The 72,089-nt window shown below is 37.4% G+C and overlaps 1 protein-coding gene across 1 annotated transcript; it reads left to right on the forward strand.

Annotated features, from left to right (window-relative positions):
- The first annotated feature begins 44,789 nt into the window (after positions 1 to 44,789).
- On the forward strand, positions 44,790 to 48,296 carry LOC149818642 (UDP-glycosyltransferase 86A1-like). Its single transcript, XM_089984205.1, has 2 exons — positions 44,790 to 45,359; positions 46,991 to 48,296. The coding sequence occupies exons 1-2, from the start codon at positions 44,849 to 44,851 to the stop codon at positions 47,914 to 47,916; spliced, it is 1,437 nt and encodes a 478-aa protein (XP_089840331.1). The 5' UTR covers positions 44,790 to 44,848; the 3' UTR covers positions 47,917 to 48,296.
- Positions 48,297 to 72,089: the final 23,793 nt, after the last annotated feature.

The following is a 72,089-nucleotide window of genomic DNA, read 5'->3' on the forward strand; positions in this document are numbered from 1 at the left end:
AAAATACGGAATAAAGCTAACTTTTATGTGAATGAAATGTATAAATGGAAGTTAAGATGATGCCCAAATGCAGCAAGTACAGGAAATAAAAGAAAACAGGAAAAAAATGTTGATACTATACAGGTAACAATGGAGGTGGAAAACAATCATTGGGTGTTGGAACATTGGGTTCACAATGATGTATGTGACTATGACAGTGAAGATGTGCTCATGGTGGGGAAGAGGCATATGCACAATGAAGGATGCAACAAGATGGGGTGCTGGGTATGCTACAATACTGTGTACAGGGGACATAGTATATATGAGGAAAATGTTATGGTGTATGTCGGACAGTTGTAGGAAATGAAAGTGAAGATGATGGTGATGCTAATGTGCTGGAGACATACAAAAATTTTATATACAACATATATTGAACGCAGGAAAAGGATAAGTGGAGAAATGTAACAGTGACGAGGTATGCTATAGGCATGACATGGTGGCTATTTGTGCAATGCTGAGGATGGTGAAGATGAAACTAGTATGCTGGAGGTGGCAAGTGACATATTAAAAGAAATTTATAGTTGAGCAGAACTGGATGGGATGAATAGTTATAGAATTAGGTGCATTGTTGACAATCTCATTGAGTGGATATCCCATCCGACATATGGGGAGTTTTGATGTAAATAGCTCTCAATTTCTATGAGAATTAACTCTTGAAACCAATACCAACCGCAATTAAATTGTTACATCATATCATGAGCAGAGACGCTGAAGACTCAGACCTTTCTAAGCATATACATGCTAAATGAATTCACATTTCAAACTGCCTAACTAAAAAAATGAGCAGTTTTCATTCCCATAAATTCTTTATTATTATTATTATTATTATTATTATTATTATTATTATTATTATTATTATTATTATTATTATTATTATTATTATTATTATTATTTTAGTGCAATCAACCACTTCTATGGTATTGTATACATTCTTTTTACCTTGCGATGATACCACTCAAAATAATTGTACCTGCATAACACACCTGAAAATAAACATTTTCATCTATACCCACTGTACATGGTTGATATTCCAAATTTCTACAATGCTTAATAAAGCAAATCCATTATATAAAAGCATTCAAACACAGATAAAACTACAAGAAATATTGATAAGAATGACCATCATAAAGAAAAAAAATATGGGGTACCTGTATGGTTGAGAACTATTTATTAGTGATGAAGGTTCTTATTTGATCAACTATTTATCCTTTAAGACAATGTTCATAGGAGAACAATCACAGCAAAAGCATAACAATATTTATTTTAGTGAGATTCACCTACCAAGCTTGGGTGTAGCATCCAATAGATAGTTGCTGTAATGCATAGCACAGGAGGTATTTGGCAGCAGCTATAAAATACCTCTTTCTGGATCTTCTCTGATTAGTGCTGGAGGGTGATCATGCATCAAAACTTTGGAAAGTTGCTGGATATTAATTCATCGATCCAGATGGTTGATTTCAGTCAACAAGACACTACTCGGTAATTGCTGAAATGGGCATTAGTATTCAGTAACCCCACATAATCTCAATGATCTACAAAACAATAAATCAAATTAGTCAGTCGTTATTGGACACTCCTGCTCATCAGATTTTTAATAAATGGAATTTCTAAACATCCAGCAGTAAAAAGAAATAGGCTTGCAAGCATGCTGGAATCCAGATTTTTCGCTATTGAAAACTTATCAACCTCCCTTCCCTTGGCAAACCACCAGATAAACTAGCAGCGATCAAATACATTTCATAAGCCTGGATTTCACTTGAAGATCTGATCCAGATCTCGAGTTTGGGCTCAAGTATTCCCCTGCTTTCAGATCATCACTCCTAACCAGTGCTGGAATGATTCAGCAACGATGATGAAGATGCTTGTTGTTGCATGTAGCTGAAATGGAGTGTCATCTTTCCTGATATCCCATCCGTGAGATGGTTTGATTTCAGATCCAATGCCATCAAATTGATATAATTGAAACGCTCGTCTGGGATCTCACTTTTGAGCAACAATTCATCTAATAGACTGTTAGAGCAGATCTCGTTTGCTTTCATATTCTTGATTCTCGCAGTAATGATCGGCAGATCTTTTCAGCAAGCAAGCTTTTATATTTGATTTATAACAAACAGCAAGTGGAAATGGGAATTTGCAGCAAAAGAGGATTTTACAGTTGCAAACATTGGTTCATCTAACAGATTTAACACATTAATTTTAACCATCAGACTTTTGAATTTCAAATAATAAATGAATGGACCAGTTAATCTCAGGCATGAAACTTTAGGCAACAAATTAACCAGTGACTCCAACCGTGTCATCAAACTTCCGAAGTTTAAACAGTAAATAGATTTCTAAGCGCAAGGTGAATTGATTCATGCTTGAGAAAAGCCAGTTCTAGCTTCTGAACCATTACTTACCTGGCCTGGAGAAAAGCTTCCAACGTTGGTGGATGCCTTGTTGGATTGTTCCTGTTCACCAGGCAAGCTGGGGAAAGCGTTCTGAGAGCTACGTATGGGAACAACCGCTAAATGGGCAGGGGAGGGAGGCATCATCAAGATGCATATACTAATGGATTTATGGATGACGATATTGCATGATGTTGGTTTAATCAGTACACTACGAACTTGAGAGAATACAAATCAGACATGAGACCGATGATATTGTGGCATAAACAGAATCACAACGAAGATATCTGCTAAACTATGTGGGTGAATAGTAAAAGGAACAATATGCTGAACGAAAAGATGAAAGAGGGAGTCTAACATGATGAGAATGATTGCTACATAACGAAACCAAGCGTACCATATGATTGAAATCCGAGGACAATATCGTGCATCTTTGTTATAACAGAGTATAAACATATGTTTAGAGTAATATCGCAGTAACATCATCTAAGGATCACCCAGGTGGGTAATCTGCTTGAAACACCATTTCGCAAAAAAAATATATATATATATATAAACCGGGAAGGCACCCATCGCAGAAGAGATTGATGACTTTGACTTGTAAGTGAGGGGAATACATTCTCAGAGATCACAGAAATGTGTTGCAGGAATATACATCGCGAAATGCAGATACAACATAGAGATGCAAGGCGACGGAAGATAAGAAATCCAAAGAAGAGAAAAAAAAATTCGCAATTATAGAAATAAAATATTGGAATGATTCATTCCTTTTACTGTTGCACAAAGATGAGTCGAGATTGCACAAGCAACTCAACATCATCGGTGGTGCAAAAATGGGGAAAATCAGAAAAAAAAAAAAAAAAGCAAAAGAAATCGGAAAAGTTATTACCTGATTCTCGCAGAGTTTTTGAAGGAGGGAAGATAACAACTGAAGGGGATGTAGGGGTAGAAGACGATCGCTGCATCCTGCGAGCTTCTGCTGAAGTCTTGAGGTTATAGATAGCCTCTTGTTTTAGCCGACAAGAACAGGAAAATGGGGAGATTAGAGGAAAAGAATGAAGAACATGCGTGTAGAGAAGGGTAATGGTGGGGTGAAGTGCGGTCATGCATGAAGAAGAGGGTGCGGGGGTGAAGAAGCGGTAAAAATGAAGGAGTTCAGGGCTTTGTTAAATAGGAGAGGAAGGTCTGAGAAGAGATCGGTTGGAGATGGGTGGCCGAAGAGGAGGGTTTGGCGATGAAGGGCCGAAGATGGGGATGACGGTTGTTGCAGATGGAGGGGCTCGCACATGGGGGCGTGCGACGAGGGTTCGGCTGGAGGTTGTTGGAAAAGTGGAAGAAGGGAAGTCGGCAAAGGGGGGAAAATGGCGAGAGTCAGGGAGAAGGCGCTCCTCCCCTGGAGTTCTTTACGAAAAGGAAACCCTAAAAATTATTTTTGAAAAAGGCCCCTGTTATTTCAAAATTTTACAAAGAGGGGGTTTCTTAATATATTTTGCCTAAAAGGTGTTTTTATAAAACCCGAATTTTAAAAAGGTGTTTCCAAAAAAAAAAAAAAGATTATTTTGCAAAATGATGGTTTTCAAAAGAGGTTTTTCAAAGACTAATTCTTTGTTTCTTTTTCTTATTTTGCATTTTCCATTTTTTTGTATTTTTGTAATAGAAAAACTAAGATTTAAAGTTTAAACACTAAAATTTTGTATTTTTCTAAGAAATATTAAAAAAAATGTTTTCTTGAGAATTTCGGGCCATCTTGGGGAAAAAAATTTCAGAAAAAGGGGTTTGGACCCAGGTTTTGAGGAAATGTTCGAGTTTTGACACTCGAATCGAGAAATACAATGTGATGGATCCAGACGGATGTCGGACGGACTGTCTGAGCTACTTGAAAACTATTTTTGGTATTTTCTTAAAAATTGGATAATGAGACTCAATTTTGGATCTGGACAATGGATCCGGATCTAAAATTAATTTAAATATATAAAATGAATTTAATTTCAGTAAAGCTTGAGAAAAGAACTGGAATTTAGATTTTAAAATGACTCATTTGCTCAAAAGATGAATTTAGGGGCAAGAAGGGAATATTTAAAAGATTTTGAAAAATTTGGGGTGTTCACAGCGTCCCTGAAGGCTGCGCAATTCTTTGAGATTCTTCGGGGGTGGCATATCAATGATGACTTTTGCTTTGGCTGAGTCGACTTCAATTCCCTTTTTGCTGACCAGAAAACCCAACAGTTTGTCTGATTCGACTTCAAAAACACACTTTTGCGGGTTAAGCCTTAACTTATAAAGAATGAGTCGCTTAAACACTTGGTCAAGCGCTTCGAGGTGATCTTCTTCCTCTTTAGATTTCATGAGGATATCGTCAACATACGCATCCATGATTTTGCGCATCTGATCGTGAAAGATAACGGCCATTGCCCGTTGATATGTTGCTCCAGCATTCTTGAGCCCAAAAGGCATAACTGTATAGCAGAAATTGCCCCAAGGCGTAGTGAAGGAAGTTTTTGATTGGTCGCGGGCGGCCAACTTAATCTGATTGTAGCCGAAATATCCATCCATAAATGAGAACATGGCATGTCCTGCCGTGCTGTCGACTAGAAGATCGATGCTTGGAAGTGGATAGTCATCCTTCGGAGTTGCCTTATTGAGGTCTCTGAAGTCTATGCAGATCCTCACTTTACCACTTTTCTTTGGGACAACGACGATATTGGCTAACCAATCTGGGTAGTCAATAGCTCGGATAAATCCTGCTTTGAGCAAATCTTCAAGTCCTTCTATGACTTGTTGTTCTATTCTAGGATCCATTTTTCTCAGTTTTTGCTTAACTGGTTTAGCATCCGGCTTCAAAACGAGTCATTGTTCGACCAATTTGGGGTCTAAGCCCAGCATATCTTCATATGTCCATGCGAACACTTCTTCATGTTGCTTGAGAAAATCTGTAAGCCTTTTCTTTTCTTCCGGACTCAGACTGGTTCCGATCTGGAGAATTTTGGGATCTTCCTCTAAACCGATATTGACATCTTCAGTCGGATCTTGTACTAAAGGAGATTGTTCGTCTTGCTTCTGAACTGCGATGAACTCTGGTAATTCCTGCAGAGATTGATCATATTCTGCATAATCATCTGACGACTTTGCACTCTTGCCCTCTTCGGTGCTTGCCTTGACTCTGTGAATTGCTGCCGACTTTTGAAAAGCCTTGGGATTGAGAACGAGCTTCTTGATTGTCCGAAAAGTCATTCTGAAATTTTGGATGAGAAATTTGGTTCAGATAAAATTGCCCATCATAAGACAAGCAATCATTTGAAGAGAACTTATGCATAAAATGACATTAAAATTATAAAATGAAAAGATAGACAAAAAGGAGATAGATGGCATCCAGATAGACAAAAAAACTTGGAATTTTATTGATTTTGAATTGATCAATGACATTTGACAAGATGAGACATTTATTTGGGAACGAATAGAAAGAAAATGACGAATGTTCTTCAATGCGCCCCTTTGACAAAAATAGTCTTCTTTGACGAGCTTTCGCCAGAGAACCCTAATCCTGCTCTGTGGGGACAATGCTTCTGGATCACTGGCTCGATGCGGCCATCTTCATTTTTACCCAGTCCCTTGAAGGGTTGGTAACCATGCTTTAGGAGCAAATCAAATCCCTTTCTCGCTTTCATGAATTGAGGAAACAACGGGTGATCCTTAATGGTACTGTAGTTGATTCGGCCTCCAACCTTGAAGAATTGAGGACCTCTCCATTGGGTCATAGCTACTATGTGCAAAGATAATTCTGATGATGCCTAGAGTATTTCTCGATTCTCTCCGAGATTGATCTCTTCACTTTCCCTGATGCTGGGAATATCCGCAGTGAATGACGGTTGGGGAATCATGGGCTGCGGGAGCCTTTCTTCTGGGTCTTCTCCGAGCACTGTGGTAATCATTCCACCTTTTGACCACTTCACGCATTGATGGAGGGTGGAAGGCACTGCATTTGCATTATGAATCCACGTCCTTCTGAGCAACAAGTTGTAGGTGGGTGGCACGTTAACCACATGAAAGAGGACGGAGTGCACCGAATAGTTGATGAATACCTCCAGAAATATTTTGCCCTTGGCCGTTTGACCATGGTTGTCAAATCCATACATGGTGATGGGATCTGGAATATATTCTTCATCCTTGATCCCTAATGCATTCGCTGTCATCTCGGGACAAATATTGAGGCTACTGCCTCCAGCGACCAGCACATGGGGAACTGTCATTTCCCTGACTCGAACGACAATGTACAAGGCATTATTGTGAAATGAATGAGGCTTTGGAAGGTCCTCATCCGAGAAGGTGATTGGCGCATTGGTCATGGCGGAGTTCACAATCTGTGCCATGTCTTCAGGAGTGGTACTGAGCTTAACTTTGATCTTTCGGAGCAAATCATCCAGTACTTGCTGATGCTTGCGGGAATTCTTAGCCAAGTCCAAAATTGAAACATTGGATAGAGCAGTTAGAGGCTTCTGACTTGAACTTTCCGGCATGGGTTTGATGATTTGATTGAGGAAGTCAGGAGTTCCCTTTGACTTGGGGGCTGACTTTACATGTGCTTCAGAAACTTTCATTTTGCCGAATGCTGAAATTAGGTTCATCTTCTTAGAAGCTGGAGCTGCCTGTCGTAGCACTGACACTTGATGCTGAACTTGTAGATCTTGTGCAGAACACGGCTTGATGTGTTCGTGAGGCAGGAATGGCTGTGCAGACACTACTGCCGTGGTGTGTGAAGGAAAGGGTTGCTTGAGAATATCCATTTTCTCTTCTTCTTCTCCTTCTACCAATAGATTTTTATCAATAAGATCTTGCACGATGTTTTTGAGAACAAAGCAGTTCTCGGTGTTGTGTCCCACTGTTCTGTGGAACTTGCAGAACTGGTCTTTCCACTTCCCCATAGGCACAGGGGGATCAACCAATCTTGGCAACTTGACCATCTCCTTCGATAACATATTCTCGAGCACGTCTTCCAGTGATTGATCAAGAGGAGTAAACTTTCTATCGTAACTCCATCCTTCATGTTTAGTCTTCTCACGCAGTTTCGGCCCTTGATCCTGCTGAGGAGGCTTGCTGTATTGAGGAGCAGGCTTTCCTTTCTGATCTCCTTTATTGTTTGAATTGCCTGCGCCGTAGCAGTAACCTTTCTTCTGCCCTTTGTACTGATTTCGACTGTTGTTGTTGTTGGCAAAATAGGTGAAGTGAGCCTTTTTCTTCTACTCACCTGGAGGGTTGTTCTTGGAAAATGTGAAGCCTTCATAGACTCCATTTTCCACACTTAGCTCGAGCCATTCGGTTCATTCAGTCAGCTCAATGAAGGTCTTGGATGGTGCTGTGGAGATCAATCCTCTTAACGACTGTGAAAAATTATTGAGGATTAGGGACAGGGCGTGTCTTTCCGAGATAGGATCTCTCATTTTGTTGCAGGCTGACCTTCATCTGTGAATGAAGTCCCGCGCCTTTTCATTCTCATTCTGCCTCAAATTGCAGAGATGGCTCAATGTAGAAAGCGCCTCTGTGTTGAACAAGAAACGTTCAATAAACAAATTTACAACTTTATCGAACTCCTTGAGCTCGATGGGGTTGATATGCTCAGCATACCACTTAGCTGCAACTCCTTCCAAGCTGCGGGGGAAGCATAGAAATAGTGCTCGATTGTCCCTCTTGAACCTCGAGCATTCAGCAAAGAAAGTGGCGAGATGAGCTTTTGGGTCGCCAGAACCGTCGAACTTAATGAATTTACGGGGAAGATTCTCCAGATCATCATCCCCTTCTAAGCCGTCGTAGAAGTCTTCACTCGTGAAGACTTTCCTGCCCTTGTCGCGGGCTTGCAGATCCTTGACAACTCGGGCCATTTCCCTGAACTGTGCTTGCAGGGGCTTTTCTGCATCCTGACTCTTTGATTTGCGGCCTTTTCTTTGTTCTTGGCCCCGTTTCTGAAATACCGGAGGCACTTCATATTCTTCATCTGTATCTTCAATTGAGTATGTTCCGTCTGAGATCTCTTACAGATGAACTTGCTTTTTGGAAGCTTTTTTATCCATGTGACCATGGAACTTCTCTCTGAAGGGATTCCTTTCTGAGCTGGTCCCGGGCTGCTCATTCATCATCTTATTCATCATTTTTTGAAACATGGCATACATTTGAGGGTCTATGCCATCGTCTTCTTGCTGCTGCTCTTGACTCCTCTCGGACCGGGGGGAGCCCATCTCTTCTTCTGAGGCTGACGAGTACTGAGATGTCGTTGTTCTTTTTCCTGATCTTGTTCGAATCATCAAATGTTATGGATGCTCTCTGCAGGGCAAAAACCTGGTTAGATTCTGAAGGAATTGGCTTTTGGAAGAAATATTTACTGGAAATATGGTAGACAATTTGAAAAGGATATCTCATTACTAGGGACTGAGTCATCGCGAGAATCACGACAATTGTGTTGTCATTCTTTTTGCAAGAAAATAAACAACGAAAATGTGCCTTGTTACCTAGGCGAGGTCATCAACCCACAATAGAAATAGAGAAAATTTTATTGAAATGAGAAAAATATGATTTTATTGATCTTGACAAAGAGGTGGAGGATAAACAATTTGCCACCATTCATGATAATCAGCAGACACTCTAGGACCAGGAAAGATTTTAAGAGAGACAAAAGAATCCCAGTTGTAGCGGGCAGAATGATATGCCCCGGACCATTGTGCGGAGGTGAGATCGAACTCTGCCATAGTTCCTGATAACAGTCGGGCTTCGACATACTGCTGCCTCTGGGAGAACTGCCAAACACACCGCTCTGGTTGGTAGTAAGTGCAGAAGAAAGGTCCCAACAACTTAAACTGCTTGCCATAAGCGTATGTATATCTGAGAGGAGATAGTTGCCGATCAAAATAGTCCCAGACTATGTCATCTTCTTGAATGTTGTCGATCATGAATCGGTACTGCAACACTGGGAGAAGTTCTTGACCATTGTATCTGAAAGAGCTTGCTCGGGCTGGAACATGCTGGAAGAACCAGGATTGAAGCGCGTAAATGCATCCTTCAACTAAGATGGATTCTCCAAGTGAGAATCGAGTCAAACCACGATATAGGAAGGTGAGCGCTGCCATGGCTATGGAGAGGCGATTGGTTTGTCGACTTCCCCATCTTCTCATAAGCTGGATTATTCTGATGTCCATATAGTTTTGTCCATCTGGAAAGAGGGCTAATCCTACGGTGCATAAAACCATTGCATTCTGAATCCTTTCTCTAGCTGTCCTTGATAGCGAGCTGACTTCGATGAAGGTTCCATACTGGCGGTACAACTCGAGCAGGTCAACATATTCATTTTCGTCTAACTAGATCAGGGGCCAGGATCGGCGGCCTGTCATACGGGATAAGGAGTCTCGGGGGGTCCAAACCCTTGACATTAATCAAGAATTGATGCTCTAACGGATCTCCCGGTTGACCGGCTGGTTTTGGTAATCCCATAATTTCTGAAAATTCATCCATTAAAATGGTCATTTCTCCCCATGGGAACCAGAATGTGCATGTCCATGAATTCCATCGCTCGGCCATTGCGTGGATCAGGTTGCCATTGATGGTCTGCTTTTCGACTGCCGATGCCAATTCTAATCCGCACTCGCTCAAATGGTCCGAGAACATTCGGGAAAAGCTTTTTAGCCAGGAATAGTACCACCGGGGAATGAAAGTTCCGGTGCTAAGGGCTCGATGTTCAGGACGACCTTGTCGCACCTCGTAGGAGATGTGACCTTCAGGAAAGATAGGATCGACTTGACTGGATGCCATCGAACTGAAAACAGAGAAAGACTCAGAATGAGACTTAGGAAAATGTGGGAAATTTTGAAAAATTTTGCAGGCAGGATATAAAATGCGGTTGGAAATTCGAGATCCGGTAGAAAGGTAGAATGAAAAATCACCTGGAGTTTTGAAAGAAATAGGATATTTTGAAAATCATCCAGGGTTTGAGAAAGTAAAGGAAAAAATATGGATATTTGAAAATAGATTTGGTGAAAAACATGAAGGAAATAAAGGTAGCATACAAACAATCACATCCTGCACAAACATTTATGCACATTCAGCACTCCCTAAAAGGCTGACTCTAAATGCATGAATTTGAAAACAGTTGTAGGACCCTAATCCTAACTCTAGGTTCAGATCATCTTTGTTCAATCCAGTTATGCCGATATACCCGAATCAAAATCCGAGGTACGTGGCATATAATTTCAACTCTGGTTCTAAGGTAAGGTTTTCCAACATCCTTGAGCGCCTACCGATATACTTCGGACTGTGGCCCGCGGTACGTGGTAGGGGGTGTTAACCCAAATAGGTGGCCCAGTTGTGAGGCTCTGTCCCGAACTAGGGTTCTAGAAGAGAGCCCAGCAACGTGAAGATCGGGTAAAGATAGGTAATTGAGATTTTAAAAAATGATCACGTGCAAGAAATAGAGGGCTCTAAGTCCTAGAGAGATAGGTTTTTAAAATCTTTGAACAAGCATACATTGTTTGCATTCAGACCCTAAATTGAGGAGAGTTGTATTCAGACCTAAGTCTATGTGAACATGAAAATATCTCCTCAATCTGGTCCTACCAAACCATGCCTAAGCTATATGCGATCAATGTCAGCTAGGTCAGAATCTAGGCTCCTAGGTTCGCATGATAGCAAAAAGTAAAGAGCTGACATTTTGTGAACATAATTTTGATAATTGAACTAAGTCAAGCACACTTTTGATCAGACAATGACAGGTCCCATCACGGTCGCCAAACCTGTTATCGTCGCAAAATTTTTCCCGTCTTCCCTTCCTTGCGGAAGAGAGAGGAAATTGCTTTCGCGAGTCAAACTTGACCGGATTTTGGAAAATATTTTGAAATACTCGCCTCCGTTTTGAAAATTGCGGGAAAATCCATGGGATGGGGCTCGACCTGTCGGTACGAGGTTCGACCGTTCCTGCCGCCTTTAACAGGGGTAATCGAACCAAGGACCAAAATTGTGCTTGACTTAGTTAAATCATCGAAATTGTGTTCTATCCTAAATGCACAGAGAATTCAGGCATGTGCTATGAGACTTTGGAAAATGCAAGTTGGAAAAACATGATGCATGCTTGGAAAATGCTTTGGAGTTGGAAATAGTTCTAAGGCAAATGATGGAAATCAATTTCTCCAGAAAACTCAGATGGAAAGGATTGGAAATCTCGAGAAAGTCAATAAAGATGTGGGAAAATCATGAATAGTTTGAAAATACTGGAAAAATAGAAGTGATTCTTGAGAAAAAGGTGAACATTTGAAAAGGGAAACACTTCTCAGAAAACTCGGACTTTGAGAATTTTCTTAGGAAAATGATGGAAATTTTATAGAAAAATTCATTAGAGAAGCAAAACTGAACTTGGGAAATTGAAATTCTGGGAATCTTACCCTTGAAAGACTTGGAACTCGATTTTGATCTTTGAGAAAGGTGAGAGACCTCTTTTGAAAATCTTGAGAAAATAAATTTTTCTATGGAAAACTGTAAAAAGAACTTGACTTGGGAAAACCGATTTTGGAAAATCCTCAGAGTTTCTTGAGAAATTGATTTCTTGAGAATGAAACTTTCTTAAGAAAATCAGGAGAAAACCAAGGATTTCATGATGCAAATGATATGATTGCATGAATGCACTTTGAAAAGATTTTCTGAGAAATGTGTTGGAAAAAATGTGTATTAAATCAAAGTAAATCCTTCACATATTCTGACTGTGGCCATGAATATATTCAGAATTTACTTGAGTTAATTCACAATATTTTGAAAACATTGGAAATATGATGTGCATTTTTGAGATAGCCTAAGAGTGTAGGCTCTGTGTGACTGGTAGAAAGATGATGAATCTGGGTCTCGTCCATATTCCGACTAGGGCCGTAAATATGGATTCCACCGAGTTCATCAACTCCCTAAGAGTTTGTGCACGTGCCATTCGTGTACATCCATGGTGATTTTATAAAATGAGATATATGAAGCATAGAATATAAGGATATTGCTGAAATCAAACTATATGAGATGCAGCCTAATCTAAGCAGTAAAAGTAAATATTATTCCAAACTTGAATTATTACATCTCTGACATAAAGCAAATAAAATCAATCACTAAAAAAAAATATAAAGCTAATAGAAGCCACATCTTCCGCTCCTTCCTGCAAATGAGAGTTGGCACAAGACATATGCCATATCACCGAGAGATGGGAAATCTCATGTTGATAGGATTATGATGGAAATACACTACTTGGTGAAGATGTGCTAAAAAAAATCTCTAAAGGCTATACATGGGCTAAATAAGGGACATATGTATATAAATGGTTGGATGCTCATGATGTGAGATGAAGATAGATGCCATATCTACTCTAAAAAATATAAATGTCTAGGCTTGAACGTACAAAGGAATGATGATATTGGGGAATAAAAATATATATATTGCATGTAAATGAGTAATAACCTGTAGGTCATAGGATTAATGAATGAAATATATGTGAACGAAGTGATGACAGACCACTAAATGCAGATAATATCCTTAAAAAATGACCTTCCCAATGTGCAGGATTTGCACTTAAGCTGATAGCACGCATGTATTGAGTGGAGCTAGGTTATGAATGCCGAATGTTCGGAATTACCAGGCTGAATAAAATCAGATTGAGCATCATTAGATGAAAATGCAAACTGGGGTAAGTATAGCATGCATAGAGATTCATGCAAGAGACATACTAATCTCGGATAAGGTTCTAGCAACAGTTAACCCACATTTAGAAGCCTGCTGAAAAACAGAGCTCACTTTGTCCCTCTGTGAAGGATCAGAGGCCATGTACATTAACCAGTAGGCGTTAAAACCATTGACATAAATTGGCTTCCCATTGAGGACAAAATGGTTGCCTCTGGTTCCAACAAAACCGCCATAAGCTACAGCATGACCTCCCATAAAGTGACATAACAAAAACCCAATGAAGAAAACAAGCACAGAAAGCTTTCTCTCCATATTTTTTTTTATGTTTTGGATGCAAAATAAAACACCCAGATAAGCAGAAATGAAAGGGATGAAGTTCACCAAATTCTAAAAAAAAAAGTTTTTTTTTTGTATATGGTGGTGTAAAAGTAGGACTTCTGAAGAACTGCCTCCCAATATGACACATGGGTTTTCTCAATCCAATAACAAAGACTCCTGGCACTCAGTTCAAGAAAATGGATATCACATACATAGGGACTATTTCCGCAATCTAGATTTTGTGGTTTGAAAATTCTATAGCACAGGGGCCTGCTAACCTAAGCTCCAGCAGCAAACACCGGACATCTATAAAAAATTCAAACCAATAATACAAAAGAATGATGTATCTTAAGCTACAAGGAATGTTACATTGGAAAATGATGACAGACAAGCTAACGATATAAAGAGAACATTGACGGTGGCTAATGCTTTGTAAAAAAAAAACTGATAGAAAGTAATGTGGGAAATTATCGATATACAAATGTATGGAAATAGTGTATAGAAGGCTCCTACAGGGAGTAACATTCCTGTTCATAATGAATAGTTCTGCTGACAGAACTGCCTTCCCAGCAGAAATCTTATGTCATACAGCTAAAACAAAAGAATTATCAACATATGGTATAGCTAAAACAAGCATGGTACAGATAAAACAAAGGCATCACATGATATTGCTAAAGGAAATATGATACAGTTAAAGGAGATATGATACAGCTAAAGGAAATATGATATAGCCAACAACATAATCGGGCTCTGCTACCGGCCACATAGAATTCTCATTCTAGGCCATGACTGACGTCCTCAGTCCCACACCTTCATCAGGTAGATAGACAATTTCAATCAGGCTAATAAAAACTCGGATGCACATTATAACCTGTAATTGTGCATGACAGAATTCAAGGTATGGTATGTTCAGAAGGAGGTGTGCCAACGCTGAGGCAGAGTGGACCCTTAAGTTTGACAAGCAATGTTGTGCAAGTGAGAGACAATACACGAAAATGGTGCAAAACAGTCTTGAAGGCGTAAGAAATATTGTGCCGGCTACAGTTGGGTTCCTGCGAACTGATCCCTGTAGTCAACCATCTTGCTAAGAACTTCACCTTGCATATATATGTCTACTGGCAATGTTGAAAAGCCATTACAGGCTTACCTAAAGACACATGCCCCTTTGGAATATATCCTAATGTACTAACTAATGCAACCAAGAGCCAGGATTGAATTCATAGAGCCCCTCACAATATAGCCACTGTAAATAGTAACCCGAATGGTTCTATAACGATTAAGAACAGGTAACCAAGAAGATACATGGAAAAATTACACTAAACTTCAGAGGAGCAAACTTAATACAGCAAAATCTGATAGTGCAAGGCGTTGAGATTAAGTGGGGAAATGATACTCAATAAAGGCGAGCGATCTCAACCTCAATACAGTGAAATGAAAATGGTGGAGATGCTGTATATGCTAAAACAGGAATTAAATAAATAAAATAAAAGAAAAACGAGAACAGAAGAGGAAAGAAAAGAAAAGATTTTAGCAAAAAGGGATTTGATTGTAATGCCTTGGTTATTGGCATCTATTGTTGTACGATGAGTCCCACTGGACCATCGTTTGAACCATGACATGCAGGGAGTTTTGAAATTAATGTTGAGCAGAAACCACATAAGGAAACAAACAAATCATGTAAAATTGGAAAGAATACTACGGCTTAAAACCGAAATGTTGTTTAACAATAATAAAAAAAATCTACAAAACTGACATCCAAAATGAACACAGAACAGAATGCAAATCACGAAGTGTAATGGAGAGGTTATCTTGAAACGTTCAGGCTGCTGGAGTGAATCCTGTAAACAGTTTTTAAGGAAAACAATGACTTTAGGACCATAAGATCTTTTAAGCAGAATCAAAAGACGCTATTGAGGAGCCTCATCGATTCTTGAAGCATAGGATAAACCGAGATGCAAGCCACATCAACGGCTGCAACGGACTCGCTTTGCAAAAGGCACAAATGTGAAGCCTAATTCACACCAATGCAGAGATGAAGAGGATCTTTACCTTGATTTGGCAGAGGCTGAAGAGGCACTTCTTACAGGGTGAGCTGAGCCTCCAGGAGTAGATGAGAAAATCCCTAAATCTCGGCCGTCGGAGGCTTGTCTTCCTTTGGAGTGTGCTGCTGGACTGCCTCTGCGGCTGAGTTGAAGACACGGCTGGCCTCTGTGATCATCGCAAAATTTTTCCTCTCGTACGATTTCTCTCTCTTCCTTCTCTTTTCCCTTTCCAACCTCTATTTTCCTCCTTTTTGAAGGGAGAAAAATAAAAGAGAGAAAAGGAGAAAGAAGAGAAGAGAAAGAAGAGAAGAGAAGAGGAATTACTTTGCGGGTTTCACTTGACCTTAATTTTGAGAATTTTTGAAATAACTCGCCTCCGTTTTTTAAATATTTTGCCGAAAAAACTGGGAGACGGGATCCGCTCGTCGGTACGAGGTTCGACCGTTCCTGGCGCCTTTACCAGGGGTAATCGAACCAAGGGTCGAATTTTATGTCTTTTGCTTTGCGAAGAATATCTAAGTATTTATCCTAAGTCTAAATGCACAATGAATCATGCTTGTGCAAATGCAAAGATGTATGCTCTTTTTGAAAGTGTTTTGAAGAATTTCCAAGTGTTTCTGAGGTGAATCTGATAAAGTGAAGAAATGATTTTAACTTAGAACTTAGGATTAAAGATCTAAGTTTTTAGAATAATCAAGGGCTTGGGAAAATAAATCTGGAATTTGGAAATTGATTTTGAAGTTTTGAGATAAAAGAAGAAGAAAAGGAACTTCAAAGTCATAAATGGACTTTGAATCAGAATAGAAATGAAATGGAATTGAATTCTAACTTTGAAGTTTTGAAATCACAATGAAATGTGGGAAATCTAAATAGAATTGAGAAATAGGATTGATTTAAAAGTTGGAATTCAAGATGGAATTTTGAATCCAAAGTCTGGATTCTAAATAGAGTCTAAAGTTGATTTTTGGATTTAGGATCCGAAATGGGAATTTGATTTGAAATCTAGAATTGAGAATGGAATTGGATCTAAAGATGGATTTAAAATCTGAGATCCGATATAAAATTGGGTTCTGGATCCTAACATGGATTTTGGATCTGAAGTCTGAGATCCAAAGTGAAATTGGAGTCTAGATTCTAAAGGAGAATTGGATCCGAAGTCTGAGATCCAAAAAGTGGAATTGGACTCTGGATTCCTAAAGAGGAATTGGATCTGAAGTCTAAGATCCAAAGTGAAATTGGTTCTGAATCCTATAAGAAAATTGGATCTGAAGTTTGAGATCCAAAAATGGAATTGGAGTTTTGATCCTAAGGAGGAATTGGATCTGAAATTGGAGATCCAATATGAGTGTTGAATTTTGGATCCTAAGATGGATTTGGAGTTAAATTCAGAAGATGAATCAAGAACTTCCAAATTTAATTTAAACTTGGAAAATGAATTTTTAGAAATTGAATCTTGAATATACAAATGAATTTCAAAGTTAAATTGGATTTTAAATTTAAGATATAATTTGGAATTTGAAATAAAAGATGATTCTAAAGTTTCAAAGTCAAAATGGGACTTTGAAATTGAATTCTTGAATCCTTTTGAGGAATAGAATTGAATTTGAATTTATAAATAGGATTTGATCTGAGAAATGAAAGAAAGAATTACTTGGATTTTATGAAAAAGAATTTAGAAATATGATGCAATTCTATCTAAATGATGAATGAATTTAAATTTTTGAATTTGGATTTTTGAAAAGCTATTCCATCCTTTAAATGAATTAAAATCAGATTGAAGATATAATACATCCTTGACTATGGTCATTGAATGTATTATATAATAATCTATATTTATATTCAAGTGAAGAATAAAATACATTTTGGTACTTTTATAGAATTTAAAATGAAATTAACTCTCAATATACCCTGACTATGGCCATTGATATATATTTTGAGTCAATTTTAAGTTAAATTCTAATAAAAGGAGAAAATATTTAAGGAAATATGATGAATTTTGAAAATGGATTCAGTGTGGATCCCGTGTTATTTCGTAAAAGATAAAAATCCTAAGTTTTGTCCACACCCTGACTATGGCCATTGATGTGGATCATCAACTTAGGATTGATTTACCTCTTACGAAATGGTGCACGTGCCATACGTATTTCACCAATGTGAGATTCTTGAGAAATAAAGACAAAAAGCATGAAAACAAGTAATTCATGGTATTTTATAATGCTCATTCTACCTAAGAGCAGAAAATGTAAATTTTCATTCAAGATCTAACTATTACATTATTTGAATTGAAAAAAAAATGTCAAGGCTTTCTAATCTAAAGGAGAAATCCTGCAAAACAAGAGTTAGCTTAAGCTAGAGACAAACATATCACAAAAGATATTACAATGAAAGCTTAAGATGGCATGAGGGAAAGATAGGAAATGACGCATTTATATTTATAGGCACGTATACATACATATATATATAGATGTGTGTATATGTATATATATATAGATATATGTATATACATACATGTGTGACCTATATAATATCTTATGAAATGAGTATATATGATGATGATAAATGGGTGTTGTGCACACATGAATAAATCTAAAGCATTGTGGAGTGTATACACAAGTTTATCAACCATGCATAACATGAAATAGTATGAGTTAAGTAACGAATTGCTTTACAGCAGTTAGTATAATGAAAGGTGCATATGTAGCCGAGTGTGTAATGAGATGAACAAAGTTTTTGTAGCAGCATAATACATGATTTACAAGGGTGAAAGATGTAGGACACAAGGAATTAGTATAGGTACAGGCTGACTGAAAATATATATATATATATATATATATATATATATATATATATGTGGAAGAGGCGAATTTATCAAACTTTACAGACACTTTGCAGCACAAGTCATACTACCATAAAGCATCAGGACCAGAACTGACCCTCCTGCTTTCCACAATTAGGTTACCAGCCATATCCAATAACAGAGCTATGTATATAATTGATATTTAGCAATCAGTGCCCAGGATATCATCAAAATGACATTCTTGTCAGAGATACATCGATTCATCCTTCAGCCGGACAACCCTCTACAAGGCTGGGCAATGCTGCCTTTTCATATGGAAGTCATTTCATGGGGTTCATCCTACCAGTGGGTGTCTCTTAACTTACAGATTCAGAGGATTTTTCACTTCTTGGATGCTCAAAACAAGAACTGAAGTAATCATATTCAGGGCAGGGTGACCCTGACAGAAGTTACATTTGTGATCTCCAATGTTTTAGCATGCAGTAGGAAGTCTCAAATGTCATCACGTTGAAACCAGAGCTTGACTTTGCACTTCAGAGAGCAAAGGCTAATTTCCCATCTGAATGCTCCTCCTGTGTAAGCTTCTGCAGTTTTTTTTTTTTGGAACCATCTGAACACATAAATAGTTCAGCCATTTTTGCATCACATCAAGAGCACCAGAACTCCAATTATGCACGTTTTCTATGAAATTCAAGTAAATACATAAGAAGAAAAAAAATGTGGATGTAATCCATTTTTTTTTTTTAGAAGGTGATGGCTGACTGCTAAATATCTTGATCATTGCCTTAGCAGTGAAATGTAGAAACTCCCTTGAAGTACAACCAGCAGTCTCACCTGAATTGGTCGTGACAACAACCATTAACCCCATTCTTGCAGGCTCATACGAGCATAAACAACAGGTGTTTGTCCCTTCAACCCAGCTGGAAGCATTTCAGGGGGGGAGTCAAGGAAACGATCCTTTCCTAAATTTTGGAAGAGGCGCAAACAATAGTGCTTGCAAATTTGGGAAAACCAAAAGAATTAATCATCTAATCATGAATGGGAGAGAGGAAATATGTAACAACAGCAAGGCGACCTGGAAATACAACTAGAGAAGCTGATGGCTTCCAAATTCCTTGGATCACCATTAACAAAATCATACATTCAGGATTTAATGCACTTAAGATTAGCATAACAGTTCAACATGACAGATATCTCAAGAGTTTTGCAAAAAAAAAGGTGAAAATATAAACACATACCTCCAAAAGTAGCTAATGAATGTCCTTTTGCAGATTACACAAAAAAAAAAGTCTTTGAATTCTTCAACGTGCTTAATACAACTCCCTTTTGAATTGGATAAGGGTTCTAATACATCTCTGAAATGCTGTTGAAACAGCTGGCAAGCCTTCTCCTGGCTGTTGTCACTACCTGTAACCGTGGATCCTCTGCAACTTAAATTTCAACATGGTAAAAGAAGAAAATATAACCTCTTTTGCTAAATAACACGCTATGACAATTAGCCCATTCATCAGCTCCTGCGAAATGACTCTGGAAGGTAACCCATGGGTTGGTTCTTGGTGGGATCAGCAAACTCCAGATTACTTCTTCTTTTATAACGACAAACAGATTTTCAATGAATGGGTGATCTGATAAATCAAACCTGACGCAGATCCCTGAGATGAAGCTGTCATTTCAAAAACTCAAATGATATGGATGTACGCCATTCATTGCAGCTGAGTTTCATAACTTCAAGGATATGAATGAATTGAAATGCTGGAAGTTCCCCTTTGAGAATTGGTTATCACTGAACTTCAACACATACCATTGGTGCAAGACGATATATCATAAAAAAAAACCAGAGACCAAAATTCAGAGGGAATGATGGGGATACAGTGGATCAGCCAATGAAGATTAACACTGTTATTATTTCAAATCTTGAGCAGTGATTCAGACCACACAACCCCAGAACCATTCCTAATAAGGATGGTAATGCCAGCAGCAACACAGATTGTGGTAACGATGGGGTAAGCTCAGGAAAACAAAACAAAAGGATTATATCTAAATAGAGAAAAAAGCATAAGATCAAAATATCACTAACAATTCTTAATTGGCAGAAAGCAGCTAGGAAATAGTAGGAGATGAGATCGTAATATATACAAGAAACTAAAAAAAAAAGAATTCATAGGTTACAAATCGATCGCCAATAAGGAAAACTGGGAATCATGATATATAAAGAAGATGGAAAATGACATGAGCCATAGACGGGAATGATGTAAATCGTGATCCTCCTGAAATGCAAAGGGATGTTAAATCTACATAATATAAACAGGGGAAGAGAGAAGAAAAATAAACTGATATAAGGCCCCTCTTTGTAATAAATCAATTATGAATCCAAACTTCTGGTCAATTAATCAGAGCATCTCACGGTAGATGCTGATCTTTGTGACATATTGACACTCAACTATTCACATAACGATACCATATTATGGCAGGTTGAAACCAGAAAATTAAGAAATGAAATGAAGAAGTCATGAGACAGAACACGATGATGAATCAGAAAGAAGGAAAAGGAATTCACTAGAGCTCTGACTACATATTAACCCGAAATAACAATAACGACTAAAAAAAAATTTAAAAGAAGAGAAAAACTAAAATCACAATAAAGGAAATGTCATCCTATCTTGATAAACACTGGAATTCCACGAAATGTCAACACCCCGTTCATATGGAATGGAAATTCATGGGAAAATAAAATAATAAAAAAAATTGGATAACAAAGGAAATGTAACCCCAACGAGGGTGAAATTTTATTGCAGAGTGCAAATCAGAGCTGCGATAAGCAGACTGATATTGCAGTATATTGCTTCAAAAAAATGAAAATCTAAGAAGAGGAGTAAAAGGGAACTTACCTGTAGTTGTAGAACCTTCAGTGGTAGGCTCTTCTCCGTCAGGTGGAAGAAATCCAGGAAATAAGAAGAAGAGGAAGAAGGATTGAAGGAGAGAAGAATGGTAGGGTGAAGACGGGTGAAAACAAGAGGAAGGAGAAGAAAACAAAGGGATGCGGGGGTGAAGGCGATGGATCAAAAAGAGGCCTTCCACGCCCCTTTTAAAGGTGGAGGAGATGGTTCGAGAAAGGGAGGTTAGAGGGTGCGCCATGGTAAGAGAGGGTTTTAGGGTTTCGGTGGAGAGAATCGGGAGATACCCGACTGAGGGAGGTGGCTCACCCTCCCCTTTTTTCCATTCACGAAGGGTTTTCCAAAAAACCCTAAAAAGAGCATTTTGCATAAGACCCCCTCTGATTTTTGAGTTTTTACAAAAAGGGGCTCTCAGGGCGTTTTAGCAAAAAATTGACTTTTAAAGTTTAAACTAATTCATCATTTTTTTTTCTCAAAATTTTTCCATTTTTTTTGGTTTTTGGTGTTATTTTTCCATTTTTTTGTATTTTTAAGTAGAAAACCTAAGATTTGTGAGAAAATAAGAATTAAAACTAATTTTTTTGTGTTTTTGCAAAATATTTACAAAAAGGGGATTTTTCTAAGAACTAAAAGCTATTTTGAGAGAATTTCTTCAAAAAATGGGTTTTGATCCAGATTTTGAGGAAATATGGATTTAAAGTACTGGATTCGGATCCGGAGTTGATTTTGAATATATCAATATGGATTCTAATTCAGAAAATCTGAAGAATGATCAAAATTTAGCTTTTGGTTTTCTCAGAAAATGAAACCAGGGGCAAAAGGGTCATTTTTACAAAACTTTAAAAAAATTTGGGGTGTTCACAGATGCCCCTCTTTGCTACTAAGCCGGTTGAGATCCGAGCTTAGTGGCAAAGACAACACTCCAAATTTTAAAAAAATGCCCCAGTCAGCAGGTCTGAACTGGGTGTGGAAGAATTTATTTTGAAAATATGGTTTTTCAGGCTTAAAACCTTATCCTGAATGATTTTGGGAAGACGAAATCCTCATAATGATATGATTGAGTAAAAGATGAGGAAATCGTGATGGGACTTTAGATGGAAATTCCGAAATGGTGGGAAATGAGAATTTTGATCAGGTCTCATGGGTGAGACCAGATACTCTTTTTGGAACGATTCAGGTTTAGTCCTTAACCTGGATGGGACGAAGATATATCAAAAATGAATTTGGAAATGAGGAAAGGAATACATGAGTACCTTGATGGGACATTTTGGAAAAGGTCTTGTGAAATGAAGCTCAAGTGGGATTCTATCCTCGATGGATATACAAAGCATGGATTTCTTGATGGGAAGAGTCATGATGGGACTGGAAGAAAACATCTTGTCAAAACGAGGAATCTCATTGGAATGTGACTCAGGTTTAACCCAAACCTGTAAGGAAGATACCTCACGAAGCGAGGTTTCGGGTTAGCTCTTAACCTGGATAGGAAATCTACCATACGAGTTTCTCAAAAATGGAGAAAGCACGATGGGACCTTCGGAATTTGGACGAACAAATCCGAGAGGGATTTTTGCGAAAGGAGGAAATATAGAGTCCCTAAAGCTTTGAAAAGGGGAAGAAATTGGGCGTCTCATTGCTGAGACTGAAATAGCTTTTGAAATCAAAGAATCTTACGCAAATGGTTCAGGTTTGACCCTTATCCTGAGTGGGGGAAATCTACCATACAGGTTTCTCAAAAAATGGAGAAAGCACGATGGGACCTTCAGAATTTGGACGAACAAATCCGAGAGGGGTTTTTGCGAAAGGAGGAAATATAGAGTCCCTAAAGCTTCGAAAAGGGGAAGAAATGGTGTGTCTCATTGCTGAGACTGAAATAGCTTTTGAAATCAAAGAATCTTTCGCAAATGGTTCAGGTTTGACCCTTATCCTGAGTGGGGGAAATCTACCATACAGGTTTCTCAAAAATGGAGAAAGCACGATGGGACCTTTGGAATTTTGGACGAACAAATCTGAGAGGGGTTTTTGCGAAAGGAGGAAATATAGAGTCCCTAAAGCTTTGAAAAGGGGAAGAAATGGTGTGTCTCATTGCTGAGACTGAAATAGCTTTTGAAATCAAAGAATCTTTCGCAAATGGTTCAGGTTTGACCCTTATCCTGAGTGGGGGAAATCTACCATACAGGTTTCTCAAAATGGAGAAAGCACGATGGGACCTTCGGAATTTTGGACGAACAAATCCGAGAGGGGTTTTTGCGAAAGGAGGAAATATAGAGTCCCTAAAGCTTTGAAAAGGGGAAGAAATGGTGTGTCTCATTGCTGAGACTGAAATAGCTTTTGAAATCAAAGAATCTTTCGCAAATGGTTCAGGTTTGACCCTTATCCTGAGTGGGGGAAATCTACCATACAGGTTTCTCAAAAATGGAGAAAGCACGATGGGACCTTCGGAATTTTGGACGAACAAATCCGAGAGGGATTTTTGCGAAAGGAGGAAATATAGAGTCCCTAAAGCTTCGAAAAGGGAAAGAAATTGGGTGCGTCTCATTGCTCAGACTAAAATAGCTTTTGAAATTAAATGATCTTTCGCAAATGGTTCAGGTTTGACCCTTATCCTGAGTGGGTCATCCATATGGAATTCGTTAATGAGAAAATCGTGATGGGACAGGAGGAGATACTTCTTCTGAGGCAACTCTTTTTGGGAAATACAAACAACGCTAGGTTGCATCAAAATGAATATTGAATGTTTATTTAATTCTTGGAATAGCTAGAAAATTTTGCCAATAAGATAAAATCATAGTAGATTCAGATGCTTCTAAATGTGCACGTTTGTGCAAAAGATATTCCCTCTTTTACCTAGAGTATTTCCCCCAAATGAGGTTAACTCCTCAGTTCTAAGAGTCAGATTCAAAATTTTACCGCTGATGATCTTCTTCAAGGAAGCTATCCATTTCCCTGATATGAGAATAAAAGAAATATTCTTAATTTCATAAAAGCAGAAAATGAAAAGATATTGATAAAAGAATTTTGCATGAGAAAAGATGACTTCTGGCAACTTCGGCAGTTTGATATCTGGGTGTTTTCCCACGATGATCTTTTTGCACTCTTTTGAGTCATTGGGCTTTCTCGGTTTTTCACATCATCCTTCATTTGGATGTCTTGACTTTTCTCTCTTTTTCAGGGAAGGGTACGTCACAAGCTCCTTCATCTTGGAGATGCTCCGATCCTTCTTTCTCTCAGGGATTATATATGATATTAGCTCAAAAAGGTCTGAAATCAAATATCTTTTAGGGTTTGTCGGTAGATTCATCGCATCTGCCTTCATCTCGACAGCGATCCGAACTTTCCCTGGAAGGATCTGTCACAAACTCCTTCATCTTGGAGATGTTTCAAATCTTCTTTGGCCCCGGAGATCTACTCGCTTAATTCGCCTTCATCTTGACGACAATTGAGAGATCCCTTTTGTGGATATTTGATTGCAACTTTTAAACAAAAATGAGAAGGGTTGAGTGGATTTTTTTTATAGCTCAAGATATTTCCACTGCCTGATTGTCAGAAAATCATTTTTAAAACATGCGCCATAGCCAAGATCAGTATCAATTCTCTTCCGGCTTTTCAACATCATTGAAGATTTCTTTTATTGATCATATCGAGGACATTTCTTACATCCTTTTGGTTGATCAACAGGAAAAGATTTAAATTTTACTTCTTTTCGCGAAAAGTTTCGCCTTTTTTGGAAGGAAATAAAAGAGGTAATCTGAGAAAATTCTTTTCGTGCAGTCAGACTTTTAGAATCAACTAATGCTTTTAGCAAATTGGCAAAGTTTTCACGAATTTCTTGTGAAATAATCACTCAATATAGATTTTGATGAGACATTTAGCTGTAATTTAAAGAAATGGTGTGAGAAATCAGACTTTAGAAAACTGGACAGATGAAATATATTAGGTTTTGGAAATCCCGACCAGTTTATAAGAAACTGGATTTTTGATAATCCCGACCAGTGAAAACACTAGATTTCAAATCCCGACCAGTGAAAAATACTGGATTTCAAATCCCGACCAGTTGTGACAACTGGATTTCAAATCCCGATCAGTTATAAAAACTGGATTTCAAATCCCGACCAGTTATGACAACTGGATTTCAAATCCCGACCAGTGAAAAATACTGGATTTCAAATCCCGACCAGTTATGAAAACTGGATTTCAAATCTCGACCAGTTATGACAACTGGATTTCAAATCCCGACCAGTGAAAAATACTGGATTTCAAATCCCGACCAGTTATGACAACTGGATTTCAAATCCCGACCAGTTATGACAACTGGATTTCAAATCCCGACCAGTGAAAAATACTGGATTTCAAATCCCGACCAGTTATGACAACTGGATTTCAAATCCTGACCAGTTATGACAACTGGATTTCAAATCCCGACCAGTGAAAAATACTGGATTTCAAATCCCAACCAGTTATGACAACTGGATTTCAAATCCCGACCAGTGAAAAATACTGGATTTCAAATCCCGACCAGTTATGACAACTGGATTTCAAATCCCGACCAGTTATGACAACTGGATTTCAGATCCCGACCAGTGAAAAATACTGGATTTCAAATCCTGACGAGTGAAAAATACTGGATTTCAAATCCCGACCAGTGAAAAATACTGGATTTCAAATCCCGACCAGTTATGAAAACTGGATTTCAAGTCCCGACCAGTTATGACAACTGGATTTCAAATCCCGACCAGTGAAAAATACTGGATTTTGAAAATGAAGGATTTAATCTGATGGTTTGAAAGTGATTGAATTTGGGAGATTATAACCCGATGGTTGAGAAAATGATAAGACTTTGAGGATATTACAACCAGAGGTTGGGAAACTGATAGAATTGAAGACCTTGAAATGATAGAATTGAGGAGTCGCACCCTAAGGGTTTAATCTTTTGGAATACACGACCAGCGGGAGCTGGATTTTTCGGAAATACGTGACCAACAAGTGTTGGATCCTTTAGGAATACATGACCAACGATTGTTGGATCTTTTGGAAATATATGACCAACGAGTGTTGGATCCTTTGAAAATATATGACCAACGATTGTTGGATCTTTTGAAGTGGTCTGTTTTCAGGATTTATCTTTTTATCCTAAACCGAGAAGGAAGAAAAGAAAATACCTCGTTATCAGGAGGCATCAGGTTTATCCCTTAACCTGAAGGGGAGGGAGGAGAAAGAAAGAAAAAGAAGGAAAAAGAAAATACCTCATGGGAAAGAGGCATCAGGTTTATCCCTTAACCTGAAAGGGTATTTTTGAAAATAAGAATCAAGGAGAAATAAAATGGATAAATAATAATAAAATGAATAAAAATTGATAAAACTGATAAAAAAATGGATAAACAAAAGGTTTGAGAAAAGAATTTGATCCTGCCTGCATGTGGGATCTTTTAAAATGAGAGAAGATGATGAGAAAATCATTTTGGAAGAAAGGATTAACCACGAGAGCTAATCTTTGAAAGGGGATCATTCATGAGAGATCATCATGAGGGTTAAATTTTTAAAGCAATGATTTTGAAAACCAATTTGTAGAAAATATGATCAACACAAGGGTTGATATTTGAATGCAATGATTCAAAATCAATTTTTTAGAAAATATGATCAACGCAGAGGTTGATCTTTGAATGCAATGATTTGAAATCAATTTTTTAGAAAACATAATCAACACCAGGATTGATCTTTAAATGCAATAAAATCAAATTTTTGGAAAAATGAGATCAGCACCAGGGTTTATCTTTGAATGAAATAAAATCAATTTTTTGGAAAATGGGATCAACACAAGGGATTGAACTTTGAATGAAATCAAATTTTTGGAAAATGAGATCAACACAAGGGATTGATCTTTGAATGTAATGATTTGAAAACCAAATTTTTAGAAAATATGATCAACGCAAGGGTTGATCTATGAAATGTAATGGCTTGAAAGACCAATTTTGGAAGATATGATCCACACAAGGGTTGATTTTTGAAATGCAATGATTTGAAATCAATTTTTAGGAAAATATGATCAACACAAGAGTTGATGTTTGAATGTAATGAAATCAAATTTCGGAAAATGAGATCAACACAAGGGTTGATCTTTGAATGTCATGGTTTGAAACCAATTTTTAGAAAATATGATCAACACAAGGGTTGATCTTTGAATGTAATGATTCGAAGTCAATTGTTTGGAAAATATGATCAACACAAGGGTTGATCTTTGAAATGTGATAATTCGAAATCAGTTTTCAGAAAATATGATCAACGCAAGGGTTGATCTTTGAAAAAAAGGTTGTAATAAAATATATGAACTAAAATTTTCATGATTTTTGAAAGACCCTCATAGGTAATATCATTTCTCTCATGAATGATGTCAGGATTGTCCCGAATTTTTGAAAACGAAATTTTAATGCCCCAATATAGCAAAAGGAAGAAAGTATTGAATATCAAAGATATAAAGAAAATCAACATTTCATTGATAAGCAAAAGTTGATGACAGAACTGAATATTTACAAGTATTTTAACTAGAAAGAAATCACAAAGACTGGGTTGACTTTCCCCTACAAAGCGACTAACAGAAAGGGATGAAAGCGAAAAACTCTTGGCATTCTCAATTCTCTGATTGGTCTGGAAAAGGTCCAGTTGAATCTGCAGGCTGCTCTTCTCCTTCCTCTGGTTCCAGAAGCTTTTTATCAATGTAATCCTGCACAATGTTTTTGAGGATGAAGCAGCGCTCCGTGTCATGCCCCCTTGCTCGATGAAATTTGCAAAAGCGATTCTTCCATTTTCCTTTGGTGACAGAGGGATCATCCTGCTTTGGGAGCTTGATCATTTCTTTCTCGAGCAGGTATTGGAGAACTTCTTCAATCGGCTGACCTAGAGGGGTAAACTGACGATTATAACCCCAGCCTTCATGCTTTGCTTTCTTCGGCTTGTTTGGCTTCTGCTGAGCTCTGACCCCTATCTGGCAACTAGACTGAGCTTGCATGTTTAGGAGATCCGGATGCTTTTCTCCTTTATTTTGGACAAAGAGATTTTTATCAAGGTAATCCTGAACGATATTCTTGAAGATGAAGCAATGCTCAGTGTCATGCCCTGTTACTTGATGGTATCTGCAGAACTGGTCTATGTATTTTCCCATGACTGTGGAAGGGATGGCGGCTTTTGGGAGCCTGAATAATCCATTGGACAACATGTATTCGAGGATTTTGTCAAGCGGTTCATCTAAAGGAGTGAAATCTCGATCCTTGCTCCAATCCTTGCGCTTTGGCTCTTCTTGCTTCTTGCCTTTTTGCTGAGGACTGCATTGAAGAGGTCTATCGCGATTTTCACAATATTTCCCAATCTGGCTTTTATGCTCTCTCAAGTCGCTGCCCTGGTTGCCTTGATTGCTGCCCCTATTGGCTTTGGAATTTCCCGCACTGATATTGCCGTGTTTATTCATGGGGAAGGTGACGAGCACCTTTCCTTCTGTGGGAGCTTTTCCGCAACTGGCTTCAGCTTGCTCGGATAATATCTCCAGCATCATCTTTTTGAATAACTGATATATTGCAGGATCAATCTCACTCTTGCTGTCTTAAACTCCCTTTCTGACAGATTTTTGAGAATCCATTCCTTACTCTCTCTGCTTGTAACTGGGATGTTAGAGCAGCGTGATCTCTGAGTTTTGCCCGACTCAACTGATAGTGTTGATGCTCTCTGTGGATTATGAATGGGTTTTTTAGAAAAGATCTAGGAAGAAATTTTAATAAAGGAGGAAATTATAATCTGAAAATGAAAACATCCCATTACGAGGGATCGGGTTGTCACCAAAATTTGCGACAACCGCACTGTTTTTTGAAAAAGGATAAACAAGTAAAATGTGATTAAGGATAAATTTTGAAAAGGACATATCCTGACAAAAGATGTTTTTATTGTAAATGAGGGTGAGGAATAGAATATAGAAAAGGATTTCAAAAATTGCAGGCAGAATCAAAAAAGAATTAAAAGAAATTAAGAGAAGAAAAAGGAAAATACACCTGGGTTTTAAAATAAGGAGGAAATTGTGAATAATATATACCCAGGGTTTTGGAAAATATAGGGAATATCAAATATTATACAATCATAGATATACAAACAAGAATGCACAAACAGCAATCTCTAAAGGCTGACTCTAAATGCAATATTGAAATGGCTTGTAGGACCTTAATCCTAACTCTAGGGTTCAGATCATCTGATTCCAATCAAGATACGCCGATATACTCAAGCCGAAGCTCGAAGTACATGGCATAGAAATATTCCTCCGGTTCTAAGGCAATGGCTTCCCAACATCCTTGAGCACCTACCGATATACCTCAGACTATGGCCCTTAGGTACGTGGTAGGGGGCGTGAACCCAAATAAGTGGTCCAGTTGTGAGGCTCTCTCCCGAACTATGGTTCAGTGAGACAGCCCAGCAACATGAAGACCGAGACAAAATAGGTAAGGAGGTTTTCAAAATATGCTCAACATGCAAGAAATCAGAAGGCTCTAATGCAAGTCCTAAAGAGATAGATTAAAATGAAGAGAAGCATACACTTGCATACATTGTTTTGCATTCAATCCCTAAAATTGAGGAGAGTTGTATTTAAGACCTAAGTCTAATGTGAACATGAATAATCTCCTCAATATAGTCCTACCAAACCATACTTAAATCCTATATGTAATGATGTCAGCTTAGGACAAAATCTAGGCTCCTAAGGTTTGCATGAAAATGTAGCTGATATTTTAAAAAATAAAGACTTAGATAATGTCAAAGCAAAAGAAAATGCATTAAATTCGACCGAACGAAGACGTGTCCCATCTCGGTCGCCAAACCTGCGATCATCGCAAAAAATTTCCTCTCTCGTAATATTCTCTCTCTTCCTTCTCTTTTGCTTTCTAATCCCTTATTTTCCTCCTTTTTGAAGGGAGAAAAATAAAAGAGAGAAAAGGAGAAAGAAGAGAAGAGAAAGAAGAGAAGAGAAGAGGAATTACTTTGCGGGTTTCACTTGACCTTAATTTTGAGAATTTTTGAAATAACTCGCCTCCGTTTTTGAAATATTTTGCCGGAAAAACTGGGAGACGGGATCCGCTCGTCGGTAAGAGGTTCGACCGTTCCTGGCGCCTTTACCAGGGGTAATCGAACCAATGGTCGAATTTTATGCCTTTTGCTTTGCGAAGAATTTATCTAAGTATTTATCCTAAGTCTAAATGCACAATGAATCATGCTTGTGCAAATGCAAAGATGTATGCTCTTTTTGAAAGTGTTTTAAAGAATTTCCAAGTGTTTCTGAGGTGAATCTGATAAAGTGAAGAAATGATTTTAACTTAGAACTTAGGATTAAAGGTCTAAGTTTTTAGAATAATCAAGGGCTTGGGAAAATAAATCTAGAATTTGGAAATTGATTTTGAAGTTTTGAGATAAAAGAAGAAGAAAAGGAACTTCAAAGTCATAAATGGACTTTGAATCAGAATAGAAATGAAATGGAATTGAATTCTAACTTTGAAGTTTTGAAATCACAATGAAATGTGGGAAATCTAAATAGAATTGAGAAATAGGATTGATTTAAAAGTTGGAATTCAAGATGGAATTTTGAATCCAAAGTCTGGATTCTAAATAGAGTCTAGAGTTGATTTTTGGATTTAGGATCCGAAATGGGAATTTGTTTTGAAACCTAGAATTGAGAATGGAATTGGATCTAAAGATGGATTTAAAATCTGAGATCCGATATAAAATTGGGTTCTGGATCCTAAGATGGATTTGGATCTGAAGTCTGAGATCCAAATGTAGAATTGGGTTCTGGATCCTAAGATGGATTTGGATCTGAAGTCTGAGATCCAATGTAGAGTTGGATTCTGGATCCTAACATGGATTTTGGATCTGAAGTCTGAGATCCAAAGTGAAATTGGAGTCTAGATTCTAAAGGAGAATTGGATCCGAAGTCTGAGATCCAAAAGTGGAATTGGACTCTGGATTCCTAAAGAGGAATTGGATCTGAAGTCTAAGATCCAAAGTGAAATTGGTTCTGAATCCTATAAGAAAATTGGATCTGAAGTCTGAGATCCAAAAATGGAATTGGAGTTTTGATCCTAAGGAGGAATTGGATCTGAAGTCGGAGATCCAATATGAGTGTTGAATCTTGGATCCTAAGATGGATTTGGAGTTAAATTCAGAAGATGAATCAAGAACTTCCAAATTTAATTTAAACTTGGAAAATGATTTTTTAGAAATTGAATCTTGAATATACAAATGAATTTCAAAGTTAAATTGGATTTTAAATTTAAGATCTGAAGTTTCAAAGTCAAAATGGGACTTTGAAATTGAATTCTTGAATCCTTTTGAGGAATAGAATTGAATTTGAATTTATAAATATGATTTGATCTGAGAAATGAAGGAAAGAATTGCTTGGATTTTATGAAAAAGAATTTAGAAATATGATGCAATTCTATCTAAATGATGAATGAATTTAAATTTTTGAATTTGGATTTTTGAAAAGCTATTCCATCCTTTAAATGAATTAAAATCAGATTGAAGATATAATACATCCTTGACTATGATCATTGAATGTATTATATAATAATCTATATTTATATTCAAGTGAAGAATAAAATACATTTTGGTGCTTTTATAGAATTTAAAATGAAATTAACTCTCAATATACCCTGACTATGGCCATTGATATATATTTTGAGTCAATTTTAAGTTAAATTCTAATAAAAGGAGAAAATATTTAAGGAAATATGATGAATTTTGAAAATGGATTCAGTGTGGATCCCGTGTTATTTCGTAAAAGATAAAAATCCTAAGTTTTGTCCACACCCTGACTATGGCCATTGATGTGGATCATCAACTTAGGATTGATTTACCTCTTACGAAATGGTGCACGTGCCATACGTATTTCACCAATGTGAGATTCTTGAGAAATAAAGACAAAAAGCATGAAAACAAGTAATTCATGGTATTTTATAATGCTCATTCTACCTAAGAGCAGAAAATGTAAATTTTCATTCAAGATCTAACTATTACATTATTTGAATTGAAAAAAAAAATGTCAAGGCTTTCTAATCTAAAGGAGAAATCCTGCAAAACAAGAGTTAGCTTAAGCTAGAGACAAACATATCACAAAAGATATTACAATGAAAGCTTAAGATGGCATGAGGGAAAGATAGGAAATGACGCATTTATATTTATAGGCACGTATACATACATATATATATAGATGTGTGTATATGTATATATATATATAGATATATGTATATACATACATGTGTGACCTATATAATATCTTATGAAATGAGTATATATGATGATGATAAATGGGTGTTGTGCACACATGAATAAATCTAAAGCATTGTGGAGTGTATACACAAGTTTATCAACCATGCATAACATGAAATAGTATGAGTTAAGTAACGAATTGCTTTACAGCAGTTAGTATAATGAAAGGTGCATATGTAGCCGGGTGTGCAATGAGATGAACAAAGTTTTTGTAGCAGCATAATACATGATTTACAAGGGTGAAAGATGTAGGACACAAGGAATTAGTATAGGTACAGGCTGACTGAAAATATATATATATATATATATATGGAAGAGGCGAATTTATCAAACTTTACAGACACTTTGCAGCACAAGTCATACTACCATAAAGCATCAGGACCAGAACTGACCCTCCTGCTTTCCACAATTAGGTTACCAGCCATATCCAATAACAGAGCTATGTATATAATTGATATTTAGCAATCAGTGCCCAGGATATCATCAAAATGACATTCTTGTCAGAGATACATCGATTCATCCTTCAGCCGGACAACCCTCTACAAGGCTGGGCAATGCTGCCTTTTCATATGGAAGTCATTTCATGGGGTTCATCCTACCAGTGGGTGTCTCTTAACTTACAGATTCAGAGGATTTTTCACTTCTTGGATGCTCAAAACAAGAACTGAAGTAATCATATTCAGGGCAGGGTGACCCTGACAGAAGTTACATTTGTGATCTCCAATGTTTTAGCATGCAGTAGGAAGTCTCAAATGTCATCACGTTGAAACCAGAGCTTGACTTTGCACTTCAGAGAGCAAAGGCTAATTTCCCATCTGAATGCTCCTCCTATGTAAGCTTCTGCAGTTTTTTTTTTTTTGAACCATCTGAACACATAAATAGCTCAGCCATTTTTGCATCACATCAAGAGCACCAGAACTCCAATTATGCACGTTTTCTATGAAATTCAAGTAAATACATAAGAAGAAAAAAAATGTGGATGTAATCCATTTTTTTTTTTAGAAGGTGATGGCTGACTGCTAAATATCTTGATCATTGCCTTAGCAGTGAAATGTAGAAACTCCCTTGAAGTACAACCAGCAGTCTCACCTGAATTGGCCGTGACAACAACCATTAACCCCATTCTTGCAGGCTCATACGAGCATAAACAACAGGTGTTTGTCCCTTCAACCCAGCTGGAAGCATTTCAGGGGGGGAGTCAAGGAAACGATCCTTTCCTAAATTTTGGAAGAGGCGCAAACAATAGTGCTTGCAAATTTGGGAAAACCAAAAGAATTAATCATCTAATCATGAATGGGAGAGAGGAAATATGTAACAACAGCAAGGCGACCTGGAAATACAACTAGAGAAGCTGATGGCTTCCAAATTCCTTGGATCACCATTAACAAAATCATACATTCAGGATTTAATGCACTTAAGATTAGCATAACAGTTCAACATGACAGATATCTCAAGAGTTTTGCAAAAAAAAAGGTGAAAATATAAACACATACCTCCAAAAGTTGCTAATGAATGTCCTTTTGCAGATTACACAAAAAAAAAAGTCTTTGAATTCTTCAACGTGCTTAATACAACTCCCTTTTGAATTGGATAAGGGTTCTAATACATCTCTGAAATGCTGTTGAAACAGCTGGCAAGCCTTCTCCTGGCTGTTGTCACTACCTGTAACCGTGGATCCTCTGCAACTTAAATTTCAACATGGTAAAAGAAGAAAATATAACCTCTTTTGCTAAATAACACGCTATGACAATTAGCCCATTCATCAGCTCCTGCGAAATGACTCTGGAAGGTAACCCATGGGTTGGTTCTTGGTGGGATCAGCAAACTCCAGATTACTTCTTCTTTTATAACGACAAACAGATTTTCAATGAATGGGTGATCTGATAAATCAAACCTGACGCAGATCCCTGAGATGAAGCTGTCATTTCAAAAACTCAAATGATATGGATGTACGCCATTCATTGCAGCTGAGTTTCATAACTTCAAGGATATGAATGAATTGAAATGCTGGAAGTTCCCCTTTGAGAATTGGTTATCACTGAACTTCAACACATACCATTGGTGCAAGACGATATATCATAAAAAAAAACCAGAGACCAAAATTCAGAGGGAATGATGGGGATACAGTGGATCAGCCAATGAAGATTAACACTGTTATTATTTCAAATCTTGAGCAGTGATTCAGACCACACAACCCCAGAACCATTCCTAATAAGGATGGTAATGCCAGCAGCAACACAGATTGTGGTAACGATGGGGTAAGCTCAGGAAAACAAAACAAAAGGATTATATCTAAATAGAGAAAAAAGCATAAGATCAAAATATCACTAACAATTCTTAATTGGCAGAAAGCAGCTAGGAAATAGTAGGAGATGAGATCGTAATATATACAAGAAACTAAAAAAAAAAGAATTCATAGGTTACAAATCGATCGCCAATAAGGAAAACTGGGAATCATGATATATAAAGAAGATGGAAAATGACATGAGCCATAGACGGGAATGATGTAAATCGTGATCCTCCTGAAATGCAAAGGGATGTTAAATCTACATAATATAAACAGGGGAAGAGAGAAGAAAAATAAACTGATATAAGGCCCCTCTTTGTAATAAATCAATTATGAATCCAAACTTCTGGTCGATTAATCAGAGCATCTCACGGTAGATGCTGATCTTTGTGACATATTGACACTCAACTATTCACATAACGATACCATATTATGGCAGGTTGAAACCAGAAAATTAAGAAATGAAATGAAGAAGTCATGAGACAGAACACGATGATGAATCAGAAAGAAGGAAAAGGAATTCACTAGAGCTCTGACTACATATTAACCCGAAATAACAATAACGACTAAAAAAAAATTTAAAAGAAGAGAAAAACTAAAATCACAATAAAGGAAATGTCATCCTATCTTGATAAACACTGGAATTCCACGAAATGTCAACACCCCGTTCATATGGAATGGAAATTCATGGGAAAATAAAATAATAAAAAAAATTGGATAACAAAGGAAATGTAACCCCAACGAGGGTGAAATTTTATTGCAGAGTGCAAATCAGAGCTGCGATAAGCAGACTGATATTGCAGTATATTGCTTCAAAAAAAATGAAAATCTAAGAAGAGGAGTAAAAGGGAACTTACCTGTAGTTGTAGAACCTTCAGTGGTAGGCTCTTCTCCGTCAGGTGGAAGAAATCCAGGAAATAAGAAGAAGAGGAAGAAGGATTGAAGGAGAGAAGAATGGTAGGGTGAAGACGGGTGAAAACAAGAGGAAGGAGAAGAAAACAAAGGGATGCGGGGGTGAAGGCGATGGATCAAAAAGAGGCCTTCCATGCCCCTTTTAAAGGTGGAGGAGATGGTTCGAGAAAGGGAGGTTAGAGGGTGCGCCATGGTAAGAGAGGGTTTTAGGGTTTCGGTGGAGAGAATCGGGAGATACCCGACTGAGGGAGGCGGCTCACCCTCCCCTTTTTTCCATTCACGAAGGGTTTTCCAAAAAACCCTAAAAAGAGCATTTTGCATAAGACCCCCTCTGATTTTTGAGTTTTTACAAAAAGGGGCTCTCAGGGCTTTTTAGCAAAAATTTGACTTTTAAAGTTTAAACTAATTCATCATTTTTTTTTCTCAAAATTTTTCCATTTTTTTTGGTTTTTGGTGTTATTTTTCCATTTTTTTTGTATTTTTAAGTAGAAAACCTAAGATTTATGAGAAAATAAGAATTAAAACTAATTTTTTTGTGTTTTTGCAAAATATTTACAAAAAGGGGATTTTTCTGAGAACTAAAAGCTATTTTGAGAGAATTTCTTCAAAAATGGGTTTTGATCCGGATTTTGAGGAAATATGGATTTAAAGTACTGGATTCGGATCCGGAGTTGATTTTGAATATATCAATATGGATTCTAATTCAGAAAATCTGAAGAATGATCAAAATTTAGCTTTTGGTTTTCTTAGAAAATGAAACCAGGGGCAAAAGGGTCATTTTTACAAAACTTTGAAAAATTTGGGGTGTTCACAATGCCAGAGACTGAACATATGCTAGAACCAGTGTTAATATATGCTATGAAAAGGCTGAAAAGGCTATTATAGATGCTTGATGGGATGCATTGAGGAAAATATCAAGAAACAGTAAAACATTTACAGTGAAAATCAGCAAACAGAGCATTGAGGACCATTACATGACAATCAGCAAGAACACCATAAAACTCAAATGTAACCAACAGTTAAGCTTAGTTCTGAGGCTCGGATGTAGAATTTAAAAATAATAACTATATGACACTACCTCACACTATGACTACATGCTATTTGACTGTATGTACTCACACATTGCTAACCGTATAATATTCTAATCCAAGAAGACGATATATACTAATCATACAGACTGCCAGCATATCTATTACTGTTATCACCCACTGTACCATATGGCTCACCTGATCCCTGCTATTACACATTTATTACCTAGCATATTTGATCTATCAGACTGTTGCTGCCAGACTGCTGACCCCTGTGGTGCATACTTATTGATTCACATCACTACCTTGCTTCTTAACATGCCATACTGCTAACAAAATTTAAGTGCTATGACTTGATTCCTACTAATTCCAAACATACATCTGATGGGCTCTCACATAACTCTTTTAGACGAAGAGTAAATTGCCATAACATTCTATTGTAAGATTGTATTAATTTCACAATTTGTAGCTATAAGCATAAAAAAAATTAATAATAATAAATAAAAGTATTTTATTTGGGCAATAACATTCAATTAGAGGTTGGCCATCTGCAGGGAATCAATTATCAGTGATGAAGATGATGCTGTGTAAAATGTACAGATGTTAGATGTGAGAATGCAGTGACAAAGGGATGCATAGGTGATTAAATGGGATGCTGCCATGTGTTTGGTGAAATGTAGATGTTATAACAGATGCAAGTAATAGTATGGTGAAGGTGATGAAGTGGTATGGAGACATGTGCAAAGGGGAAGGTGATACTGTACACAAATGTATGTGAGTGTTGGAAAGGATGTGCAATGTGCTGTGCTGCAAGCAATGTATTTAGCAGAAAAGAAATGGATGTGAGGTAATGAGATGGGGCTATGCTAGACAAGGCACGACAAACCTGATAGGAGGGGTGATCCACACGATGGGTGCTGGAAACTGATGAAAAGATTGTTGAATGCACAGAGGCGGCAATGAAGGTGTGTGGCGAATTCATCTCTTCTATTCATCACTGCTCTCAACGTCAATACCCCAGAATTTTATGACATTCTGGTCATTTATTGATCCTATGTCGTGAGAAAGACATAGTTGGCTATTGACATCTCGGTTTTGCATGTTATTTCCCTGTTAATGGGCTGCTATCGTGACACTCAAGGAAGCTTCGACCCCTGTGATAAAAAAAATGAGAACTTGGTGAAAACTAGCAACCATGAATCCCTTTGCTCTCTACGCTTCATCTCTTGCATAGGCTGAAGTATAATAGCTCCCTTGATTCCTTATCGCAAAGGAGGAAAACTGAGCCGTTTGGGGAATTCTCTTCTACAGGATTATACGTTTGGATCTCCTCATCCTAAACTAAGGCCACTGATTCATCTCCTTCAATTTTGGCAAAAATTTGCATTGCGACATTGAGTCAGGGAGTTTCTCCGAAGGCCACATTAACACCCCCATGGTTTTGCAGGGATTCTGAAAGAGGGGATCAGAGGGAAAAGGGGAGAGATATGAGAAGATGGATCAAGATGGAGCTGATGGGGAGTTGAGAATGGATTATGGGAGTACAAAAAAATGCCTATTCAGGGCAATGAAACCATCGACATCCGTATTGAACCTGTGGGGCCAATTTCTGGACATATTGCCAGCAATCTTGTTGGACCAAGAAAGGTCTAACTCTAATGCACGGATGTACCAGTGTGCTGGTACCCACGGATGGAGAAATGACTTTATGGATGCTGCACAACCTTCATTGCGGCCTTGTTTCTGTGATTACCAGAGACGACACGAGGGATAAAAGGAGATGACATATGTTGAATGCTATGAATGGATATTGAAAGACCGATAAGCATGACAATAAATAAAAGAAAATGAAATCAACAGAGAACTCAGATCTGCAAAACAGATAGGATATTAGATGTCGTGAATATTCAATGAAATCAAATACAGTAAAATTGAATGAAACATCATAAAATGCTATCAACGGAAGGATTTGAAATGTAATCGAAAATAGAGAATGTCGTGAATGAATTTCAAGATGGACTCCCGCAACACCACCGATTATAAAATAAGGAATCCGATGGGAATCGAGAATATAAACTCACTATGACGACCAAGATCAACAGGCCATAAAAAGAAATCAACAAGACAGGAATCCGAACATCAATATGTGATTAAAACACAATATCCATTATTAAAAGAAAACTGAAAATCAGATGAGAAAAAAAAAAACAGAGATAGCAAAGAAATCGGAATAAAACAGGACATAAATTGGAATTCAGATAAACTATAAGGAATCATTAGATCCAACTAGCACAAACGGATATTTATGTAAAACTGGAGAAAACTCAAAATAAATTATAAAATCAGAGGAGATGTCGGAATAGAGTATTCATGTTACTGTGGCAACAGGTGGGTCGGTCCTGCTATATGCAGGTCGACCCCATCCTCAATGCCTTGAAGAAAAACAAACCTTAAGATAGGGGAATGCGATAATACGAAATCTCTATAGAAAACAAAGTAAAAGGGGAGAAGAAAACTCATGAAAAATAAAAAAAAATGAATATGATAAAACGACAGAAAGGGGGATGTAATAGGAAAAGGAAGAGGACAATCTACTTACCTCCGATTGCTGTTTGAGTCTTTGGAGGAAGGAAAAGGAACTGCAGGAATCCTGGATGTTGGCCGCTATAGCTGCAGGGGGAAGACTTTTTCTGCTAATTGGGGAAGAACCAAAAGAAAACCGAAAGAAGGCATGTGATTCGATGGAGAATCAGGTATTGCAGAGATTCTTCAGCTGGTGCTCATGAGAACCAGAGAAAAGAGAAAGATGAAGAAGGCTTTTGTTGCCGGGAGGGTCGATTTCCTCTAGTGGATTAAAAAAAGAGATGCTAGTTAAAAGGGAAGGAAGGTAATAGAGAAAAAAAAAAAGCGTGAAGGATTGAAGAGGAAGAAGGAGCTATGGTGGGGTGAGAGGCGATGATCGAATGCTTCCCCATCGTGCCCCTCTTAAAGAGGGGGAGGACGATTCGGGAAGGGGCCATGCCGTTGGGGATCGACGGAAGGAAATCCATCGGTGGGCAATGGAGGAGAGGATGGAAGGAGCTCGTGGAGGCTGGCGATGAAGGGCTTGGGCGACGGAGAGGGTTTCGGGAGAGGCGGTTGCGCTCTTCCCTCGTCTCCTTCCTTACGAAGGGTAAAAAGAAAACCCTAAAAAAAAACCTGTTTTGCAGAAGGGGCCCCTTGTTATTTCAAAAATTTACAAAGAGGGGGCTCCTGAGGCTTTTAGCAAAATATCGATTTTTAAAAGCCTTAACTCATTCATTTTTCTCAAAAATTTCCCAATTTTTGGTTTTTGGTGTTATTTTTCCAATTTTTTTGTATTTTTAAGTAAAAGTTCTAAGATTTGCGAGAAAACAAAGATTAAAACTAATTTTTTGTATTTTTGCAAAAATATTTACAAAAGGAACTTTTCTGAGAATTTAAAAACTATTTTGAGAAAATTTCTTCAGAAATGGGTTTTGATCTGGATTTTGAGGAAATATGGATTTAAAGTGCTGGATTCAGATCCGGAGTTGATTTTGAATATACCAATATGAATTTTAAATCAAAGAATCTGAAGAAATGACTTGATTTTCTCAGAAAACGGAGTTAGGGGCAAAAGGGTCATTTTTACAAAACTTTGAAAAATTTGGGGTGTTCACAGCCTCCTGCTGATGGGTTTAAAGGAGGGAGAAAGCAATCGACTGGGTTGAAGAATATGAGAGCAGGCACTCCTTTGAACGAGAGATGGCTGAGGTTAAGGGAAATCGCTTTGGGGTTAGCCTCCTGCTGATCGAGGGGGGGGAGATGAAAAGGGGGAATCCTGGAGAGTTAGGGGAAAAAGAAAAAGCAAAGCTCCCTTCTTTCGGGTGGCCTAAGCCCCCCTTTTAAAAAAATGTCCCGCCCTTTCAGCCCAAAGCTCGGGCTCCTTTGTGAAAGGTTTTTGATAAGTTTTAAAAAAAAAACTAACTTTTGAAAGTTTTCAAAAATGTCGCCATTTGAAAAGGGGGGGCGGCTCCTTTTTTTCCAGAAGTATATAAAAACTTAGGTAAAGTGAAGTTTTTGGTAGGATTTCACGGTGGCTCCATTTTGGGGCTGAAAAGTAATAAAGATAAAGTAATAAAAAGATGAGTAAGAAAATGGATTTTGTTTTGGTGATGCCACCTCAACTGAATTTGAAAACTTTGTGAGAGGAAAAAAAAATAAATAGAATTTTGCTTTTCTTGGCAAGGAGCCTTAGTGGGGCGCCACCTGCGTGGGCCCACTAATTATTTTATCAAAATTTACATCAAAATAAAAGAATTTTATAAATCGGTGTCACTTCTGGGTGGGCACTATTTTGAAAATAGGGGAAATTTTGAGAATTTGAGTGTGACCCCACCTCGAGGCGGGTCCCACGTCACTTATTTGAAATAAAAGCCAAATGAGATATTTTGAAATTTTCACAATAATAGGCTAGTTTTGGAAAACACGAAGTGAATTTTGGTTTGATTTCAAAACTTAAAAAAATGGCTCTTCAGGGCAAAATTTTGAAAGAAGTAGGGAAATTCGGAGCCTTTTTGTAAAAATTTGAAATAAGGTCTTATGCACTTTGAAATTGTGTCCCCCTCTTTTCAACTGATGAAATTTTGAAAATGTCAAAACCATCCAGATTGTTTTCTTGAGAAAACTTTTCGTAATTCGGGGTCCTGGGGGTAAAATGGGAAGAATTGATAATTTTGAAAACCCAGGGTTTTAAAATCTATTTTGAAAAGTTTAGAAATCAAATCTAGATTGACAATTTTGAAAATCAGGAGTTTCGGATCTCGAAATAACATGCTGTGCAGTGAAATGATATGAAATGCTCATGCAATGCTATGCAAAGACAGGTTCTACAAGATTGCCACTCTGAATTTGAATTTGAAAATTCTGACTTCTGGTTAAGCATGAGATTTTGAAGATTTGCAGTTTGAAGATGTCTCTGAGTCTAAATAGAGAAGTTTTGAGACTCGAGAATGGAATTTAGGACTTTCTGCAAGGTTCAATCTTGGAAAATAACCATTTTGCCCTTCATTGCTTCTGAAGAACTGAAATATGATGATTGAGGGCGATGTCAAGAAGGTGAGTGAAAATTTGGGGTGTTTACAATAGTGCCATTGACTACTTTTCTCTTCAGTCACCAGCAATGCCTTACATTTTTTATTGATTCTGTAAAGACCATTGATCAGAGAGCCTTCACCAATCTTCTTCTTCGTGTTCAGATCTTGAATAACGACATTAGTAGGAGAAAAAACCACTTGAAAATTCAATTCCTTAGTGATCTTAGCAACTGAAAGAAGATTTGAACTCAAAGTAGGTAAATAGAGAGCATGATGTTGACAGCTTGAGTCAAGCAAGGTAATTTTACCCGATCCTTTTAATGGAATATGATATCCATTAGCCGCTGAAACAGGTCCCAAATTATCATTGGGATGAAACTTATAGAAATAATCAGGTCGATTGACCATATGATCAGTAGCGCCTGAATCTATTACCCAAGGTAAAATATTTGAAACAGTTTTCATACCTGACTTTGTATGCTCTAAGATAGTAGCAGTGTGCGCAGTCACTCCTATAGATCTTTGAAGACTCTGAAGAAGCTTAGTGATTTTTTCTAAGGCTACATCCGCATCTTGATGACTAGTGAGATTAACTTGTGTTGAAGATTCATCATATTTGTTGTTATTCTCCTCACGTTGATTAAGATTTTCATATCGCCTACGATTGTCTCTATTGGGTTTCCCATTCAGCAGCCAACAACAATCACGAGTATGGCCAATTTTCTTGCAATGGGTACATTTAAATGGTCGAGAAGAGTTTTTGGTATATCGACCTTGATTGGGGCAATCAGACCCATGATCCCTATTGGAAATAAATACAGCTTTCTCTGAGGTTTCAGCAGTATTTTTGTCACCTAAAAATTCATCAGGATTCATAGTTTTTCTACAACTTTCCTCACGCATAAACATAGAGCACACTGTGCCAAGTGAGGGAAGATCGGACGTCATAAGAATTTGGCTTCTAGCCTGCTCATAGTCTGTTCCCAAACCAGCTAAAACCTGAAATATGTGTTTTTGTTCTCTTTGCTTTTGTATATGAATCAAATCTATGGTGAGAGGACAATAGGAGTCCATCTCATCCCATTTCCCTTTAAGAATACCAATATATTCACTTAATTGGCGGACTCCCACTCCTCGAACTTTGGATCATCAACTGCTGGTTTGGGTTTTCTTCCATTGACGTACCCAAGTTTCAATTTTCCACTAAGGAATAAGGTGGCTGCCTTGGACCATGTCAAGTAATTCAGTCCATTTAAAAGAACATTTGTGACTCTGGTATTGAGATTACCTGATTCCACTATGATCCTTTGTTGCACCACAGAATCTTCAGATGCCATAAAGTAACCTGATTGATGCTCACGGTCCCAGCAAGCTTAAACGTATAGAGGCTTTGATACCATGATGAATTTTGCACAGCAAGAAGATAAGAAAAACAGTAATTAACATGGTTCAACCATGAAGGTCTACATCCACGAAAAAAACAGAAGGAGCTATTCTTATTCAGCACACATATTTTCTTATGTCTCTAAACAACATAGTAAGGGCCTTATATAGGCACAAGGAGATAATCATAACAGGTCTCCAATGATATCATTGATAAAAAGGGTAACATTATCCAAAAGATATAGGGAAGATATACCAAGGATAAGCCAGAGCAATGGATAAGCGTGAATAGGTAAGACACCTGTGTTTTCCTAAAAACTCAAGATTTTCTTTCAACATGACCTCGTCCGGTACACGCTCTGCAGCCATGAGCCAACGTGGCTCGCCAGTGCCGACTGCCTTGCGACGGCTTCCTGCCACCATGTCCGGCAGGCACACGCCTTCGGCATCAAGATCCACTCTTTCTCCTCTGTGATCATCCTTCCATCCTGGGTGAATTCAGGGGACACTCGGACCATTCCGACCTCGTGATGTCGAGGCAGAGAAGAGAGCAACCGGGTGGATCTCGAGAAGCAGGGCAGGAAGCCAGCCAATGGGCAGGAGGAGCCGGTGAATCATGTGGAGGAGGAGCGGTAGAGACAGTTGAAGCTGAACCAGAGGAAGGGGAGGCCGTCCGCCGGGGAGGCGGAGGAAGGGGCGGTGGTGGAGGTGGTGGGAGGGAAGAAGGAAAAAGAAGTTACACAAGAGTCATCCGGTACGGCTCCTGTTGATTATGTGCATTATACATATTCTAGTTTTCTCTCACTATTAGAAGTATCAACAGGTTGTGGATAACCCTATAGGATCCAAGTATTTTAATAAATAAAGAAGTCGAATTAAGAATGGGGAGTTCAATTAGCATATGGAGCTGGATATGTTTTTATGCAATTTCTATCAAACCTTCTTCTGACCCAAGTCCTGATTCTGATCTACAATTTTTCAACCAAAAAAAAACCAACAAAAATTATTACCATGAACTGATTCCGGTTGATGTAATCGTTATCTGATCATCCAGGTCTGTGTTTTCCTATAGTAGGTCTGGTTGGACTCAGATCCAAACTCAAGAGGTAGCACCTCAGAGTCAAATCTGGAATTACCCTGGTCCGGCGAAAGTCTGGCCCGTTCACGCACGCTCCTAGTCTCTATATCAACAATTAAGACCTCAAGTGCTTGATCCAAACCCAAGTCTGTTCCCATAAGACTGGATCCACGTTGCCTAGACTGGTGGACTCAGCCTATTTACAACTGATATTATGCCCCAGTTTTATCATTTCATTTAAGCATCTTTTTTTCTTGTAATTCAAATGCCAGCTTAAAGCATAAAAGTCACCAACTTTTTTCTTTGTACGTGAAAATTATAACCTAAATTTTGTTCTCGCGCCTTTGTAACAATTGTTAGTATATTTTAGTCGTTTCAGTTTACTGTGTGTCATTTTGGGTGTCCTTGGTGACACGAGTCGACACTCTTATTCGCATCGAGTCGACAAATACGGACACGTTGTCATTGTTTTAATATTTTATTACTTTTTAATGTTTGGCACCAAAAATATACTTTTAGTATTAAGATTTGAAGCACCCCAGCCGCTTCTTGGCCTCACATTGCCTACTTGCTCTCTCTCTCTCTCTCTCTCTCTCTCTCTCTCTCTCTCTCTCCATGGATCCAGAAAAGCTCCATGCCATCATTCTCCCCTGCCCCTTCCAAGGGCACTTGACTCCTGCCGCTCATCTCGCCGTCAACCTTGCATCCAGAGGCCTCACCATCACTTTGATCATCACAGAAGCCATCCACCATCAGTTCTCCAGCTCCAATCCAAGGTCACTTGATAACATGTTCTCCGATCACCGGAACTCCGGTCTCGACATTCGCTGCGCCGTAGTCAGTGATGGGCTGCCGCTGGAATTCGATCGCTCCAGCAACGAGGACCGCTTCTTCGCCTCGCTCTTCCATGACATGAGCTTCCATGTTGAAGGTATCATTGAAAAACTACTGAGGGAGGAGCCTCCTGTGTGTTGCTTGATCGCCGATACGTTCGTCCCCTCGTCTTCGGCCATCGCCCATAAATTCAAGCTTGTCCATGCTTCCTTCTGGACAGAATCCGCCATGGTCTTCTCTATCTACAGCCATGTCCACCTCCTGAGAAAGAACCGGCACTACTCTTCCACTGGTAAACTTTTTTCTCTTTAAACTCATCAATCATCGTCATCATCTTTTGATGCACATGCTCAACTACCTGTAACCAGTGGAGACTTTACATGCTGAAATAGTGAGTCCAAGTTTATTTGGAAATTAATAATAATTTTAATAAGGGCGATTATTTAAAATTATTACACGCCTGGTTATATAGATGTTGAAGACGCCTCATCTTGATGTCCATTCTGTTGTGCTTGCATTGATTTTTAATGAATTCCTTTTCCATCATCTCCAAATATATATATATATATATATATATATATATATATATATATATATATATATATATATATATATATATATATATATATATATATATATATATATAAAGTCCATGGTAGTAAATTTTAATTGGTAGGGCAGTGAATTGGATTTTATCCTGTAACTGACCAAATTTGATTCTGTTTAGTTGCATTTAGTAAGCCAAAATCATTTTCAATTATAATAAAATGAAGATGTAGTTCTGATTTTTTGCTACCGAATCCATAAAAATATCTAAATTTTACGGATATCCCAATCCGTCTACATGTAAAAAAACAGATCTAGTATAATCTTTTTACCATCCGAATCCGTTTAGCCAACATCAAGTTAGTTGATTATGGTTTTGGCCACATTGGATCGGAATCCGAACCGTTTACGAGCTATTAATAGAAAACGGTAAACATGGCCCATCACAGTCGCAGGCGTGGCCAGTGCTCTCTCTCCAATCCCTCTGCCCCCACCATGAAGCATCGCTTAATTATTGGTATATATTTTCTGCCAACATCCATTATTGCTTATTGAATTCTCAGCATCCACTATCTATTTTATATTCGCAATTCATTGTTTCTGACTGGACACGTGGTTGGTTAGAAATTTTTTTGTGTAAGATGCAAAACACATAAAATGGCTAAGGGTGGCAATCGGGTAGGGTTGGTGGGTTAGGTTAACGGGTTGGCGGGTCGACCCGTTTACGACACGAACCCGTTTAAGACAAACCCTAACCAGGCTAAGAAGCCGGTTGACGGGTCAGGTCAGATTTTGCCACCCTTACTTAGGGGGAACATATAACCTGCTTCGGTGTGGAGCCAGAATACTTTACTAAGTACTTTGGCCCGATCACCTAACCACAAGTGTCCAGTCAGAAACAATAAATAGCTAATATAAAATAGATAGTTATCATAGTTGTTACAGTGATGGCTATTGGAAGTGTCAGGTTCCAGTCATCCCCTATGTCGTCGTCAACAGCAATTTTTCTTATCCCTCTTAAATCTTATGATGCAAGTTATAAGTGGATTCATCATTACTGACTTAATAAGAATCGTCCCTTGGATTGTATTTTTTTTTATGAAAAAATATGATTTTTAAATCATCAAATTTTGTGTTTGTTAATGGTTGATTTTTTAGAATCCAAAAATTCCTACACAAGTTGGATTTTAGGTCACATCTACGGACTCTGATTTGATGAAAACAACTTGCATCATTGAAATCTCAAGGAGGGGATATGAAGATAGGGATGGCATATGGGGATGAGTGGAACCGATTTTCCATTCTAATGCTACTAAACAGATTATTTTGTGTGTTGTTCTTTTTATGTTTTTCAACTTTCATTTTCATGTTTTGCAGATCTATGTGAGGATCCAATTGACTATATACCAGGAGTTCCATGCATGAACATCTCGGATCTACCGTCCTATCTACAACCACCCCATGTGGATACTATTGTGCACCGAATCATCTTCGAATCATTCGAATCGGTCAAATCTGCAGATTTCATCCTCTGCAACTCGGTCCATGAGCTTGAACCGACTACCATCTCGGCTCTGCAGCAACTCAATGTTCCCTTTATACCCGTTGGACCTGTTCATTCCCTCCATAGCACACACTGGATCGGAACCAGTTTACGGCCCGAGTCAGACTGCACTGAGTGGCTCAACACCAAGCCAGTCGGTTCGGTCATATATGTGTCATTTGGTAGCCTTTTTGGCATTAGCCCTTATGAGAGAGAGGAGATTGCCAAAGGAATATTGCTGAGTCAGTGTCACTTTGTATGGGTTCTCGGGTCCGAGTGCAAAAACCTGTTTCCCGAATATCTTTTGGATCAGTTCTCAGACCAAGGGATCATTGTCCCATGGTGTTGCCAAACAGAGGTATTGTCTCACAATGCCATCTCTGCATTCCTAACACATTGTGGATGGAACTCTATACTGGAAAGCATATGGAGTGAGGTTCCTATGTTGGCCCTCCCTGTTAGTACTGATCAATTCAGTAATCGGAAATTGATCATCGATGATTGGAGGATAGCACTTGACTTGGGGAGGAGACAGAAGGTGAGCAAAGAGGAAGTTGCGCAGAAGATCAATGAGTTGATTCTTGGTGAGACAGGTAGAGGATTGAGAAAGAAAATTGAATGCTTCAAGAGAGTTATGGAGAAGGCAATTGCACCAGAAGGTTCATCAACCAGAAATCTACAACATTTCATGAAAGAACTGAGGAACAAGGCAGCCAAAGGTTGTCAACTAGTCCCAGGTTCGAACCAAACAGTGGTATGAAATATCAAACCAGGTCAATTGTTTAAAGTCCATGCATCTTTTTCCATATTCTAGATAGGAACACATAACAGCAGTTCCAACCATACCAACTGTCTGGAGTCTCTACTATGGATTGTAGGACATAATTAGTACTATGTGGTGATATTAATACACTTCCATTTCATACAAACACAGAAGCAGAAGAGGGAGAAAACCATGCTGTCATGTTTGGACTCCATTTTTCATTCCCATGCATTTTTCATATGAATCCGTTCACACCTTTCCTCCTCTTTTGCTTCATGCAACTTACATGGAAAAATGTTGAGTTGGCAATCCTGATGTAATTTTTTTTCACCAAACAATCAAAACATCAAAACTGTTAGGTGCTTTTTGTCATAAAACTTGTCATAGTTGGGAGCTTTTTGTCCATAGCTGTCATTCAAAACGGGCATCTCTACCAAGTTGATGTGAAAAATGCCTTCCTCTATGAGGATCTGAATGAAGAAGTAAACATGCATTTGCCACCGAAACTTGATAATTGGGGGAGCATGTTGTTTGTCGATTAAACAAGTTCATTCATGGATTAAAATAATCTTCACACAATTAATTATTCAAATTAACCTTGTATTTAATAGAGTTAGGGTATATGCAGTCAAAGACAAGACTATTCTCTATTTTCAAGAACCTTTGAGGCCTCCTGCATATTCTTGTTAGCTTATGTTGATGATATAATCATAGCAAAAAATGATATATACAACATTGAAAGGTTGAAAACAAATCTCAATGAAAAATTCAAATTGAAGGATTTGGGTAAGCTTAAATATTTTCTTGGGATAGAAGTGGCCAGATCAAAGTAAGGCATCTTCTTGTCCCAGAGAAAATATGCTCTTGATACCTTAGATTGTATGGGTTATCTAGGAGCATGCCCGTGTGACTTTCCAATGGGGGCAATAGTTGAAGTTGAACTATGAAGATGGAGAAATTTTAAATGATGGGACACTGTTTCGAAGGCTAGTTGGAAGCCTTATATATCTCAACATCACTTGCCCAAATATCATATTTTGGTCAATATCCTTAGCCAATTTATAAGCCAACCGTGAAAACCACATCTAGACACTACCTTACATCCATTAAGATATATTAAGAAAACTCTTGAGCAAGGTATTATAATGTCAACATTAAGTCAGTTCCAAGTAAAATCCAAGTAAAAGGTTACTATGATGCAGACCGGGCAACATGTCCCATGACCCGCAGATCCACATCAAAACCCCATATCATGGAAAACAAAGCATTGTGTCTTGATCTTTATCAGAAGCAAAACATAGATCTATGGCGGTAGCCACATAGGAGATGACATGGATACGGTACCTTCTACATGATTTTTGCATCAACCATCCAGAACCAATGGTTCTACATTGTAACAATTAAATGGCAATCCACATAGTCATAAATCCTAATTATCATGAATATACAAAACACATAGAGGTAGATTATTGTGTGGTTCATGAACAAATCCAAACAGACTCGGTATGTCCACACCAAAAATCAATGTATTGACATATTCACCAAAGCATTAAGTCCAGATCAGTTCATTCGGCTAAAATGCAAGTTGGGTGTGGTCATTCCACACGCTCCAATTTGAGGGGGAGTGTTAGAATTTATATTATTGTGTTTCTTTTACTTTATTTATTGTTTTCCTTTGTTGTTTTCTTTTACTGCATAAAATGAACAAATGTATTTTCTTTTTACTTGATCATTTTACTATAGTAAAATGAGAAAAGGTTCTATTATAACAAATAGATTAGGTTGTTGGAATGGGATACTGTGAATCCCAGGTCACCATATCAATCAACTGTGATCATTTTTCTTCGATTTGCAATGTATATATGTTGTGAGTTATCATTTTTAATTTAAGAAAAATAATTCTTTTTTTCCTTCTCGTTGTGGTTCTCTGTTCCTAATAGGTGAGCCATTCTTTTTCCTATTTTTGTAGTTATGGTAATAACCTTTCTTTCTCTTTATAGAAGAAAAATGAGGTGTGCCTCCTTTTAGATGATGGGGCTTTTTCGTGCACTGAAGGATATCTTTTGCCTCTGACATAATTCCTCAATAGTGAGAGAAGATGACTCCAGCGGACATGTCAATGTGTCTTGGACACCCAAACCAATGACCACTTACGATCTTCACTTAAATTTTAGTTGAGCAATAGCCATAGGATGATGAAAACACAAGCCACCGATGGTGGAATTCTGAGGGACTCATCTTTAGCTATAAGACCTAAAATTTTTTGGGTAGAACTTGATGACAGTGATTGCCATTGAAAAATAAGGACGCTCGACCCCAAGAAATTGTTGATAATTGTGGCCATGCTTCATGATCATGCATAATTTTATACATTTTTGTGCATGATCACGTGCGATATATAATCATTTAAAAGTGCTTGTTTGTGAAGGTTTTCATAGTTTTTCATCAAAGTATAATTCGAGCAAACTTTAGAGTATTTTGGGGGAAATAATTAAGTTTTTAGATAATATTTTTAGAAAGACAGGTCTTTTAAAATGTTAAAAATTTTATTGACTCTTTTTTGAAAGAATTTCTAAAAAACTAATTAGAAGACTATAAATAGTTATGTTTGAGAAGAGGAGGACGGTTTTCCCTCTTGGAATATGCCCCCTCCCCCCCCCCCCCCCCTCTCTCTTTTTTCTACCTCTTCTTTTCCTTGTTCTCTTCTCAACTGGTTGCCTACCCTATTCTTTCTTCTTCTTCTTCTTATTCACTCTTTTCTCTAAACCTCGTCATTGCCGGTTTTGCTTGCCCCCATCGTCGAAGAGAGAGTGGAGTTTGTTTGATTGTAATGGAAAGGCCATTTCTTCTTCTCAACCCCTCTATCGAAGGTGAATCGTGAGGTTTGCTTCTTCTCTCCCGTCTTTTTATAGTTTCAAATTTTTAGTTAATTTGCATCTAGTTTAGATTCATTAATTTTAGATTCGTTAAATGCATTAAAATAGTCTTAGTTTATCATAGTAGATAGTGTAAATCGGCCTCGCATGTTCATACCTCCAACGTAGAAAAAAAATGTATATTTCTACCATTTGCATCTTGTTGATCGTTATTTCTTGTTGCATTAGTGTTTAGTGGTGATTAGAGCGTGCGTAGTGCAAAAACGTCAACATCCGGCAAACAGACCTGTGAGATCTACGAGTTTCACGTGGACCGGTTTGGAGGCGTGTACGCAGCAGTATGAGCAACCCATAGGCTTGCCTAATCTGATTAAGTGCAGCTAGAGACGTGACCTACGTGATCTCTTGATCACGCGGTTCCTTCATATTGTTTTTAACATGATCAGCGAACTACGGCACTTGTGTGATTTATGCATCATGACCTACAGCCTGCAATCAGGTGTTGAACACATAAATGCACAGCCTGCATAGATAAATCATGTTGTGTTATTTAGGATAGTCAAGAATCAGCCTTAGATTATTTATGTGGTTTAGGTTTAGTCGTTTCATATTTTTATCCAAGTTAATGGTTGCTTTTAGTTAAAAATTCTTGGGAGGTTATTTTTTTTACAAGTTAGTTAGATTTTAGTACACATTTTTTATTGGTTATTGTTTAAATCATTCAGCCTTAGGTAGTCATTTATATCAGATTTAGTGTATTTACTTAATATTAGTGCTCCTTGTTCATTACATCAGTTTAACGTGTTCTTTTAGCTAAAGTAGTCATGTGCATTTCATCATTACCTAGGCTCACTTAGTTTATTATAGTAGTCTTAGATTTAACGTTTTTATCACTGACCTGTAGTTAATTAAATTGTTACATGTTATTTTGTTTCAAAATTATTGCAAGTGTTAGTTTACATTCTTCTTGAATTAATATTAATTAGTTAGTTTATTGCATTTTCATTAGATTAGACGTTATACTATTGTTTCATGTCATATGATAGTCAAAGTAGTTTATTGGTTAAAATTTATTTGAATGAATAATTAGATAGGTCTAGTTATATTTATGTGTAAATTAGCTAGTTTGGAAGTCACGTCTCTCTTAAACTAGAATTATTAATTAGTCTCAGTTATTTTATGCATAATTGAATTAGTGCTATCCACGGTTTTTTTTATTTTATAATTAATTAGTTAAATAGTTTGTATTAGTTTGTTTTCAATTTAGTTTATTTCAAATTGTTACATAGTTGTTAGTTTGTTTTGCTAATTTGTCTTTTAGTGATTTAATATTACATGTTAGCTTAGGTTGTTAGATTCTTGTTTTTCTTGATTTTTCATAAAACTAACCTTAGATTTTGGCATAGTTTTCTTTTTTTCATGTTTTTTTTTATAGGAGAGCATTCAGACTTGCGGTGAGCCTTCAAATGAGCCCTCGAAGAGCCCTTTGAGGTCCCAAAAAAGTCCCCTCAAAATGCCCTTCAGGCCCCTCAGAGTCTTCAGGGAGCCTATCAAATGAAAACCAATAATGAAAGAAAGGACAAGAAGCTCAAGCACTAAAGACTTTTCTTCTTTTCTTTTATTTTTAGATTATGATTTATTTTATCTTATTTATTTAATTCATTGGGTCTGTAATAAAACCATTAATTATTTTTTGTAAGTCCTCCACAGAGGGCAGCATTCATTCTTTTATTTAGTTAATTATTTTTTCTTTTCAAGGAAACAAAAGCAGTTTTGTGTGCTGTACAAAAGTACTTATCCTGTTTCCTGAGTTCGACTTGGACTTCACCACTAGTGTGAACCGATTTTTATTATTTGATGCATGGTTTGTACAAATGTTTATATTAAAAATATTATTTTAAAATGTTTTATTGAAAAACATTCATCACTTTGTGAAGAATCTCATATGTTAAAGAGAGAGGAGGGCCCACTCTCTCCTTAACAGGTGAAACTGCCCTGCTTGAGAACCTTATCCAAAATGATCTCTTCATTTTGGATAAGCTCCAAGTGAAGTTGGGTAACTAAGGCTGGGGTAAACGGCTACCTAAAGGAAGGTAAATTCCCAACAACCTTTCCTCTATAAATAGGAAGAGGGTTTTCTCACCTGCATACTGGTGCGTGAACTAAACCCCCTTTGAAGAAGGCCATTTACAATAAAAAAACTTTTGTCATTCCCTCAATCTCAATCACTCTTTTGACTTGGTAATCTCGATCCTTCAATGGTATCAGAGCTAGTTGGCGATGTGTGCATGACCATCTCCGAATCATCGATCAACTGTCACCGAAAAAATAGTGCGACAAAATAGGTCAGTGCTTTATTTTAAGATATCAGGCAAGTCACCGGCTTTCGACGACCCTGTTCTTGTTTCCAAATCTCTCAAGGAGGTGAGTCATTTTATCGACCTCTCTGTCCTCTGGTTTTTAGAAGGCTGCCAGCATTGAGCAACCTTCATATTAAAAATAAATAAATAAATAAATAAAAGGTCATTGATGTTAATTTTTTCTTCTTCTTCTGCAAAGCAATAAAAAAACAGATCCCATCTCGGATCTGTATCAATTTTTTTTAGAGGGTCTAAGGCGACCTTAAGAGGAAGAAACCAACCAGAAGCTTCATCGATAAGCTTCTGATGTTTTCAAGAAAAAAAAAGGGTCTTTGATTTTTCCTCTCTTTTTTTAAGTTGGGCGACCTCCAGAAATAATAATAAAAAAGGAGACAACGAGAAAAAAAATTTACCAACAGATCGAACCTTCATCACTGTAGTTTTTTTTTGTTCTCTTTTTTTTTCTTTAGCGATCAATCAAGGAAACAGATCGTAATTACTGGAAAAAAAAAGTCATTGACCAAAACAAAAAAAAGGTGGGGAAAGGGGATTACCGTTTTTTTTTTTTTTTGCCATATTTTTCTTTATTTCTGGTGATCTCCAGACAATTTTGGCATTTCGGCAGTTTCTTTTTTCTTTTTTTTCTTTCGATGAACGAGTCGAAAGAGATCGGCATTTTTTTTCTTCTTCATCGACTATCACACATAAAAAAATAAACAAAAGGGAAAAAGCACATTGATCGGCCCCTCTTTCTTCCTTTTTCGGTGTATGATCGGAGGTTTTCTCTCTGTCTGACGCTGATGTTTTTTCTGGCGAACAACAGAGAATATTTTGAAATAGCATCTTCTACCGCTGCAACAACGGGCAAGGTTGCTCTGGCAACCAGTGGGCAGCTCTGACGCCTTCGAAAACAGGGTGCCATCATCGGTTTTCTTCTCTTTGGCAAACGAACCGACAACGATCTCGCCGGCTAAATAAAATAAAAAAATAGAAGCTTCATTGAGAAGCTTCTGCTATTTTCGAAAAAGATCGATTTATATACAGTTTCCCAGGTCAAAATACTTTTTTGCCCTTGGTCATTTCTAGAAAGTTTGATCATATCCCTATCAGATTCAATTTACTGTTTTATCAAGTTTTCTTTTAGTTATTCTGGTCAAATTCCTGACCAACTAACTTACCATTTTGACCCTGTATCTTTACATTAAAGAGGGTTATGTCCCATTGCAGTTGATTTACCTTACTGCCCCTGCTTTTAATTTAATTACCAACTATATCCCTCTATTATAAATTATAGTAGGACCATTCTATTTCCTGATTATTACTTTTGTGTCCCTAAATTACATCAGCACACCTATTTTTTGTTGGTAATTCCGAAAAATGACTCAATCTCAGAAAAAAATTTGAAACATGGTCAGTTTTCTAATTTTTACAGAAAACCTCTTTTTTTTTAAGTTCTACTTTTGGGGATTATTCTTATAGATTTGTCCTCTGACTTTTTTGAAATTACAGAAAAGTGATCAGAGTGTGCAACTTAGCTCAATTTTAGTTAAAATCAAAGAGCTTAATTGCCATACATATTTTTTTTTTGCATAAAATAGTGAAATTGATCATAAATTTTCTTTTGATTATGAACATGCTCTTTTATGCATTCATGATCGATATTCTCCTATCATTCTACTTATTGATTGTTGGACTTAAACTTATCATGTTATGTCATATTCATATAACCAATAATAGAAAAATAACAAGTAGAGTTTGTGCTACTGAACTAACGAAAACCGATAAACTCAATGGTATAAATTTTCACCTTTGGAAGAGGAGGATTCCTCTTGTTTTGACTCTGGAGGGCATCGAGAATGCCCTTAATACTGAGATGAGTGACCTTGGTCCTATTGCTTCTGACGAGGTTAAAACCTCATATACTAAATACAAAAGGGATAACATGTTGGTCAAAACCATCATGTTAACATATATAGATGATGATCTCATTAGGATATTTGAGGATTACCCTGCAGCAAAGTCAATATTTGAAACCATATCTAAGAAATATGACACAACCTCAGAAACCCACATTCAACTTCTATTGGAATAATACAATTCATGTCATATGCAAGAAAATGACAATGTTTTTTACCATGTCAACAAAATGTTGGTTATGGACAAGGACCTAACAATGGTTGGGAATGTAATTCTTGACCGGATGCAGATATCTACCATTTTGTATAATTTATCATCCTCTTGGAAGATGATACAAACTGCTCTTAGGTTGAATTCAAAAAACCTAACCTTGGAAGAACTTTCTGCTTAACTGAAAATTGAGCAACAACACATGCAATAATAACGAAAGAGTGAATTACACGTTAAAGATAGACCTTCTTGGGGCTATAACCCTTCTAGGCGCCCATAATTCAAGAAGAAATACTTTAAAGGAAATGGCAAATCTGATAAGAAAAATGGTCCAACATTCTTCCCGCCACAGGCAGCCGCCCCACAAGTGAAGTGTTTCAAGTATGAAAAACCTGGACACTTCAAGAGAGATTGCAAGAGCCAAACAAATAATAACACTTACAGAAACAATGGAAGTAGTCAACAAAAGGATAGATGAGATATTATCTGCATGATATCGGAATGCTTTTATGCGGACGAAGCTCTTTTCGATTGGTGGGTGGACTCTGGGGCAACACGACATATTGCAATAACAAAAGAGGGGATGGTGGACATGATCGACTATGCACCTGGTGAACATCGAGTGTACATGGGCAACAACACCTACTCTTATGTTATGGGTGTTGGGACTTATCGGATTGAAACTTCTAAAAATAATATTTTGTTGTTTAATGTCTTGTTTGTACTCTCTATGAGACATAATCTAGTGTATGTCTCAGCCTTGGTTGTCAAGGGTTTTGAAGTTCATTTTTTACCAGGGAATGGCACTATAGGAAAACATGGTTGAGTCTTGTTTAATGGAGTCTTTGATCAGAACTAGGGATTGTTCAAAATTTATGACTCAGACATGAATAAAATTACTTTGACTTCTGCTTATATTGATATTATCTTTAATGTGGATGTAAATGTATGGCACCAAAGACTTGGTTACATTAACTTAAAAAAGATGAAAAACTTGTTGAATTATAATTAATACCTGACTTTAATGAATCATCATTTCATAGATGTGAACCTTGTATTTATAGAAAAATGATAATAAAATCATTCCCAAAAAATGTCACTAGAATATCAAAATTATTAGAAATCATACACACATACATATGTGGTCCATTCAGGACTCCAACTCATAAAGGAATACAGTATTTTATATCATTTATTGATAATTTTTCTAGATATAGTTATGTTTATCTTATAACTTATAAATATGAAGCATTAGATAAATTTAAAGAATATAGCCAAGAAGTCAAAAATCAACTTGGTAAGAAGATTAGAGTTTTACGGTCTGATCGGGAAGGAGAATATACCTTAAATGAATTTGCTGAATATTGTAAAGTCAATGGGATCAGACCGCAAACTACTACTCCGAACACACCTTAACAAAATGGTGTGGCTGAAAGATTTAATAGGACTCTTTTTTATATGGTTAGATGTATGTTATCTAATGCTTCATTACTCAAAGTATTTTAGGGAAGAAGCTTTACGTACAACGACATATGTCTTAAATAGAGTTCAATGTAAAACACAACTTCTTATGAGTCATGGATAGAAAAAAAATCTAGTCTAACTCACCTTCATAGATGGGGTTTCGTAGCTCATATAAAAGTTATAGAATGATCAAGGGATAACTAGATACCAAATCTATAAGGTATATTTTTATCGGATATCCCAAAGAATCTAAAGGCTATAGATTCTATCACCCAGATAAGGGTTTAATCGAAACTAGAGATGTTATCTTTTTGGAAGATCAAAACATGAAAGAAGTTATTCCAGAAATAAATGAAGATGATCCTCTTGATCTACAGTATGATTCTGACGACATACAAGAACCTATAAGTAACGGCAAACCTTTTAAAATCACTCATTCTTCTTCTTCTTCTCAACAGTCTCGAGTTAGACACAAAAGGTCTAGAGTTCCTCCATCTTAGATGATTATTATGTCTATCTATCAGATAAACTGCGTTATGCTTTATACATGGATGACATGAAAGATAACCTATCATATGGTGAGGTAATAAACTCACGTGAGTCAACAGACTGGGTAAAAGCCATGGATAAGGAAATTGAGTCCATTGATAAAAACTAGGTTTGGGCATTGATTGATTTACTTGAGGAAAGGAAAGCCATTAGATGTATAGTTGCTAAGGGTTTCTCTCAGAAAGAAGGATTAAATTATATTGACACATATTTACCTGTTGCAAAATTTGCCTCAATAAGGATAATTCATGTGATAGTAGCTCACTACGACCTAGATCTACATCAAATGGATATTAAAACCGATTTTCTTAATGGTGAGCTTAAGGAAACTATTTTTATGGAGCAACTTGAAGGTTATATAATAAAAGGCAAAAAAGATAAAGTATGCAGGTTGAAAAAAATCTCTATACAAACTCAAACAATCACCACGTTAGTGGTACTTAAAGTTTTATAAAGCTATTACGTCATTAGGGTTTGTGGCAAATAAGTTTGACCACTATGTTTATATTTGAAAAAGTGAGAGTAAATTTGTTATTCTCTCACTATATATGGATGGCATTCTTTTGACTGGAAATGATGATGATATGATTGTCAAAACCAAGTCATGGTTAAATTCATAATTCAAAATTAAAGACATGGGAGAAACATCCTATGTTCTTGGAATTAAAATTATTCGAGATAGAAGTTGTAAACTTTTAAGCTTGAGTCAAGAAAGGTATTTAAATCACATACTCAAGAAATTTAAAATGAGTGATTATAAGCTAGTTAGAACACCTATAGTAAAAGGTGTCAAGTTAAGTAAAAATAATAGTCTAGGTGATGGACAAGAAAGACTAAATGTTCCTTATGCTCAAGCTATTGGAAGCTTGATGTATGTTTTGCTTTGCACCAGGTCGGATATCAACTTTGTTGTTGGCCTCATTAGTCCCTACCAGAGTAATCCTGGTTGGCCACACTAGCAAGCAGTAAAAAGAATATGTTGATATTTAAAATGGACTATAAACTTGAAATTATGTTTTCAAGGTGATTCTTTAGAATTAACTAGATATTCTGATGTTGACTTTTACAGGCAGCAAAGATGATAGTAAATCCATTTCTTTATATGTTTTCCTCTTGAAAGGAGGAGCAGTTTCCTGGTCTTATAAAAAAATAAGGTTGTGTAACTCAGCATACTCAGGAAGTTGAATATATTGCATGCAATGCAGCTGCCACATTTGTTGTTTGGATAAGTCACTTCATTAATGATTTGAAGCAGAAAATAACCAATGGGCTAGTTCAGATTTATTGTGATAATCAAGTTGTCATCTCTCTTATGAAGAGTGGAGCTGATAATTCAAAGAGTAAACATATAATGGTAAAATACCATTACATTCATAAAATGATTGAAAGAAATGAAATCAAAGTCAATTACTTACCTACATCTGATATGATTGTTGTTCCTTTAACAAAGGACATATCAGAGGAGATGTTCTCAAAAACATGTATCCTGTATGAGATTAAGGTATGTTTAATAAAGACATATGTTTGGATGAGAAACTCAAATTATAACTCATTTTAGGAATGTTGATGCAAAGAAAATACTCCAATAGTGGGAGGCTAATCATGAATCTAAGTTTTGTTCCACATGGTCAAGTGAGAGATGTTAATAACTGTGGCCATGCTTCACGGAGAATCTCGTCCGTTGAAGAGAGAGGAGGGCTCACTCTCTCCTTAACAGGTGAAATTGCCCTGCTTGATGGCCTTATCCAGAATGATCTTTTCATTTTGGATAAGCTCCAAGTAAAGTTGCGTAACTAAGGCTAGGGTAAACAACTAACCAAAGGGAGGTAAATTTTCATCCACCCTTCATCTATAAATTGAAAGAGGGTTTTCTCACCTGCACACTGGTTCGTGAACTAAACCCCCTTTGAAGAAGGTCGTTTACAATAAAAGACCTTTGTCATTCCCTCAATCTCAATCCCCCTGTTGACTCGGTAATCTTGATCATTCAGAAGCACTGTCGAGGGGGAAACATATACATCGAGGTTGCGGAATGGAGAGTCATGGGTGGAGAGGGAAACAAATCTGTGTGGAAAGGTGGGGCCTACTATTGACCTCTGAAACGATGTTGAGGAATATGTAAGGGCTTGGATACGAGACAAGCGGGTGGGTTGTTAGAACTCCTTCCCATCCGATCATCTAATAGGGGTGGCTGTGTAAAACTCATCAAGTTGATAGGACATCATGAGTTCGAAAATGGAGGGGGCATCCTTTCCACAAGGTGGAAGCTGGGTGTACTTTCCCACGGGCAAGAGACACCTAGAGGGTTTTACCAATTGGCGATTAATGGTTCCCTTGGTAGCAAAAAAAAAAAAAAGGAAAAAAATTACGTTGTTACTTAATGATTACAACAAAATACTTCTGGTAGCCATGCTATATATGTCATTATTAAGCACTATTACATGTGTTTTTCCATTTTTTTCCCGTTAACATGCTACAATCATCCCTTCAAATAGCAGCCTTATATCTCTCCAAAGGTTTATTTTGGTCTAAGCTTTAAAGATATTTTGCATTCGGCTCCTCGTCAAAATGGAACAATAATTATCTAATGGTTCAAGCAAGAAGCTTTTATAGAATTAGAAAATTCCAAACGATTGGCCCAGAACACCAATTCAATTCCACTACCTCATCCGTGTCATCCCCATCTTGGGATCTCACTGATGCAAGTTGTTTCAATCAAATCTGATTTCATGGATGTGAGCCACAAGGTTCATTTACTAAATATCAACATTTGGATCACTAAAATCCCACAAATTTATAAGATTTTATGATGACTCAAAAATCAACGGCTATATGCATGCCAAAATTTGCTGTGATTTAAAAAAACTTTTTTGAAGGAATTGATTTTTAAAAAAAAACTTATTTTCTTGATTTCTATCGAATTGACCAATGAACATACTGAATCCATCAATGCGGTCAAATTTGATCAAAACAATCTGCACCAACGGGATCCTCTATGGGGTATGACTAGGTCAACAGGTAGGGTCCAAGCTGACCGGGACCATACCCTATAAACTTTGGGTATGGTGACAAATAAGATGACCCGATTAAGATCCAGGTCCGGAATCAAAGGTCCGATTAATACATGAATTTGGGTATAGTTTGTGAAATTTTATACCAGACTCGGGCCAAACCCGAGTTCTGATTAAGACCTACAAATTTTCAATATAAAAATTATCAAAATTATTATTTTATTGGGTATGGTCCGGGTATGATTCATGTAGTTTTTATCGGGTCTGGGTATCATTTCTTTTACAGTAAACCCGATTAGACCTGAGTCCGGATGGATACCGTACCCAAAAATCTGGTCCAGGTCTGGTTCTACTTGGGTCCGAATCAAACCCGACCCGTCGACACCCCTAGGTATGACGATGGGGATGAGTGTAACCGAACTGCCAACAAACACACACACACAAGAGAGAGAGAGAGAGAGAGAGAGAGAGAGAGAATCTACAGTGTTCGGCGTTTTCTGCCGGGAAACAAGAGAACGTGCACTCGTTCTCTGAAATAAAAAAATCACTCTAAAAAAGAAAAAAAAAAATGAGAGAGCCTGCACAACTACTTGTTTTGAGCAGACAACAAATCTTTAATACCAGTTGATCGTTCCCAACAACTTGGATGATTAGATACCACCAACATACAGATTCAAGGTTTGCCATGATCTTGTGTATAGATATAATCAGTATGGATACACTCGTCATCACTTAGGCCTTTACACCCATGCTCTTCCATGCTTGGTCTCTACAAAAAAGAACATCACCACAAATCAAAGCCTGCAAAACGACTGAAGATTCTTACAAACAAGTTGTATTACATGTACAAATCTTATATTTCCAAACCATTGATTTATTTATCCAGCATAAACCATGTAAATCAAGGCTTTTTTTTTTCGATAAAGAAGTAAACAATCATGCAAGACGGCTTGGGATGGATTCACTAGCACGCGCCCTCAGGGTGTGTTTGCATCGCGGAACAAACTCCACCCGGACAGGACGCAACTGGCATGTCGCACCAAATAACACTGCAGCGGACGCAGTGCAGCACGTTGTCCAGCGTTATCAAATGCAGTACACACGGCTTGCTTGTCCCCCGCGCAGGTTTGTACCGCGATTCAAACACGCCCTCAGGAACCTCAACCGTCGCATTGCCAACCACCCCTCAAAGATGTAAAACCTCCGGGTACCCCGCCATCATGTAAAGCAACACTTTTTTGGATTGGACTCAACAAAAAAGGAAAGAATAAAGCAAGACTTACAGACTCCTGTAACTTCCTATTCCACGAACTCAGCACAGGAAGGTCTGATTGTGGCATGCTGGAGGTGGCAAGAGACACAAAAAGAAGAGAAACAATGAGCGCCAGAAGGAATTTAGCCATTTCTTTTGATTCTTACCTGTGAAGAATGAGATACAGTAGAAGGAATTTGCAGAATTCAGTATCTGTATCTGTATAGGTGTGTGGTAGTGGAATTCACCGACTTATATTAATAAGATGAGAGAGAAAGTTTGTTGCCTTAAATGGGCATAGATAGGTGGGATTTTATAATAAATGTCAATTGCAACTAAAGTCAATTCTAGGTAATATCGCCATGATGGTGGCATAGGAAATCTCCTGTTTGTGTTATTTTTCATGACTTGAGCAGAGTTGTCGTTGTGCCAAGCGTTGTGTTTAATGAGACACATTTTTATTTCCGTAAAACCAACCAAAAGGTCAGTGCAATTTTAAATAGCCCAAAAAAAAATTTAATTGCCTTTGACTTTTGATAGGACTAATGACCATTTTTGTAATCAAATTGATTAAATAGTAAGTGTTCATGCATGCAGATCCATGACATACAAATATGGGCTCGAGAAGTCTATCTAATTTGTGGAACTTTTTGTAATATCATGTTGGTCAAGAAATGTTACTAAGACCACACCATGCACATTTATAATATCAGTGTTCTAATCTTACACCATAATTTTATATCATGGGACGAGCACGATTTCATTGTAATCCATGTTAGTAAAACTCTTTAGTTCACCAACTAGTTTTGTGGTTCACCAACTGGTGGTTGTGAGAGAGAGAGAGAGAGAGAGGTAATTGAAATCAAGTTCATAAGCTCCAATCTTTAGAAATATTCGAGTTTTCTGTGTGCGGATGCCATTTAAGTTTAAGGCCTTGGATTGTTTGTGGGCTTTTGGGGACAACAGGCCACTTCTTCATGCACGTAGCTACCTTATGCAGGAATTCTTTGGCAAGTTCTGTTCTTTCTTAAAAGTCATGAACAAACTAATGAGCAAGGGGGGTCTAGACTGAATAGTGGACAGCTACGGTGTGAGGCGTTAGGGGTTGCTGGCATGTGGTGAGTTCAAAGGGGTTGTGGTTTGTTGATTCGCTTTTCTGCAAGTTAAAACTAAATTAGGCGATCTAACAGTTTCACCCAATCTTTTTGATTGGCAGTGACAAAGTGCTTCAGATAATCTTCAAGCAGCGCAATCATTTTCCTAGTCTGCCCATCTGTCTACGGATGGAGAGCAGCGGAGAAATGAAGTTCTGACCCCAAGAGTTTGAACACCTCGGTTCAGAACCTGCAAATGAAGCGAGGGTCGCGATCACTGATGATGTCTTATAATAGTCTCCAATACATAACCACATTCTTGACAAAGAGTTTGGGCAATGTGGTGTGGCTAGTGTTTGTCACATGGTTGATCATCTTACCAGCTAGTCATGAGCCCAAACTGGGTCTGGAGGTAAATGAGTGTGAACATCCCCTTGTTCGATTTGTTTAACTTGTTTGCCAGCCTTAAATGTGTGGGGATTCATGAATTATGGTTATCCAATATAAGCTCTCTCTCTCTCTCTCTCTCTCTCTCTCTCTCTCTCTCTCTCTCCAACGCAGGTACTTTTGTACACACGTATATATATTATGACCTTTGCAAAGGACGTAGTATCTCGTGTTCATTCCCGAACAGTAAAAAAATCTTCTCAATGTTTAGAGTGAATAAACAAAATCCAAATTACAATTGTTTCAAGAAATGGCCTGTTTTTGTGATAACCATTAGGCCTCTCAAACGTGGAAAAATGAGAAAGCCACACCAAACTGGAGAGTCTTCGAGATTTCTAGTTGGTTCCAAGATGAAACCAGCCTTTGCTCTATCAACATTGACCTATTATCTAGTAATCTAGGATTCTAGAATTTCCATGTCAAAAGTAGAGATATATATATGACGAGTTTGAAAGATGCCAGAATTACTAAATTATCCCTTTTGTTCCAGTTAGGTGTGATGAAGTGGGTTTGAAAATGGATTGAAAAGTACATCCATTGAAGTAGGGCTGGACAATGAGCAGACAGGCTTGACCAGGCCGTTGATGGGTCAGGCCTGGGCAAACCCAACCCATTGGGCCCAGGCCCAATTCGGGTCATGCCCAAGCCAAACAGTGGCAGAGCCAGAAGTTTTTTGTTGGGTGGGCAGACTTCGGGTCTCAGGGACAATGCTATGGTCTTGAAGGATGATCTATTTATTCGGACCAGTGGCAGAGCCAGAATTTTTTGCTCACCCATCGTCAGAAGAAATTTTGTTGTGCGTAGTAGATCTGACATGCTCTTCTAGAAGAGGCCTCCTTGGCGGGAGAAGGCGATGGCAATCAAGTTGATGCATGGTACTATCTGGTTTCATCATTCTGAGGGCCTTCATGGCATGGGCCTGCCCGTGGCCAGGCTATAACAACACACTTTCAATCCCTCTTTTCCTCCATTTAGTGAAGCAAGCATAGTGTTTTGCATGGCACCCATAACCACATTTAGGTTCCAGTCATCCATATCGCCATTCCTGTCATTAGGACCTCACCGCTGCAAGTTGTTTTCATCAAATTGGACCCTGTGTATGTGATCTACATCATCCATTTAGTGAAGATCAGCATTTGAATAGACAGAATCTGACTTATGTGCAGGACTTTTTGCTGATTCAAAATCAATAACCATTAATAAAAACATGGTTTTTTTTGTTAAAGAACACTGTCAAAATAAATTGAAAATCATGTTTTTTTTTTTTAAAGAACACTATCAAAAGATTGATTTCTATTAAATCAACCGTGCTAGACTCATCTATAGGGCCAGATTGATCAAAAGAACTTAGTACCAATGAGATCCCGGAGGAAGTTATGACCGCAGAGGATGATATAGGGATGAGTGGAGTCGGGTTCTCCATAAACGTAGGTTACACGGTTTCACAAAGAACAAATGACAAAAGAAGAAGCTGGGGAAAAACACACAGATCTTCGTTGAATATTCACAAGAGAGAACTCCAACTCCCACGAACTAATAACCTGTCTCATCTGCGGTTTTTACACAATTCAATAAGGTGAAAAAAATTAAGGGAAAAGATTAGCACTACCATCGTCAGAAGAAAACACATGGACGCATATTCTTTCTTTAACATCGTCAAAAGAATTTTTTTTCTGGTTTCTAATTCTAAGGTGGGCGACCGCCCACCCATGCCCACCCCTGGGTCCGCCAGTGAAGCCAAATACAAAGCCCACAACCCACCCGTTAGGCCCATGAGCTTAATTGGGATTGGGTCGGGTCAGGTTCCAAGTAATCATATATTCACAATATATTGTATTAGTTTTTTTGAATTCATAGGTTCTGTTAACAAAAAATTTAAAAATTACAAAAAAATATATGGAATCTATTTTTTAAATCACAGAATTAACTTGATTATATAGATATAGGAAAAATATTTGCTACTAATGAAGGTAAGAAACTAATGAGTATAAATTACTCTTTTCTTCAAACATTTTCAATTTTTTCTAGATCAAATGTTACAGATGTGATCTACATAGTTTGTTTAGTAGGAAACTTGTTTTGAATCATGTGATCATGACACATGATTAGATTTTTAAAGGGGTTCAAAAATCAATGACATACAATGCACCAAATTTTCATAACTCAAAAGTTCATGTTTTTATATCAGAAATGCAAGATCCAAAACTTGATCCTTAGCAAACAATTCATGTTAAACACATCTATGTGGTTAGATACAACTTTCTCATATGTTTTCTAGCTCATTAGTTTCTTACCTTCATTAATACTAAAAAATTTATATATATGTATAGGGTTACTAATTGGTGCCTTTGAACACACCAAATTAAATGAAGCTATTGAGCTGAAAATCATACATTTTATTTTTTTTTGTAAATTAAATCTTATGGATGTGATCTACAATATTTGTTTAGTGAAAAATGAATTTTGAATCATATGATTGTGACACATAAGAAAGATACAAAATTTTATGACACAAAAAATCATATTTTTTGATCAAAATAACACAATCCAAGGCTTAATCCTTAGCAATCAAACCTTACACATCTATGTGGTCAAATTGAGTTGATAAAGCTTGAATCTATGATTTTTAGCTGAATAGTTTCATATAATTTGGTGCCTTTAAAGGCACTAAATATTAGCCCATATATATAATGACCATATTGTCCTTGTAAATTGGCATAATTTTAAAAATGCCTCACAATTTTTCAAAATCCTCTTCATGTCCAAAATTTTTTATTCTTGACTTTTTGAAGACATTTTTACCCTTTTCACAAGTGAACTTGCTTATGTTTCCATGATACATATGTACATTGTCTGAAGGTCGCAACATATCAATAGAAAGGAGACTCGCATGAATATTTTGTGGACATGATGAAATTTACATAAAGTATTTATGAGCGTGGCTAACTTGAATCAAGAGATTCACATCTTAAATACATGGATCTTCCGAGATTTGCAAGCCCAATGTAAACCTTCTAGAATTTAAAAAATTAAGCTAGGTAGGTTTGCTCCATACATTTACATCCATCTTGACATTCATGCAGACATCATGTAAATCTCTTTTAACTAAAAACTTTCTTAAAGTCAGGACGTACATCCGTAAATGTATGTTTGACCTTTGCAAATGTGTGTTGTAAATATACCTAACGGAGACATCATGCGTTTTCTTACAGTAAATGTATGTCTGACCTTTGCTTGGTAGGTTTGAATCGCACATTTACGGACAACACGACCTTCACGCAGATATCATACAAAACTCCTTTAACTAAAAACTGACATAAAGTCTGGACGTACGCCCACAAATATGTGTTTGCAATAAAAAAATATGTGTTGTAAATGTCGTAACTTACACATGTTTTCTGATTCAATCTTGGCAAGTTCGCGTTACACACTTATAGACGTCATGACCTTCGAGCATATACAATGCAAACTCCTTTAACTAAAAATTGATAAAGTTTGGATGTATATCTAGAAGTGTATGGGACAAACCTCCTGTTAATATTATATATATGTGAAAGTTTGACATTTACAAGTCTCACATTCACATGCATTATATGTAAAACTCCTGTTAATGCAAAGTGAATGTCTTAAGTTATTTTGTAAATGTCCTTAACTTTGCATGCTTTTTTGTTCTAGTTCGGTATGTTTGTGCCCTATATTTATAGTCATCTATTTAATATTCGTGTAGATGACTCACAAACCTCTTTTGTATATGCATAACTTTTTACCGCAATTGCAAAACCTACTGAACATTCATATATTTAGCATGAGAAGTTGTTAGGTTCACAAATATTCTCATGACCTTTGTGTGAATCTCTTGACCCTTGTGTGTAATGTTTGAGAACCTTTGTGTGCATATTAAATGTGAATTTTTGTATATATATAAAAGCTTTATTTTGCATTTGAAAACCATTTTTGCATAACATTAGGTTCCTTAGCGAGGGTTTTGTGATCGCAAACATATGTTCTCTGGCAAGTTTTTTTAGTGAGGTGCCATTGTTGTTGTCTGATCTTCGTTGCACGATAACATAACATCGATGACTTTTTTAGCGTTCAACACATTATCGGTGGTGAGATTTTTTGGTAAGCACAAGTTTCAATCTTTGTAATGGTTGAATCAGTTATTTTGAGAAACAATAGCATAAATAAATTATTTCATGAAACAATGGCTTGATTTTTAAGTTATTTTTGCATATTCAATAGCCTATTCTATTTTTTATTTAATTCAATTTCATGTGAGTCTCATTTGCCCACTTTTTTCCTTAATTTGGTATGTGTCTATTTTTTAATTTGGTTGTTTATCTTATATTATAAAGATGATGAGGGAACAATGGCATGATTCTCAAGTTATTTTTGCATTTTCAATTGCCCTTTTTTTGTAATTCAATTTCTTGTGAGTCTTTTTTGCCCGCTTGTTTACTGATGTAGACCAAGTTATGATAGACCCTGATCCAGTTTCAATGATCCAAATATTGCAAATGGATCTAAGTGTGGCCAATTTAGATCCATTATCCAAGCTTCATTTGATGTAAGTCACCTCAACCAAGTGGAACCCATGCCAAGTGTCACCACATTGGCCATGCTAGCAACCTCAGCCAGTAGCCACATCAGCAGTGTGAGATTGACCCTTGGACACCATTTTTAATATAGGCAATGAATGCAAGTGGGACCCACAAGGGACATTTCTTGTAGAAGCTCAAGGAAGGACTTGTGGGCCCCACTATAATACACGAGAATTTTTAATAATAAATTCAAATTTTTTATGTAAGATTATGTAAGTCCAGACCTGAGAGCAATATGGATGACTAGTATGTTGGAACATGAATCTGTGATGTACCCTAGATCTGCGGGATGTTTTTAGCATTGAAAAAAAAATATTTTTTATTTTTGACAAAGAGATCGTCTTTGGTGTCTCTTTTGTGAACTTAGTTCTAGTGAGCTAATATACACTAGCACTTTGCGTACAAGTTGGCCTCGTAGTACTTAGTTCGGTTGGAGCAGAACCATAGATCAGTCCTGGCATCATTCACTTTCTTTAAAAAAACATGTATTTTTTGGGATGAATTTGGGGTTGTTATAGAGTTGGTATCAGAGCTGGATTGAAAAGATCAAGCATCCTTTTGAGTATTGACAGTGCCTAAGGATAAGCAGACTAATTTTGGCATATATTGGTTGAAGGGTGATGCCAAAAAATGGTGGGATATGATTCGAGAGGTGAGATTCTTTAGGGTAGACAACATACCCTGGAAAGCCTTCCAAAAATTACTTTTAGAGGCCTACTTTCTTCTATATGCCCAAAAAAGAAAGCAACCAGAGTTCCTAGAGTTGGCCTATGAGAGTATGAGTTTAGTCGACTATACCACCAAGTTTAGGAGTCTCGAACAGTATTGTCCAAATTTATTTGCTAATGACAAGGTTAGGGCATCGAAGTATGCTTGGGGACTCAAGGATGGATTGAGGGTTCATGTTATAACTAGTCGTCTGACGACCTTTAGTGACGTGATTGAGTCAGCTTCCATTCTAAATGAAGAATGGAAGAAGTTTAAAGGGGACAGGTCCAAGAAGCCAAGCAGCAGTGATAGTGGCGATGGCAGTGATGGAACTCATAAGCAGTAGTGGTGGAACTCATAAGCAGCAATTTGTAGGTGGTAAGGCACAACAAACATAGTTCAAGAAGCAAAAGACTCAACAGGAGAACAACCAACTCTGTCAATAGCAGCAGAGGTAGCTACAACAGCTTAATGCCCAGCAACACAGTCGATGATGCAATAAGAGTCACCCTATTGGTGCTTGCTCTCTTTTTAGGGGCAAATATTTCAAATATGGGCAACAAGAGCATATCACTCAGTATTTCTCGATGAACCAGAAAGTTTAGGGCATCAAGTAGTAGAGACCTCCATAGCAGCTGGCATAGAGGAGGAACAACAACCGTGTATACGCTACTACAGTCGCAGAGCAAAATGATCAGAACAGGTTGGTCAAAGGTATTATTGTTGTCAATGACCATCTTGCACAAGTCATGTTTGATTCTAGTGCTTCACATTCTTTTATCTCTATGCAATTTACTAGATTACTTGGTGTATCGTCATCTAAGCTAGAGATTGGGCAGGAGGTTATGTCTTCCTTGCATGTATCATCTTGGTGTTTAGAGTTGTTTCTCGAGATTAAGGTAGTGATTGGTGATGAGTTGTTTGTTAATCTAATCCTACTCAATATAGCCATGTACGATGTTATTTTGGGTATAGATTGGCCATCTTGGCATGATATGACCCTTCAGTGTCAAGGTAAGAAGGTGACATTAGAGCGATCTAATCAAGCAGCTTTAAAATTTCAGGCGACAATGCCTATTAGTGAGGTGAAGATCGTATCATCATTGAAGATTGCAAAGTACTACAAGCAGGGTTGTGCCACATTCTTGGCCAATGCGATGGCTACCAATAGCTAGGAGTCATTGTTGGAGCATTTGGATGTAGTTTAAGAGTTTCTTGACATATTTTAAGAGGAATTATTGGGATTATTGCCTCAACATGAGATTGAGTTCTCTATTGAGTTGATGCTTGGAATGACACTAGTGTTCAAAGCATCATACCATATGACACCCACTGAGCTTGTAGAATTAAAGAAGCAACTATAGGAACTTCTTAATAAGGGGTTTATTAGACTGAGTGTATCATTTTTTGATGCATATCTTGTTTGTTAAGAAGAATGATGGATCAATGAGGCTGTGTATCAACTATCAGATGCTAAATTAGGTGACAGTGAAGAACAAGTACCATTTGCCCATAATAGATAACATGTTCGATCAGTTGCGTACAACCAAAGTGTTTTCAAAGATTGACCTTTAGTTGGGATATCATTAGTTGCGGATTAAAGAAGAAGACATCCAAAAGATTGCTTTTAAATCCAAATATGGGTATTATGAGTTTTTATTAATGTTTTTTGAGCTCATTAATGCCCCAACAACTTTCATGGATTTGATGAATCAAGTTTTTTAGTCTTAGTTGGACCAATTTGTGATTATTTTTATCGATGATATCTTAGTATTCTCGAAGAGCGAGGTGGAGCACATGGAGCATTTGAGAATTGTGCTTCAGACACTAAGAGAACATAATCTTTATGCTAAGTTTTTGAAGTATGAATTTTAGCTGGAATGAGTTATATTTTTCGGTCATATCATCTCAGGCAATGATATTAAGGTAGATCCTGCTAAGGTGGAAGTGGTGTTGTCTATAGAGCAACTGAAGAATGTTAGAGATATTAGGAGTTTCTTGAGATTGACTGGATATTATCACAGTTTTATCCAGGACTTTTTAAGTATAGCTGCCCCAATAATAAAGTTGTTGCAGAAGGGCATGAAGTTTATGTGAACACAACGATATGATGAGAGCTTACAGGAGTTGAAGAGAAGGTTGACCTTAGCTCCACGAGAGGAACTACTCGACACATGACTTGGAGTTCACAAAAAATGTTTTTGCTTTTAAGATTTGGTGATACTATCTGTATGACAAACAATTTTAGGTTTTCTTGAATCATAAGAGCCTTAAATACATCTTCTCTTACAAGGACTTGAACTTGAGGCAACATAGGTGGATGGACTTCCTCAAGAATTATGAGTTTACTATTTGTTACCATCCGAGTAAAGAGAATGTAGTGGCAAATGCGCTTAGCATAAAGACATTAGTTTAAACCTCTAGTTCGATTGGTCAGAGTTAGAATCTGCTGAAAAAGTTCGTCAAGTGAAAGTCGTTTGCAGTCAAAGGCGTAAGAATAGCCTGCATAGGGATGGGAGCTCGATCTGAGTTCATCAACTATGTATAGTTGTTGTAACAAGAGGAACCAGAGTTCGAGAAGATGTGTGAGACCACATAAAAGCTAAATTCAGATATTTGCCATGTAGAGAACGAGACCATCATATTCAAAGAGAGATGGTGAGTTCCTAAAGCCCTTATGGAGGAGTTGCTTGGCGAAGCCCATAGGTCAAAGTATTTCATTCATCCACGAAGTATCAAGAAATTTAAGGATTTATAGAGAACTTTATGGTAGAATGGGATAAAGCGAGATATCATAAATTTTGTAGTCAAATGTCTTACCTGCCAGTAGGTAAAGTTCGAGCATTAGAGGCTTGGAGGATACTACAGTCGTTGGAGATTCTTGATTAGAAGTGGGATGATATAACGATAGACTTTATCATGGGACTACCGAAGACCCATCTTTAACATGATGTTATTTGGGTGATAGTTGATCGTTTGACAAAGAGTATGCATTTTCTACCAATCAAACCTTAAAGAGCTTGGCAAAGTTATATATATATAAGAGATAGTAAGCTTGCATGAAGTACCTCTTTTGATCATGTCCGATCGAGATCCTCGTTTTATGTCATGATTTTAGAATCAATTGCAAAAGACTTTGGGTACAAAACAGAAGTTCAATACAACTTTCCATTGGCATACAGATGGACAATCTGAGAGAACTATCCAAACTCTCGAGGATATACTCAGAGCATTCACGCTTGATTGAATAGGAGAATGTCATAGGCATGTGAAGCTTTATGGAGTTTTCTTACAACGATAGCTATCATGTCAGTATCAGTATGACCCCCCATATGAAGCCTTGTATGGTAGGCAATGCAGATCTCCTATGTATTGGAATGATGTTGGTGCTAAAACACTAGAATCCCCAAAGGTGATCCAACACTACTCGAATCAAGTGTGATTGCTTCACCAACGTTTGATCACAATGCAGAGCAGACATAAGAGTTATGCAAAGCAGAGGTGTAGGAAGCTCAGTTTTGCAATGGGCGATAACATTTTCATTCGAATAGTATCATCAAAGAAAGTTTTCATATTCAAGAAGAAAAGAAGTTTAGTCCTCAGTACGATAGACCCTTTGAGATCCAAAAAATGATTGTTTAGTTGAGATATCGAGTGACACTTTCACCTCAGTATTCTCAC

Source organism: Nuphar pumila, chromosome 13 (genome assembly GCF_984573655.1).
Source record: "Nuphar pumila chromosome 13, dmNupPumi1.hap1.1, whole genome shotgun sequence".
NCBI lineage: Eukaryota > Viridiplantae > Streptophyta > Magnoliopsida > Nymphaeales > Nymphaeaceae > Nuphar > Nuphar pumila.

What these genes read in the sequence shown, in the direction of transcription:
- LOC149818642 (XM_089984205.1), top strand. Translation starts at nt 44,849, where the DNA reads ATGGATCCAGAAAAGCTCCATGCCATCATTCTCCCCTGCCCCTTCCAA. An exon ending in CCGGCACTACTCTTCCACTG is followed by an intron (nt 45,360 to 46,990) that starts GTAAACTTTTTT and finishes CATGTTTTGCAG; the next exon opens with ATCTATGTGAGGATCCAATT.